Consider the following 72,089-nt stretch of genomic DNA (forward strand, 5'->3'; position numbering starts at 1 on the left):
GATTAGCTACGAAGGTATTTGAAATACTGCCACAAAGACTATTGCAAATAAACCCTCCACCAGATTGATTGGATCTACTACCACCATGCTTATCTATATCAACATCTAATTTGTATATCTCCAAGTTTACAAAATCCCAATTCAAACCAAACATAGTTTTCTAGAATTAACCGATAACCTCATTCTCTATTATCAAGTACTCGAATCTCCATCTTCCATAGTCCAAAATTAAAAATTTTCAGTTCTGATTCAACTTGCAGTTGTCAAATCCAGTAATGTTTCAAATCATCAAACTTGTGATCAATTTCGAAAACCAAAATAAAGACTTCGAGCTCTTTAGAGCATATATACTATATGCTCGAATCAATAATTAACCATTCAGATCATTTTTTGAGCTTCAAATCTCCATTTGCCCCAATATTTTAAAACAAAATTAAAAAAAATTATAATCCTGCGAAAGAACAACGAAGAGGGATTTGGTTCAAACAAATCCACTGACAAATGAGAAGGTTTGGATCAAATAAATCCCCCAAGTTTTCGCCGTGGAATTATAATATCACCTACTCTTCTCCCTTATAATATTTCGAATACATCTCAAAATTATCACCTTCACCTTCAAAGTCACCCAAGTTGTTAGCAAAGTGGCTCCAATAGCCAAAACTTCATGCTTTTAGGTGCCCCTAGCCATCCAATATAAATAGATTGTCACATCAGATGGATGATAGTACTCTTGTGACATCGTCATCATCATCATCCAAGCTTTATCCCAATTATTTGGGGTCACCTAATGGTACTGACAATGTCACATGAAGGTGGAGAGCAAATGGATACCAGCTTAACCAGGTAATGCATCTCTACCATTCAAATGCATGTGTAAGAGAGAGAGAGGCCCTTACTGATTTGTGCACCAAAAAAAACCAGTATCTCTTCAAAGAGAATATTGTTTCGTGGGGCACAGAGAGGGATAAAGGCCCTTGTTACGTGCTAATAAAAACAGCCAAAAAGACGAAAGAAAACTAATCTGTCTTAACCAATGGAAACTTAAATCATTTCATTAACTTCCAGCTTGTTGGTATCAATGATAAAGAAGCACAACGGTTGCCACCATTCAAGCTTGTTTCCGTATTTTTATTCCAAAAGATTAAGCCAGTTGGTGAAGAAAAGAAAACCTATATTTCCTACTTTTGAGCATTCTGATGAAGAAATAAAAGACTTGAGAAAACTGCAGTAATCTTCCTCACTTGCCCAACTGCATTTGAAATGTCATCCAATTGCAAAAAGAGCACTGAACTATAACAACCATCCCAAAGGAGTAGTCTCAGCCAAGGAAAAAAGTCGGACCCTCTATGGGATTGTTTTCTAACTTTCTGTATTATTCTTAAGAATGGATTCGATTCTTTGCAGCCAATTCACATACTGACTTTGCTCCTTGTTACGCAACTGCAGTAAAAGGAAATTTGTAAACTCCACATCAATCCCTCTAGCTGTCAAGTATTCTTTGAATGCTTCCTGTAGCTGGGGGTCCAAGGTGCTGCACAGATTAGAAACCAAAGCCTGAGGAGCACAAACAAGACCTGAAACAACATAAAAATAAGAGGAATGGGCTGGCCCTACGCCTGGATGGTCAGGTTGGCAGAGCCACAACTTGACATCAAGGGTTCCATTCCTACGTTGTTAACATGTCCCCCCAAAAAAAAGGACTTTTGTTTCAAAGGAAAAAATAAACACATAAGGGCTTATTGGCTAAATGAAAGCTGTTATCTCCAAAATACGGTTTTTAGCTGTGTGAAAGATAAAAAAGGGCATGGGCTTCACAAGTTGTGTGTGTGTGCACGTAAGCATGTTTGGACTTGTGATTCAAAAGATTCCAGAAAAAGTCAATATTTAGGTAATTTGTTATCCTGGTTTTCAATGCAGTTTATCTTTCAAAAAAAAAAAACAATTGGAGTATGGGAGAAGCTTCCAAACTAGTGAATTTATATGGTTTCACTTAATTTACATTTTAGTGACATATTTTGAAGAGATTAAAAGACTTTATAAAGAATCAGGTAATGAAAAATGAAAAATGAAAAATGAAAAAGAAAATCCACATGCATTTCAAAGCAAACAAAGGATGAGGATTTCTCAGTAAGGCAGGTTGAATCTCTATCCAGTTGCAGGCCCATATACAGGCAAGACGACATCATAAAACTTCATCCAAAAGATCAAATAATGCCTGTTACTATTCACTCAACTGTGAAGAAAACGTTGTGGCTACTTTCTGGACACTCTCCACTAGATTATATACCAAAAGCACAAAGTGTATCTAAATCATACAAAATAATGCATGATCTAAACATATAAGATGGAAGTGGCCATGTGTCAATCCTCCAAAACTAAGAAGGATACCCACGATACAACCCCTTATGATGAAGGAAAAGCTATTGGAAGTATTATCTAAAATTTGATTTCTAACTATTGAATTGCACAGGGGCCTTTTACCATATGGCAGGAAGCTTTTTAGATTTTTCACGGAGAACATGGTTGATGACTTGGTGACCTCAAACTGAGTCAACTCACAGAGTCGAATGGTTAACAAAGAAAAAACTCGTCGAGTTCATTAAATTTCTGTGTGCAGAATTGCAAAACACTAAGTGTTTGTTGCGTCAACTGAACCCAGCTTGTGGTCAAATCAAAGTGCTAGAGCATTAAAAGGGGCATGCTCTTGTTGAATCAACACAGAAAATTACCATCATCATTATCATCTCATCAGAACCTTTTCCCAACTATTTGGGTTCGGTTAACACAGAAAATTATAAATAATGAAAACCTCATACACATTTGAATCTTTAAATTATAAAAAAAATCAAGTTGATTGGTAAAACCATACCAACTTAGAAAATGATACCATGACCTAAGTTGTTGAAAGCTGGAACTGAAAATGTAAATCAATCCGAATGTTTATCATCCGTCTTTTGTGCTACATTGATGCAAATGCGAACAAACAAAGAAAATAACTCTGATACTCTGATTGAAAGTAGAAAAGCCAACAAGCTTAGCTTCAATGGCTCTGCAAATTCAATAGAATTCTCAAAGAAAGACATTGTGAAACAATAATTAACTGAGTAAAAAACCTAGCACAACCCCTATTGAGACTTTATTTGGACACCTTAACCCTAATTCTAATGAAATCAGAAATTCTATTAAAAAATGAAACAGAATCCGGCAGTTTTGTCCTCCAGAAAATATAGCAAGACAAAATTCATCCTAAAAGAAAAACCTAAAACATACCATAACTTCAAACAACCATAACCTCTCATTCCAGTGTCAGAATGAATATTGTGACTGCATTCTGTAAGGGGAATTGACTGCTCTATGGCAATGAAACCCACTTCATGGCAACGCTGCTATCCCTAGCTGAGCAGCATTCTGCCTCTAGCTCCAAATGATGAGATGAGATAGATTCACAAGAATCTTAACATTGACATCATGCATCATCAAGATCTTCATTTGTTTCTAAGAAGAAGGGAGTGATTGAGAGCACAGCCAAAATCTGTTGCTCATCATTCAAAATATTCCCAACAGCGCTCAGTTCACAAATTATTTGTAACATTTTTTTCAAATGCTCCGTCATGGTGACATTTGGCAGCATGTTATAAGTTTTGAATGGCATTGTGAGTGCATGCTTCCTAGTAACTATGGTACCAACAGACATGCCTTTGGCTGTCAAATAGGTCTCATATTGCCCAATTAGGTCATTATGTATGCTACTCAATAAAGTGAAACATGCCCAACGGTCCCTCTTGAGCCACATCTGGCATGCCTCTAAATCACGATGCAGCTGGGCTGAGTTACCTTCTTCAGGGGGGTCCATTCTGGAGGTCTAGTGTTCCAGCACACCCTGCTCATCAAATACTTGATTTTTCTATGCCATATAGCATAATTATTACCATCCAGCATTTCCCCTATAAGGAGGACGGGAATCACATTTCGAGGCCACGACACTCTTTTCATATTCCTCCAAGATATAGCCGGTCACTTAGTGATCATGAGTGCCCTTATTGACCCTGTGACTATCAAGAAGTGGAGACTTGATATTGCTACTTTAATATGCTAACCCATTGTCATGTATGATTCGGCCGGGCTAAGGGCAAGGCTAGGAAAGCAGTTAGGTCAAAATAGAATGACAGTAGGGCTAGGGAAAGACCAACGACATCACACTCCAATTGGTACCTAGAGACATCAGCGTATTCTATGATGTTCATCAACTATACAACGACGTAAAGTTTTATCTTGGATGTTCTTTTGCAAAATGTTTTTGAAAACTCGAATAATATAATATAATATGTTTGCGTGTTAGTTTTATTATGGAAAAACATAATATATTCTCTCTGTAGAGATGTAGTTGCTCCTTAGGTTCACGATTCATTTCCCTGTAGAGTGTAAGAAGAGCAATTTCTCGCATCCCAACATGTTCCCACCCACTGCAGGACGAGTGGGAGATGTATGTTTTTGGTGGGATCAATCCCTTTGTGGGAGGGAGGATATTTTAGAATTTTTTGGGCTTTGACTAATGAGATAAGGAGATATGAGAAACGGAGAGATATTTTGGACAATCACAAAATCTAAAATATCTTGGGAGTTGTTGACTTTTAGATAAGTGACAACCCCTTCAAATGGGTGGTCACTTCCATAAAAAAAAGGTGTAAAGAGAGATGTGTTGGGGATTCTATCACGTGACACTCTCTCTCCCTCTCATAAAGTAAGTTTTCTCTCTCTAGAAAATAAGCTCCCATCACGACCATAAGATCTCTTGAGCCACCTTCATCGAACAGCTCAAGGGATATGAATTGTGTATACTCTAACTTTCGATTCTAATAATCAAAAGTCAGGCTAAGGTTGAAATATCAAACTTTCGAATCGAAGGAGCCTCGTTAAAAAAGGGTGAAAACAGAAGAAAAACAAATCGAATCAACCGCATGGGAGGAATCCAAAAAGGCATGTGATTTCTATCAGATCCAGTTTCTTTTAGTATTTCTGTTGCTTTCTGGATTCAACCTAGAATCAAAACATTAGGATGAATCTAAAAAGCAGCAGAAACATAAAAAGTAGCAAATCAGACAAAAATCACATACCTTTTTGGATTTCGATTGCGGCTGATACATTCTTTTCCTATTTTCCTTTTTATACATGTCTCCTTTGGATCGAGAGTTCAATGTTGCAACTCTAGGCAAGTTTTTTATTACTAGAATCGAAAGTTAGAGTATACAAAGTTCAAATCCCCCGAGCTGCTTGATGGAGGTGGCCCGAGAGATCTCATGTTGGTGTATGGGGACTTATTTTCTGGAGAGAGAAATTATAAGAGAAAGGGAGAAGATAGTGAGGAGAGAGAGTCAAGTGAGGAATCTCCTACATATCTCTTTACACCCCTTTTTTATAAAAGTAGTCTCCCGTTTCAAGGGGTTACTACTTATCTAAAAGTGAATAAACCCCAAGATATTTTGGATTTTGTAAGTATCCAAAATATTCTTCTCGTTCTCATCTCTCCTTATCTCATTAGTCAAAACCCCAAAATTTTCAAAATACCCTCCCACCCACAAGGTGAAAGACCCCACCAAAAAACTATCTCTCACTCATCCCACAATGGGTGGGAACATGTAGGGATCTGATAACAAGTTATTTGATAGAGGTGGCTCAAGAGGTCTCACGTTGGTGTATGGGGACTTATTTTCTAAAGAAAGAAATTATAGGAGGGAGAGAGAAGATAAAGAGGAGAGAGAGTCAAGTGAGGAATCTCCGCATCTCTTTCTACACCCGCTTTTTATAAAAGTAGTCTCCCCTTTCAAGGGATTATTGTTTATCTAAAAGTCAACAACTCTCAACATATTTTCAATTTTGTGGTTATCCAAAATATTCCTCTCGTTCTCATCTCTCCTTATCTCATTAGTTAAAGCCCCAAAATTTCCAAAATACCCTTCCACCCACAAAAGGGAGGACCCCACCAAAAACTAATATTTCTCACTCATCTCGCAGTGGATTGGAACAAGTCGAGATGTGAAAAACTCTCTCATACACTATGGGAAATGAACTGTGAGACTTTAATGAGCATCTATATCTCTAGAGAGAGAATCATATTGAGTTTTCTATCAAAAACTAATATGGAACACTTCTTCTCCCTAAAAAAAAGTGCTTCAGCATACCCAAGACCCACTTGGCCACATTAGATTATCTCAACTAATCCCTCAAGAGCTCTCTATGCTCAGGAAACTACTCAACCGTTACATGAAACTCCCACTTAGCTCATTTGATAAAACATCATTCTCATGCAAGCCAAGAAATTGAATTGCAAAAATATTGTTTACATTAAATAACTTTTCGAAAATATTTTCAAACGAACACCTAGCATAAAAACTCCAAGTCGTTGATTATCTAATGAGCATTCATAAATTACATTTATCACTCTAGATACAAATCAAAATGTGTTGCCAATGGTCTTCCCCTAGCCCTACTATTATTCCATTTTGACTTAACTGATTTTTTAACTCTGGCCCTAACCCAGACGAATCATACATGACCATGGGAGAGCACACCAAAGTAACAACTTCAAATCTTCACTTCCTAAAATAGTCATAGGGTCAATAAAGGCACTCAGGATCTCTATGTGACTAGCTATATCTGGCACTATGTAATAGGGAACAAGGATCAACCTATATACACCTACCTATATGGTAGTAGCGGTCTCGTTAACCATGTGTGATATGAGTCACATGCTACAATGTAAATTATAAACAATACTAAGATCCATGTCAGATTTACACCATGCAGGTCTTAGTTCAGACACAACCATGCATCCCATGTGCCCTTGGGTCGTATCCAAGCAACTAATCTGAACATCCCCGATGCTCACACATGGCTATCATATAGGCTACATGATCCGGTGGGACGACATACTCATATGGATCATGTTGATTCCTAACTATAGAATCTCATCTCGTCCCAGACATTGAGGGTGATCAACGTCATGCGACACAGCAGACCAAGCCTGCCGACGTCATATGTAACAATGAACAAGCATCCAACACACAATTCTAAATGTGCAATCGAACTATGTGCGAGTTTTGAACAAACCTTAGTACGATAAATTACTCAAATGAATGGTAAATCAAAAACAACATCCATGTTCTAAACGCGTCAGACAATAATGAAGGTGCAAAAAACCAGTAAGGAACACCTAGGTCCCAATCCCTCGACATGAGTTCTATACTTCTCTCTATAACTATAGGCTCAATCGCTGGGTCTGCTAGTGGGATTACATGTCATGACTGTCTATTTGCTCTCAATAACACCTCGCATATAGTGATGTCCAATCTATACATGCTATGTCTTCCTGTGATACTTGGCATCCTTACGAAAGCTTGTGCCGCTGTGTTATCACCAAAACACACTCATAGGCTCTCCAACACTCACTATGATACCTAGCTTTAGAGGTTCCTGATGAGCCATATGCCCTCCCGCAATGCTACACATCAATCCATATACTCTACTTCCATATTGGACATGCCAATCATGTCTTCTAACTTATTTCTCTAAGAAACCGCTACCACTATTGGAGTGGACACATTCCTAATGTCAACCATCAATAATCTAGAACACCATCCAATTAGACTTATTCTATCCACATGGTGGGGATGATATCCCAAAAAGACACATGAGTAGCCTATGTTCTCTGGAGATATCAGAGTGTCAAGTTCACGGCCTGCCAATGTTTCAAACCTGGATTACCCTAGTAGCGACTTGACAAGCCTTACAACACATCCCGTCGCATTCATAATATGGCATTCATAAGAGTGCCTATTATGCAGACATGTAGTACACATCATCTTTTCACATATTAGTCTCCTTTTATAGATAGGGATTCAAACTAAGCACATAACTTTTCTCTTGGCCAGAGTATCGATGGGCCCTTCATCATGCATTGTAAATCCTTCTAAGATTTTCCTAATGTAAATAAATTACTTAAGAAGCCTCTTTGAATGATTGTGATTAAGGGATGAGCAACAGATTTTAGCTGTGCTCCAGTCATTCCCTTCTTCTTGGTAACAAATGAAGATCTTGATGATGTATGATGTCAATGTTAAAACTCTTGCGGATCTATCTCATCATTAGAAGTTAGAAGCTGAATGCCGATCTGCTAGTGATAGCGGCGTTGCCATGATTGCTAGACCTAATAAGCCCAAGGGTGGTAAGAAATCCAAGGGCCTAAGCATAGAGCTCCACCCAAGAAAGACCGAGAAAGCTGAGGATACCAAGCGTAACCAGAAGTGGGGTAAGAGTGCTCCAAGGGTCAAATCTGCCCCGACTTTCTTTCACTACGAGAAGACCGTCCACTTCGTTCATGAGTTCACTAAGCTGAAGAAGGCACGAGCCTATCCTTTTTTGTTTTTGCTAGTATATGCAGATAGGTGGCAGTCGCTCATTCACTGTCTAATTATAGATTGAAGAGCGATAAAATACATAGCAAGGGATGACTGCGGGTGTTGTAGGGTATTTTTCGACACTTGCATCCCCGATGCCAATAAAGAGGAAGCCAGTCGCAACCTAGGACTACGGGTACTAAAGCGCCTATGGACTAAAGCGCCCATGGACTATGAAAGCACAGGTCAAATAAACCCTGATTTTTTAATTTCGAAAGGTGTCAGATTGGTCTCAAAAAGCATGTGAGGGTGACATTTGACGCCTTAAGGACACCCGACATGTTTCGTGGAGATCCGACAAGGTTAAAGCAGAACATACAAAAACTTAGTTCTCAATTCCAGTTCTTAACATGCTGAAAATTTGCCTCATAACTACAACCTTATTATCAGGGTCTCAGATGAGTATCAGACTGCTTCCATTGGATTCAAAAGGTCTGAAAACACTTAGATATCAAATTTCAACTCATTTGGACGCTTTTGAACCATTTTAGAGCCAACTTACCAAAAAAAGGTAAGGTTTTATACTATTCTGGTGCAGCTTCGATCAGCCAGCTTTCAGGTTCCAGAAATGGAAACGGTGCTATGTGAGCTAGGGATTATCTTCTAAGGGTCATAACTTCTCCATTTTAAGCCTGATCAAGCCCAAATATCTGAGGGTTCTTCATCTCGTCAACGTGCACGGTTTGATATATGACACGACTCATGACAAGGCCCAACCAACTTGGTGACTCTACTGGGGACATCGCTACCCCATCGTCGGCCTGGTTTGCTTGCTAAGCATTCTGCTCACTACACACACATGGCTTCGGGGTTGTTGAAACCCTATGTTCAAGTTGGGGATTTCATAACCCCCACTCAACAACCGAAGGATGCCAATGGGCTGGGTCGTCGGGCCAATTAAGGGCCCAACATATCCCATTCTCTCCCCCTCTCCTCATTTCCCCCATGTACGGGCCGAGCCGGGCCTCCGGCCAGAGCCCGAGCCCGCTCTCTCTCCCCCTCTCGCATGAACCTCCTTCTCTCTCTCACACCTCTATCTCGTGAGAAGAGAGAGAGGCGTGAGGAGAGAGAGAGAGAGCACACATGAGAGGGAGGGAGAGAGAAAGAGAGTGGGCTCAGGCTTGAGCCAAAGGCTCGGCTCAGCCCATTAAGAGAGGGAGAGAGAAGGAGATGCACACGAGAGGGGGAGAGAGCGTGCGAGAAGAGAGATCAGGCTCAGGCCGAAGGCCCGTACATGAGGGAAGAGAGTAGAGGGGGAGAAAGTGTATGGTCCGTTGGGCCCTTAATGGGCTCAGCAGCATGGCCCGTGGGCCTCCTTCGGTTGTCGAGTGGGGCCCTTCCCACTAGTTCGAATTTTCTGAACACATTGGAGCTGGTCTCGTGCGATTCCGACGTCGCTTGCCTGTAGTTGACGATTTTGCCCCTCTAATTTTTGCTCAAAGGGCTGCTCCCAAGGGTAAAAATATCTTTTTGACTTGCCCCTCTCATTAAAAGGCCCTCATCTTTCATTCAAATGACCATTTTTGGCCATGAACTAAGCTGGAATTGGAGGTTTGTAAGGAGTTATAGGAGATATGTGAAATGTCACCGTTTACAAAAGGTATAAAAGAGTGTCAGAGGCTTCATTTTCAACCATTCTCACTCATTTTTGAGTTTTTAGTGGGACAAAATAGGAGAGCCTTTTGTAGAGTGAGAAAGTGGGTGGTATGGAGTTTCAAATGGCTTTTTGAGAGTGGAAGGCTTGATGGCGGGCATGTCTGGAGCACCCGGCTTTGGTCAGTTTTTATGCTTTCCGAGTATTTTTAATGCCTTTTAAGCACTTTTCATGCTATTTTGAGCATTTTTGCATGGATTCCATCTTGATAGAAGGGGGCTCTGCTAGGGTTCGTCTGGCTTGGGTACATCCCACAGTTCAGTTCTTCAAGTATCCCCCGAGGTGCCTTCTATTAACCAAGCACCATTATGTCAAAAGTGTTGTTTTTAGGAGAGATGTTGCCAAATTTTTGCTAGTCCCACACTCTTTTTTTCCCTCTAGTAAGCTCATCGTGCACATGTTGGTTATATGAACATTCATGGCCATAAAGCCAATAGTCTTACGCTCTGTGGGAGTTAAAGAGAGACTGAGGTGCTTGGCGCACTGAGGCCCAGATTCATACACTTCGAGTATTTGAAGCATTGACAGTATACATTTTGAGAGTGTGAACGCTCAGGGAGGTGTGAGGGTCACCTCCTAGTCAAGACTATATTAATTACAATGCCTTAAAGTTGATGTGATAAGTCAAGGCTTAGAGAATCCAATCAAGAATAATAGAACCCGAGTATTTGAAAGAGTATTCGCCCTGTATGAAATGGTCGGCTCATGGGACATGAGCCCGTATCATGACACGAGACCATTCCATGGCATGTGCACCCACAGTCGTATGGAAAAGCCACTCTTTTACAATATTATCCAACTTAAAAGAGCTAGTGTACATGTGCTTTGAGAGGACCCCTATATTTAAGTAGAAACATGTCCCACAGATGTACACCAGTAATCTATTGAACCTCCAGTGACAAGAAGCCCTGGCTCAACGACTTTGACATAACCAATTATGTGTCTCTGTCATAGACTGTGGAGCATAAGTCCATTGGGTTGGCTTGAGACACCGGTGGAACGTCATTCGGGTTAGCCCAATGGAAGATTCTGACTAGTGTTATAAGTCTAGATATCTCATTTACCTTTAGCCCATATTAATCTAAAATTGATGAGCAAATAATTCATATCAATGAGAAATTGTCTAATAATGTTGAGAAATCATTTAGAGAATTTTTGGGATTTTTGGATAACTTTTTAGTTTTTTGTAACGATAAAAATATGATTTTCAAATTTGTTTGACATAAATACCAAACAATGACATTCTATGGGGATGCCACATGGATCCCAAGTGGCCATAAGGATGCCACGTGGCACCCGCTCCTCCTCACTCGTGGATGACATCATGCTGATGTCATATCCATGCGGGGGCCTATTTGTCAATAATTATTTTGTTGGTATCATGTTATAACATGCTATCTTGTTATTTAAAGTGTTATATATTGTTTTGACTTAAGTTTGATTTAAATCACATGCCTTTTTTTTGCTCATATGTGTCATTTTTGGCATGTGTGAAGTCATGAGACTTTGAGAATTAACTTAATTCATATTATTATCCACATATGATTTTGTAGCATGTGGGTATATCTTATGTGGCACCACCTTATGGGCTTGACCCATGTGAAACTTTAGTGTTATTAAAATCCTATTGGTGGTGTCATAAGATATTTTATTCACATGTGTGGATATCTTATATTACCTTTATGTCCATGTCCTTGTATTTTATTGACTCTCACAAATTATTCAAAAACCATGCGCATAAGTGTAAACATGAATTTGAACTTAATGAAAAATAAAACATGGAGCTAAAGGCTTCAACGTAAAATGACTATAAACCTAGGTTTTAAGGAGTGAAAGGTGTCAAAAGCTCATCCATTGATCTTAGCGATAAAATATGGATGAGTGGCTTGGATAAAAGCCTCTCATGTGCCATTGATCTAAGGCATCAAAGATCAAGATCAAATCTTTATGATCTAAGTATAAAAGTAACTTATGGGACCAATTATAACCCTAACTTGAATATTCACTTCAAAGAGAGAGAGAGCTCCCTTGACAAAAAAGTGGCCACCCATGAGACTATCTTCTTCCTTAAGCTTTCATTTGAAACCTTTCCATGGAGTAGTCCCTCATTTATGTGATCAAGCCCATACTATTGCTTCATTAAGGTATTGATTTTTCTTTATATATTTTTAATTCCTACCTCATTTTTATTATCAAAGCTTGTTGTAATTCTTAATTTACAGCAGCTTTCATTATTTTTTATCATGAAAACTTGATATTTGAAGACTCCCAAAGTAATAGTGTAGTCCATACACATGGTATGTGTAAACTAGCTTGCTTACTCCATGATCTTGAGTAATTTCAAGTTGATTTTTTTTATATTATTTTTCTTGAATTTTTCCTTAGAATATAACTGATGAGAGGTTTATTTCATCATATTTGAGCATATGAAATAGTCCCTTAAGTTCCTTTTTTAATGTTGAAAAGTTTGTGTGGTCCCTTATGGACCACATAGTGTAGTTTCACCATAACTTCATTATTTTGTATAGTATCTTTCTCAAACTTTGAAGGGTTATTTTGATACATGTCTATCTCATGATTTGATCCCTCTTAAGTGAAATAAAGGTGATCATTTACTTCTTATTGGATTGATCTCCTTGTGTTATTATTATCATTCGTGCCTTAAAAAATGTAACAAAATTAAGTCCTCAAAAGGCCCTTTGGTGGCCCGAGTACAAAGGGTTCGAACCATGGTTTCCCTATGTATGTTTGCATGTTAATTTGATGTATTTACAGTTATTAATGGATTCATGATTGCTTAAATTGAGTATGTTGTGTGTATATTGAAATTGTTCTTTAATCTTGCGATATGAACTTTAATGCTATGCATTATCGTTTATAAGAATTGAAATTTTATCGAATTATTATGATCTAGTGCATGATGTGTATGAGACATTATGTATTGAGCTAATTGTATTTTTGAGTAAGGGATTTGTAAGGGACCTATAGCGGTTGAATTTTATTATTCAAATGTGTATAAACCATGTTTGTAGGCTGGAATATATGTATTATGGTTTTGTATTGAGATACTCATGCATTTAAACCCTTGAGTTTCTATACAATGGAATTTTTTTAAAAGATTGCATTTCTAGCCCATTGGTCTTATACCACCAGCAAATGGTATCAAACAAGGGCTCTAATATGGTCCCCTAGTCCTCCTATACTGTATATATTTTATTTTCAAATTGCATAAACGCTTGATCATGATTGTCATGATTTATATGCTTTGAATTTGAGAATTGCTAGTGTCATTGGCATGAAAACTGTGAATGAATATTTTTCAGAACTGTTGCATATTTGTGAGAGAATGGTAGGGCATTCAATACTTTATAAAAGAGAATAATATTTGCTAATATTTTGTGTTATTGAGTATATTTTCATATGGAAAAAGTCTCATGACCATATTGTGTATATTTTGAAAGTTATTGACTGTTTATTAAAGTATGCCAGATCTGAGAAAGACATTTCCAAGAACTTTATACCTTTCTCAATGGGGGTTTTGATCAATCAAAACTTATGGGAATGAGTTAGGACCACTTTGTACTTTTGAAGAATCGAGTCTAGTTTAAATGTACTTTTGGACTCATAGGAAAAATCCCTATATTTGGAAAGTTATGGTCGTTGTACTTGAGGGGTGTCATACTGTAATTTCTGCTATACAAAATAGAAATTGACCCTCTGAGAATCATGTTGTTTGATCCACTTCGGACCATTATTCAATGCTACATTCTAAATGAAAGTTGTCTAATTTTGAGTTTATTTTATCTGAGAACAAGTCTCATGATTAAGTGATGTGTAAATTTAAAGTTATGTCCATTGAATTGGACCGTACTCATCCTGGACAACTAGAAAAACATTATTTCCTATATTCAATGTATAAGAAGGGCATGGGTACCTTATATTTTCGTAATCCCACTATGAAGTATAAGTTGTTAAAAGTCCTTGTGAGTTCTTAGGGTGTTTTAGATCAGTGGGAGAGTTTTATAAACCCCACCGAATCGTGAGTGTTAAGTTTTAATACCCGATACACGAGTCTTGGTCTAGATCCGGGCTAATCCGGGATAGTGTGTGATGAAGTTGACAACAAGACTAACGACACATGTGGATGGATGAGACAATGATCATAGTTACAAAAAAGAAAAACAAAGGGTGAAACCAAATCACAGATCCAAGACAGGTATTGGCACATTATGACTTGGTCACTTTAAAATCATAAGGTTCTTTCTTCTTATGAGCATTATTTTAATATATTGAGAATTCATTTCTTAGAGAACAATCATTTTGGTTTTATGATAACATGTGAGTAATTATTGGTAAAATATCTTTGTATATTATGTGAGTTTAATAGAAGGCTTGAACTCGTCACATAAGCTATAAATTTGAATCAGGCCAAGACTTACATATTGAGATTTTGAATGCTTGTGTCTACTCTTATAAAAGCTTAAGACATATGGCATATGCTTAAGTAATTTGATTTTAGATATATGACCTATGATTCAAATTACCGATCCTATGGATATGACTAATTCAAGATATATGGCATGTGTAAGAATTGTATTTGTGATTGCTAGAGAATTATGAGATATGAGAAATGTTTATTATTTGTGAGTTGCTTCATGATCGGAGAACTCATGAGATATATCATAAATATGACATTGACTAGTCCTTATGGTGCCTCAAGGTGCATGCTTCATTATTTTGAGCTTTCCTAAATGATGAGATAATGTGATGTATTATATTATCATATTGTGAGTACTTAGTGATGCACGATCCTGTCATAATTCTTATGTGAATAAGTGAATGTGGTATTATGTTATGAATGGCATATGAGGATTATTACATGGCATGTCAGGCTCAATGGTCATAAAAAGGATTTTCATGTATGAGATAACATTTTCTTTTATAGTAGCATGTTTTTCACTATTTTGGAAATTGAGATCAATCGAACCAAAATGTATCTTAAGTATGGATTGTAATAATTAAGAAAATGTGAAGAAAGAATTTATCTTAACACTTGTTCTTCTAAACGAGGATTTCTATATTTAAAATTTTTTAGCATAGGAGGATGTTAGAAACCATAAAGGGGATTCTATCCCATTTTGTGCATTGCTACTTTGTATTGTCTTTCTATTAAAGAGTTATGACTATTCTAAACTCTATGCTTCTTCCATTTTGGACGATCACCCTTAAAGAGGTTCTTTTAACATTATGGTATGACCACATAACCGTGTGTCATAATAATTTGGAGTATCTGATAGTCAATCTTTGAATAAAGTCCTTTTTGAAATCTTTGAATTTTTACTTAAAAGTAAACTGCCTTCCAAGACATAAATTCAAGTTATTTTGAAAGGCAACCTTGTTGGTTTCAGTGGGAACATCTTTAGTAAGTTTAAATAGTAAAACCATACCATCCTCAAAGAGAGAACCTTGGTATTGATTTTCGAAATACTTATATCTCAAATTAATTTCACTTATGAGAAAGTTGGAAGAGGCATTGAATTAGAATGATTTGTAAATAAAAACCGAAATGAGTGTTTGTCCTCTTATTTGAAAATTGATCATTTTATGAACCCATTGGCCATTTTCTTCCGCTGCATTATAAGTATTATTGTTTTCATTTAGTGCCACAATGAGAAGTTTTAAGTCACTTAGAGACATGTCACTTGTTAGAGTTGTGACGAGGCATATCTTTGATAGACTTTTGAATTTTCAATGATTAATTTTGTGACATTATGGTAATAGATCATCACTTGTCTACACATGCATTTCATGCCATGGTGATCATATGCACTCACTTTCACATAGATGATTCACTAGATAGCTTCTACCGATCTCTAAAAGGCTAGTAGGCCTTGTAGTGGAGTACGCATAAGCCACTTGAAAATGTTTTTAATAGCTTGTGAGACCTTATGTAGAGCTGCATATTTATATGTGGATTATGATACGATTATATAATGTTACGGACACCTCATTTTGTGGGCTAGCCACACTGATAGTGACTATCTATGCATGGACCATATGCATATGACTTAATGCAATTGGTTGTTTATCATGAGATAATTTGTGAAATTAAATGTGAGAGAAATCCAATAAACTTTGATAAATCCCACATTACATGAGATATTGTTCTAATTGATTTGAACTTATAATGTGCTTGGTCACTCGGACATGTATAATTGAACCTCTCTTGATCTTGGGATTGGATCTAATTAATAGGTTCATGATGGCACCTGCTAGCCATCTAATCCAAGAGATTGAATGTATTGAATGGTGAAATACTTGAAAGTCCAAGCACTACTCTCACACCTTGGTTTTGAATGGATAAGGTACCAGTTCGTGACTAAGGAAACTTTGCGAACAATGCATGAGATTAAAGCATGATTTAATAAACTTTTGTTCGAGTACAAATCCATATTACTTGAGAATTGATATGTACATAGACTTGTGAACTTTTGAGCACATGAATAAATGTTGAGAGAGCAAGTAAGAAGATAGATGTGAACATATGTATATATCAACGTTTATGAACATAATTTGTCATGAACATGCACATAAAAGTCTGTATAAACGTGATTAGGAAACCTGAGAATACATAGGAGATACATAAAACTGGTGATGGGGAGACTATAGCACGTAACATATATCTTGTTAACCATTCTACCAATAAAAGTACCGTACTCTTTGTCATGTCATATGTTCTCATATTTATTTTCCTTAAGGGATACCCATTGCATTATTAGAATATGTGATTGTTAAAGATGATCATTACTTCTGCAATTAGCACCTAATAGATTAGTATATCAAGCATTGGCATAAGTATGAGGTGAAATGTTGACACATAAACTACATGATATTTGAATGTGGATGAAGGAGATCGAACATGACATTTAAATTGTAATTTGTGGTTTATGTGACATACACCTTACATAGAAAGAGTTCATGACAATTTGCTTTGAAGAGTGCATATGTTTGACCACCCTTGCCTTTATTAGTTCATGACTATTGATTATGTTAATAGACCATATTGATTGACTACACTTGTGAAGCATGCAATGGTTTACGATTGTGCATGATATGAGATTGAGAAAGGCAACTTGGTTGTTGATACTTGCTCCATTGCTTGATATGAGTATTGCATTTATGATAGAGACTGGATGTTTTAAATTATTTCATTGTGTATAAGAATGAGGGAGGGAATCGTTTATAAAGCCTCAAAAGGCCAAGTGGGAGAATGTTGGTTATGAGGACATTCAAGGCCTTAAAACCAATAGTCTTACGTTCAGTGGGAGTTTGAGAGAGACTGAATCTGGGAGCTTGGCTCACTGTGGTCCAGATTCATATACCTCGAGTATTTGAGGCATTGAGAGTATACGTTTTGAGAGTGTGAACTCTCAAGGAGGTGTAAGGGTCACCTCCCAGTCAGGACTATAGATGTGATAAGCCAGGGCTTGAAGAATCCAATCAAGAATAATAGAAACCCAGTATTTGGAAGAGTATTCGCCCTGTATAGAAAGGTCAGCTCATGGGACATGAGCTCGTATCCTAACACGAGACCAATCCATGGCATGTGCACCTACAATCATATGGGTAAGCCACTCTTTTATAATATTATCAGACTTAGAAGAGCTAGTGCACATGTGCTTTGAGAGGACCCCTGTATTTAAGTAGAAACATGCCCCACAGGGGTGCACCAGTAATCCATTGAACCCCCACTAACGAGAAGCTTTGGCTCAATGATTTTGATGTGACCAATTATGTGTCCCTGCCATAGACTGTGGAGCACAAGTCCATTGGATTAGCTTGAGACACAAGTAGAACGTCATTCGGGTCAGCCTAATGGAAGACTCCGATTAATGTTATAAGTCTAGAGATCTCATTTACCTTTGACCCATATTAATCTAAAATTGTTGAGAAAATACTGTATATTGATAGGAAATTGTATAATAATGTTGAAAAATCATTTAGAGAATTTTTGGGATTTTTAGAGAATTTTTCAATTTTTATTAAACAATAAAAATATGATTTTCAAATTTGCTTGACATAAATGCCAAACAAGGACATTCTATGAGGATGCCACATGGATCCCAAGTGGCTATAGGAATGACACGTGGCACCCCCCACCTCCCCAATTGTGGATGACATCATGATGATGTCATATCCATGTGGGGACCTATTTGTCATTAATTCTTTTGTTAGTATTATGTTATAACTGTTATCTTGTTATTTAAAGTGTTATATATTGTTATGACTTAAGTTTGATTTAAGTCACCTGTTTTTTTTTTTGCTCATATATTGTCTTTTTTGGCATGTGTGAAGTCATGGGATTTTGAAAATTAATTTAATTCATATTATTATCCACATATGATTTTGTAGCATGTGGGTATATCTTATGTGGCACCACCTTATGGGCTTGACCCATGTGAAACTTTAGAGTTGTTAAAATCCTATTAGTGGTGTCATAAGATATTTTATTCACATATGTGGATGTCTCATATTACCATTATGTCCATGTCCTTGTATTTTATTGACTCTCACAAATTATTCAAAACCATGAATATAAGTGTAAACATGAATTTGAACTTAATGGAAAATAAAACATGGAGCTAAGGGCTTCAACGTAAAATGACTATAAACCTAGGTTTTAAGGAGTGAAGGGTGTCAAAAGCTCATCCATTGATCTTGGTAATAAGATATGAATGAGTGGTTTGGATAAAAGCCTCTCATGTGCCATTGATCTAAGGCATCAAAGATCAAGATCAAATCCATCTTTATGATCTAAGTATAAATGTAACTTATGGGATCACTTATAACCCTAACTTGAATATTCACTTCAAAGAGAGAGAGAGCCCGCTTGACAAAAATATGGTCACCTATGAGACTATCTTCTTCCTTAAGCTTTCATTTGAAACCCTTCCATGGAGTAGTCCCTCATTTATGTGATCAAGCCCATACTATTGCTTTATTAAGGTATTGATATTTCTTTATATATTTTTAATTCCTACCTCATTTTTATTATCAAAGCTTGTCGTAATTCTTAATTTACAGCAGCTTTCATTATTTTTGGTCATGAAAACTTGATATTTGAAGAGTCCCTATGTGTAGACTAGTTTGCTTACTCCATGATCTTGAATAGTTTCAACTTAATTTTCTTGATCGTATTTTTCTAGAATTTTTATTGAGAATATACAACTGATGATAGGTTTATTTCATCATATTTGAGCATATGAAATAGTCCTTGAGTTCCTTTTTGAATGTTGAAAAGTTTGTGGGGTCCCTTATGGACCACATGCTATAGTTTCACCATAACTTCCTTATTTTGTGTAGTATCTTTCTCAAACTTTGAAGGGTTATTTTGATACATGTCTATCTCATGATTTGATCCCCAATTAGTGAAATAAAAGTGATCATTTGTTTCCTATTGGATTGATCTCCTTGACTTATTATTATCACCCGTGCCTTAGACAATGGGACAAATTTACGTCCTCAAAAAGCCCTTTCATGGCCCGGGCACAAGGGATTGGAACCATGGTTTCCCCATGTATGTTTGCATGTTAATTTGATGTATTTACAGTTATTAAATGGATTCATGATTGGTTAAATTGAGTATGTTGTGTGTATATTGAGATTGTTCTTTAATCTTGCGGTATGAACTTTAATGCTATGCATTATTATTTATGTGAATTGAAATCTTAGGGAATTATTATGATCTAGTGCATGATATGCATGAGACATTATGATATATGATGAGGATGAAGAATGAAGATGAAATTATCATATAATTTTAATATAATGAAGAATTGCGTGTGCAAGTCATGCAATAAGTTGTAGAGATGAACATTGTGAATATTTAAATATTGTATTGAGCTAATTGTATTTTTGAGTAAGGGATTTGTAAGGGGACCTATTACAGTTGAATTTTATTATTCAAATGTGTATAAACCATGTTTGTAGGCTGGAATATATGTATTATGGTTTTGTATTGAAAAACCCTTGAGTTTTTATACAATGGAATTTTTTTAAAAGATTGCATTTCTTACCCATTGGTCTTATATACCACCAACACATCATGGGCTCATCTACGTTTCTTTTTGCTCATGTCTTACTTTCTTCTTTCACTTTCTTCTTTCACTTCTACAGGTGAAGCACCTCTCAAAATGACTACGCATCATGCGGCCAGGGCATCTGGTGGCCCATGGATGAGAAATCCTGCGAGCAATAATACCCCGAAAGATATTATCGATGACCCGGATGAGTCACCCATGACGGTAATTAAATAAGAACCAGGGAATGCGATCAATGTTAACACAGACGAGCCGTCATCCTCTACTCATCCACCACGTTTGGAGAGGAGAGTCAGTGGCTTACCCCATTCGGGTCGTGTGTTCACGCCCCCTTGGTTTAGCCATGGGGGTATCGTCCCTGAGCAGTTGAGGATCCCGTTTTCCACTCAGATAGGGGGGTTAGACTATCTGTGTGCTGACATCGGGACTATGAGTTATGGGTAGGAGCTTCTGAAGGTTGTCCTCCATCTCTTAGGCAGAGCCTCTCTTGAGGAGTTAATACAGCTCCCAGATCTCTTGGAGGATGCAGCAAAGAATCTGGCAGCTTTTGCAGTGCAGGAGGCTTCTAAGCTCAAAAGAGAGCTGGCCCGACAGACGAAGGAGATTTTGGAACTGGAGGGCCTAATTTGACCAACACTAAACCTTCCCATTGGGCCTTTAATTGACTTCTTTTTGAACCAACCCTTCATCTTTGGCTATGTCAAACGTCTCTTAGGGAAGCTAAAGAGCGACTTGGTGCATCGAAAAGGCTTCCATCCAACTCTTCAGGCTTACTCACTTAACGAAGAAGAAGATGCTGCTGTCGGCGATATCTCATTGCTTGATAACGAAGATGGCATAGTTGTCCTTGAACGCTATATTTCTGAAACATAAGCTTTAATTTCTCGGGTTCACGACGAAATGGGGGACCTTCCATCAACGAACCTGGAGTCAATTGCATTTCCTTCTCTAGTCAGACACGCAGGCTTCCTCAAGGTTTCGGAAGTGAAGGATAGATTGAGGATCATGCAGCGTGTCTACATAGAGATTGGTGCTCGCAAGAAGTGATTGACAAGTCACTTCTATTTCCCTTTTGCTTTTGTTGCTTGTGTTTGTCGAGACCCCAAGCTGCTTGTTTGGTTCTTCCTCCTTTTTATTTCAATGTAAGGCCCTGAACCGTGGTTTGAAGATGAATGCCTCTCTTTTCTTCAATACCTTGAGGTCACAAGCCTGCAACTTGTAACCTCTATTTGGTCATGGAATGAAAGCTTTTCCTTCTTGCTTTAAATCTTGTTCCTTTCTTCTTCTTGTGTCTTCGTATGCCTCATTTTTCTTGCTTTCATGGTTTGCACACTTCTCCTCTTGGTCACTCTCTTTGAGGGTGGTGCAATTCTTTGAGGGCGGTGCCATATTGGTAACTTTTCTCATGGAAGTGTTCACCTCTTGCGTGCCTTTGACTTAAATGCCCTTTTGGGTTTTCATTCAAGCCCTTAAGGTATACGCCATTTCTGATTTTCGCAAGACCCAGTTAGATTATTTTTTTTTGTGGCGCTTTTACCCACGGTTTTTACACCATGTCCGCCATTTTCTCATTTTTACTCACGACGCCCTTTTGGGTTTACACCGTGTCCGATTTTTTTATTTTATTTTTTACATCTTTTACTCATGATAGTTAATGGTGCTATCATGCCCCGTCATTTTTTTCAGTTTATTTTCTTTTGATCAGTGTTCCCAAAATCGAACCAAAACGGTTAACCGGACATGGGCTTGGAAGTGGTTTAACTGGCCTAACTGGTAAACCGGTCGATTCAATCGCTCTAGCCTGGCAAGTCCCGGGCAGTCAAAAAAGTGTTACAAAAAATAAAAACAAACACAAAAAAAACTACGAAATTATGAAAAGCATATAAAGAATGATTAAAACAAAACACATTTAAATGAAGTTGAAAATTAATGAAACAATGGATTTTAACCCATTTTATATTTTCCAAGGGCTATTTTTAAAATTTTCTAAAAAAGATGGGAAAATATAAAAGTGAGTATTAATGGCCAAAATAATTTTTAATCATTACCATAATGTAAAGAATATTTAAAAATGCAGTACAAATAAAAATCCTTATTTTTTAGAATTTATATACGTTTTTTTTTATTTTTTTTTTAAAATACCAGTTGATCACCCTAACCGCCCAAAACCAGAACCGGCCACTGGACAGTTCCGATCTAACCGAGCAGCTAGCAGTTAGATCGAGCGATTTTGGAAACAATGCTTTTGACTTTCTTACCCATGACGCCCTTTCGGGTTTTCGTCATGACCATCTTTTTGAGGAGGCAACTTTAGGGCCATGCCGCCTAGACCATAATGGTATTGTGGTTTAAGGTTGTACACTACGACCTAAGGGCATTTTTAAAGTCATGCCTCCGGGACCGTAATGGTAGTATGTTTCAAGGTCATACACCAAGACCTGGGGGCGTTTTTAAGGTCATGCCTCCGAGACCGTAATGTCAGCGTGTTTTAAGGTCACCAAGACCCGACGGCGTTTTTAAGGTCATGCTTCCGAGACCATAATAGTAATGTGTTTTAAGGTCATACACCAAGACCTGGGGGAGTTTTTAAGGTCGTGCCTCCGAGACCTTAATGTTCGTGTGTTTCAAGGTCGTACACCAAGACTCGAGGGAATTTTTAAGGTGTGCCACCAAGACTATAATAGTAGTGTGTTTTAAGGTCATACACCAAGACCTGGGGGCTTTTTTAAGGTCATGCCTCTGGGACCATAGTGTTAGTGTGTTTTAAGGTCATACACCAAGACCTGAGGATGTTTTTAAGGTCATGCCTCCGAGACCATAGACTAAGGGTAATATTTCTTCAGGTAGCGGCCATTGATTGGAGGCATGGCTTCATCTCTGTCAGAATGAGCCAATACATATGCTCCATTAGGGAAGGCTTTCTTAACCACAAATAGCCCCTCCCATTTTGGTTCGAATTTGCCTTCGTGGTGGCCATGCATGATGATGGGTCTTCTTACTGCTAAGACCAGTTCTCTACTGACGAATTTGCGAACTTTGACTGCTTTGTCGAAGGCTAGTCTCATCTTGCCCCGATGGACTTCAAGGTTTTGTTGGGCCTTAAACCTCTTCTCATCAAGCACATCCAACTCTTGGTAGCGAAGCATGGTTAGCTCATCTTCGGCCATACCATGATGAATGGCGGTATGGAATGAAGGGAGTTGAACCTCGAGGGGCAAGATGGCTTCACTCCCATAAACCAAGGAGTAAGGAGTGGAGTCGATAGCATTCTGCATATTGGTGCGATTAGCCCACAAGACTTCGGGGAGTTTCTTATGCCAATTCCTGTCTTTGAGATTTTCGTAAGATATCACAAAGAGTCATGTTGAAGGATTCAGCAAGGCCATTGGCTCGAGGGTTGTACATAGTGAAGTACTTCCACTCAAAACCAAACTGGTTGACCAAGAGATCAATGTATTGACTTCGGAATTGGGGGCCATTAATTGATGTAATCCGGTCCGGGACACCAAATCGATAGATAATGTGATGCTGGACGAAATTGGCCACCATCATCCCAGGAACATGCCTGAGGAATCGCTTTGGCCATTTGGAGAAGTGATCTGAAGCAGCCAAGATAAACACGTGCCTCAAAGCTGAACAGCCCCACTCAACAACCGAAGGAGACCCACAGGCTGGGCCACCAGACCCAATGGACCCGACTGTCTCCCGCTCTCCTCTCTTCCCTCATGTACGAACTGAGCCGGGCCTTTGGCCCAAGCCCGAGCCCACTCTCTTTCTCTCTCCCTCCCTCTCACGCAAGCTCTCCTCACGCGCACCGTTCTCTCTCCACATTCTCTCTCCCAAGCATCTCTCCTCACGCTCATTCTCTCTCTCCCCTACATTCTTTCTCTTTACACTCTCTCCCCTACATTCTTTCTCTTTACACTCCTCTCCACATTCTTTCCCTCTCTCCCTCGCACATCTCTCTCACTCCCCCGCACATGTCTCTCCCCCATGAGCTCTCCATCTCAGTTCACGCCCTCTCTCTTCTCTTCATTCTCTCTCCTCCCCTCACGCTCTCTTTCCTCTCTTCACGCTCTCCCCACACACTTCTCTCCCCTTGTGCACATTATCTCTCCTCACACCCTATCTCTCCATATCACATCTCTCTCCTTGTGCTTCCTCCCACACATCTTTCTCTCTGTTCCATCTCATCTCCCCTCTTGCACACACCCTCTATCCTTCATCTCTCATCATTTTCATCTATTTGGAACCTCATCCAAACCCGCTCGTCCATAAAAATACCCAAACACCCGTCAAGCCTTTATGTCAAAATACCATAGCCACTTACCATCTTAGGCTACCCAAACCCCATTTAAATCAAAGTCCTACATCTTGAACATCCATCAAGCCCCATTAAACTCCATTTTTCCCTAGAACATAACAGTCCCCGTTACACCTATCCCCCCATGAAGCACCATTCCAGATCATGAATGGGCGCTCCTACCAAACTCGCATAAATCCCCAATGGACCCTCACCTTTCATTAAGCCTCGTTTAAAATCGTAAATGAGCGCTCTCGCCTTGATCACCCCTTTCATCCCCAGTGAGCCTCACCTAAGGCATTTGTAGCCCCAAATGAGCCTCAAACACACCACTTCAAGCCACCTCTCATTTGTGTCATCAAGAAGAGACCTTCCCATCACCCATCACCCATCACCCACTCCGCTATCTATATATATATATATATATATATATATATATATATATATATATATATATATATATATATCGATATATATCAAAAAAAATATAAGGTGGAGATGGCTATGAAGCTACGGGTAAAAATGCTCAAAAAGAGAAACCGGGTATGGTGAAAACCTGAAAGGGTGTCCTGAGTAAAAGTGGAAAATAAAGACGGACGCGGCCATGAAGCTACAAGTAAAAGTGTTCAAAAAACGAAACCGGCCATGGTGAAAACCCGAAAGGATTCCATGAGTAAAAATAAAAATAATGACGGACGTGATTATACAGACAAAAGAGCCTAATAAAAGGAAAAAAGTTGGTGAAAACCATTCTACGGCACTGCTTTCACTTAGTTTAGTTGAAAACCCGAAAGGGCGCTGAACCAATACACAGGTTGATGCAGCGCTAGCCCTCACATGCGGCTTCTGCCAGCACTCCAAACAAAAAATTTCTTTAGCTTGGGAGTCATATCCCCTCGAAAAGGGTACCCTACAACTGAAATCAAAAAGAGCTCAAGAAAACTTAAACTTAGGTCAACTTATAAAGTTGCTCTCAAAGTCAGAAAATCAACAAGATGGCAGGTTAGGGCAACCACATGCCAAAAGAGCTCCTTTCCAAGAAGTCACCAAAAAGAAGAAAGTTACGCCGACAAGCCGAGGCAAATGCTCCTAAAAGGCGAATGACTGTCAAAGTCAAACCAATACCTCCCCCAACATCCAGGGTAACAATCTTATTAAGGTTCCCAGTTGCTGATGGTTTAGACTTTTCAGGATGGCCAACAAAAAGCCCTTGACTAAGCCCAGTAGACTGGGGTTCAAGCCCTAAAGAGACGATCCGGCGGCTTCCCCAATTTGGAAAGTGACAATCCAGCAACCAAATCGAGTGATTTTTATCACAAAATGACCATGACAGCATCCCCATCAATCTATGATGAAAGGATCGACTCGAAACAACAAGAAACGGACAAGATCGAGCATTGAAGATTTCAAGTTTATGATCTTTCGCTAGAGTTTCAAAGAAGGTTCGAAACCTCGATTCAAGGTCAAAATGATATGTTAAAATGATCGTCTCGTCAAGCCCGTAATTTCTACGATGTTACTTTCATCAGAAGGTCGCTGGAAGTGCCCAAAAACGGGCCCGACCATGGTCAAGGTCATGGTCTATGGAGCCTTTTTGGGGACCATTTAGTCATTTTCACAATTCTAGCTAGGAGCAAAACTGTCATTTTGCCTCAAAAACAGGATTCATTTTTAATTAAAAAAAAAATGTAATATTTGACAATTTTCTTTACATTTGGTCATTGACCCTTGTTTCAAGGGGATGATATATAAGAAACTTAAGGCATTTGTAACCCTAAGTTTTGAATGTTGGAAAAGTTGGAGAGATCAATGAAAATCATTGAGCTTGTCTCCTTTTGGTTTTGATTTTTTATTCTATCTTCCCTACTCCAAAAAGAGGAAAGAGCAAACTTTCACCCATTAAGGATTACCCCTAAAACTCCTCACTTCCAACCTAGAACCCCTCACTTCCAACCTAAAGCCCTTCACTCCCATCTTCCATAGTCCCCATTTCCATACACCCTAGACCCATCTTCCAAAGTCTTTACTTCCATACACCCTAGACCCATCTCCCATAGTTCTCACTTCCATACACCCTAGACCCAACTTCCATAGTCTTCACTTCCATACACCTAAACCCAACTTCCATAGTCTCTATCTCCATACACCCTAACCTAGTCCCTAATCCATAAACTTTAATCCTACACCCTAGCTTTCTACACCAACAACCCAACTCATCTCAAGGAGCATCCCAAGAAGGTACCAACCTAGCCCCCGGGTCCAAACCCGTGGCTCATACTAGGTACATAACTTTACCTCTCTTTCTCTCTCATTTTCTCTCTTCCGTCCTCTCTTTCTCTCTGCTCTCTCTTCCCTCGATTTCTCTCTCCTCTCTTTCTCTCTTCTCTCTCTTTCTCTCCCTTCTCTCTCTCTCTCTCTCTCTCTCTCTCGACCTCAGACTGGCAGCTAAGCCCTCGGTCCCCCCTGCTCTCTTTCTCTCTATACTCTCCCATTTTCTCTCTTAAGTCCTCTTTTTCTCTCTCCTCACTCTCTCTTTCTCATGCTCTATCTTTCTCTCACCCCTCCATTGCTCTCTCCTCTCTCTCTTCTCTTTCTCTCTCTCTCAACCTCAGACTGGGGACTAAGCCCCCAGTCCCCCCCTCTTCTCTCTTTCTTCCTCTCTCTCTTTCCTTCTCTCTCTCTTTCTTCCTTTCCCTCTCTCTCAGCCTCAGACGGGAGCTAAGCCCCCGATCCCTCCCTCTTCTCTCCTTCCTCTTTATCTCTCTTCTCTCTCTCTGCCTCGGGCCGGGGGCTAAGCCCTTGATCCCTCCCTCTTCTCTCTTTCATCCTATCTCTCTTTCTCTCTCTCTCTCTCTCTCTTGGCCTCGAACTGGGGACTAAGCCCCCAGTCCCTCCCTTTTCTCTCTTTTTTCCTCTCTTTCTCTCTCTCGGCCTCGGACCAGGGGTCCCTCCCTCTTCTCATCTTCCTCTCTCTCTTTCTCTCTCTTCTCTCCCTTCTCTCTCTCTCTCGACCTCAAGCCAAGGGCTAAGCAAACGTTCCTTCATCTCTCTATCTCTCTCGGCCTCGAACCCAAGGCTAAGCCCCCGATCCCTCCCTTTTCTCTCTCTTCCTCTCTCTCTGCCTTAGGCCAGGGGCTAAGCCCTCGGTCCCTCCCTCTCCTCTCTTTCTTCCTCTCTCTCTCTCTCTGTGTTTTAGACCGAGGGCTAAGCACCCGATCCCTCCCTTTTCTCTCTTTCTTCCTCTCCCTCTCTCTCTCTCTCGGCCTCGAGCCGAGGACTAAGTCCCCAGTCCCTCCCTCTTCTCTCTTTCTTCCTCTCTCTTCCTCTCTCCCTCACACTCTCTCCCTCTTGGTTGTCTCCTTCCTCTCTGTCTCTCATGCTCTCTCACTCTTCCTCCCTCTCTCATACTCTCTTCCTTTCTCTCTTTCTCCCTCGTGGTTTTCTCCCTTTCTCTCTCTTCCTCTCTCCCTAATGCTCTCTCACTCTCTTTCCCTCTTTCTCATGCTCATCTCTTTCTCTCTCCTCGATTCTCTCTCTATTTTCTCCCTATCTCTTTCCCTTTATTTTTCTAACTCTCTCCGTTTCTCTTTCTTTCTCTCTCTAATTCTCTCCCATCTCTTTCTCTCTCCTCTCTCATGCTCTCTTTCCTCCTCCCTTTGATCTTAACTCTCTCCTTTTATCTCTTTTCTCTCTCCTCTCTCTAATCTTTTTCTCTCTCATCTCTATCTCAATTCTTCTACTTTTCTCCCCTTTTATCCCTCGTCATTTTCTCTTATCATTTCATCCTTTCTTCTTTACATCTCTTTCTATCCCCCTCTATTTATGCATGTTATTTTCTTACCTCTCTCTCCATTCTTTCTATAAAACTCCTACTCCCTTCATATATTATTATTATTACCACTACTATGCGCTACTTGTCCCTACTCCCTTAAAATATTATTATTATTACCACTACTATGGGCTACTTGTCAGGGTCAGGGGGCCATGCTGAGGTTCATCTTGCTTGGGTCCATCGCACAGTTCAGTTCCTTAAGTATTCCCCGGGGTATTCAGACTTTGGTCTGGTACCTTTCTGTCTCCGGTATTGCCTCCTAGGGGAGGTGATGCCAGGAGGCTTTTGGACTGACAAGTAGTCCTTTTTAGCCCCTTTTTTACTTCTTCATCTTTCCCCCCACTATACTCTTAATAAATCATCTCTCTAACGACAAGTCAGGGTCTTTCAGCCCACTTGTCTAGCCATGTTTATAAGGCACAAAGTACAGCAAGGCAGCCAAAGTTGTACCAGCCATAGGCTAGGGGGCTTTCCATCGTGATCTAAGTGGGCATCCCGCACCCGAGCATGTCACGAACCCACCGTGAGGTAGGTCCTGCCTCATACCCCTAATTCTCTCTCCTTAGTTGGTACCTACCCGCACGCACACCACGGTTTTCGAGAGAGCAATCTCAGGCCAGATGTCATATCTAGGTTTCCGCTCACAGACTAATCCGACGAGATCGAGGCCCAACCAAGCGGCTTCATGGAGCTTTGCCGAGTTCTAGGGGGAGGCGTGAAGATCTTCATAGGAAACAACATTGTCAAAGATGTGGAGGGCGTAGGAACCTATTGTGTGCAATTTTGATATAGTCGGACTGTGTTTTTGCATGATGTGCTTTACGCTCCTGGGATGAGAAGGAGCCTACTATCAGTACCTAAACTCTCTTTAAATGGATATTTCATTTCTTTCTTCGATAAAACTCAATGATGATTTTTCTTTTAGTGGCTTCCTTCATGATGGATTATTTACTTCGGATTTGGGTGATTTCTTTTGTTATTCATATGTTCTTTTATATAATACATCCCCTCTCTCTCTTGCTTGTTCCACTATGCATGATGATAATTATATATTATGGCATGCGAGATTGGGTCCCATTAGTAAAGATAGCATGACCACGTGGTACCCATAAGACTGGTAAACATATCTTATGGGAAAATCAATCAGGAAACCATTCCCTATTGCTTAAAGATTAAAAGAAAAAGAAAAAAACCCTCAGAAATTATTCAATCGATTATTTGTAATCCCTTTAATGTCAAAGCCCGTGACAAATCTCAGTATTTCATCAGTTTTATTAATGATTACTCGCATTATAGTTATGTGTACCTAATCTCACATAAATCTTAAGCAATTGATTGCTTTCAGATATTTAAGTTGAAGGATGAAAACCAGCCAGGAAAGAGGATTAGGATTCTCATAACTGAAAGGGGCGCGAGTATACTTCTGAGTTGTTCATAAATGGTTCTCTATCTCACAAAGTATGGGTCCCCATTTGTCAATGAATACAAGTTGAACTGCCCCAAAAGACAAATGGCTTAAATTGGGAAATTAACGTAAGTATCCTTTCTTTTTTAGAATATTTAAAAAATGTCCCGAAATTTTTTTATTTTACATACATGTCTTATTTCAAACTTGTTTTTTCCCAAAATTCCCTTAGGTTCATCACTCCCAGTACTGAACAAAGTCCTTTTTTTTTCAACATAAAGTAGTTTGACACTAGAAGTACCTAATTAGTTTATTGTTTTCTTCTTACAAAATTAAGTTTGGTACTATGAATCAAACCTGATTTTGTTAGAAAAGACAACAAGAAACAAACCCTTGCCCTTATCCCATTTCCAACTGGGCTCCTTCCCCTGTGACCTTCTGGACCCCTACCCAGCCTGAAGCCTCCCCCGGGCACCCTCTTGGTTCACCACCTACCTCTACTCCTTCCCAAGTTAACCCAATTGCTGAGTTCCCCGCTGCTCTGTCACCTGATCTTCCCTTGGTGAACCAGTGTCCTTGTCATTGTCCTGCACCCCCCTGTTTCCCCTGGCCAATCCTCCTACTCCACCGTATTTTCTGGTTTTGTTCCTGACCCACTACCCCAAGCACCCTCTTCTTCTAGTTTGGCAGAAAGCGATCCAGAGAGAGCTGGTGGGAAAGATGAAACTCGAGAAGCTTACAGGATGAAGGAGATCTAGAGGGTAATGGGATTTGAACACCATGGAACCGAAGGTCCCGCACATCGGTTTTTGCAGGCGGACGCCCATAGCAGGCTCAAGGTGAATCTCAAAGGACATTGCTAACTGCTTAACCTCTTTTCTTCTATTAATTATGACAAAATCGCAACTGATGTTAAGCCTCCTCCCACCACTGCCCAAACCTCCCCCACTCCAAGGCGGTCGCCCAGGACTGCCTCCACCCCTGCTTCTCCCCATAACTTATGAAGATACTCTCTTGGAATATTATAGGGTTGGGACCGAAGTCCAAAAGGGACACGTTGAGAGACTTTTCTTTAAAACTCTCCCCGTCGATCCCTGCCTTGATAGCGACAAAACAACCGGAGCCTACTCTGCAATCCATCCGCAGCATGAGGGGCAGAAGGCCGTGTCAATAGGAAGCATTACCGGCGACAGGGGCTTCAGGGGGAATTTGGGTAACTTGGAACCCAAATGAGTTCAATCTCCCCTCGTCTCACATAGGAGAATTCTCGGTCACCGTCCTTCTCTCTAGAACAACAGATGGTGCGCTGCTTAAATTCTCCACCATTTATGGTCCAAACTCAGCTTCCCTTCACCCCCGTCTCTGGTCTGAATTGAATCTCCTAGCAGCCTTACCACATCCTAAATGGTGCCTGGGCGGTGATTTCAATATCACCCGATGGTCTCATGAGAGAAACTTCAACACCAATATTTCACAGGGAATGTTGGATTTCACTGACTTCATCTCTCGACATGAACTTGTAGACATTCCAATTCAAGGGAACGCCTTCACCTGGACCAATCACTCTGCTCAGCCCCCCCAGGCTAAACTGGATCGTTTCCTTCTATCCCTGGAATGGGAAGTTGCTTTTCTTGGTTCACATGCACTTACCCTGCCTAAACCTACCTCAGATCATTGCCCCATTCTTCTTGAAACTCAAGCGATTTGTAGGGGCCCAAAACCCTTTCGGTCTGAATTGGCTAGGTTGGAAGAGCAGCCCCTTGTGACTCTCATCCCCTGTTGATGGAATTCTTTCTCTTCCCAAGTCTCAGGTAGAGAGGGATTCAAGCTACAAACCAAAATCCAGCTGCTCAAAAAGTCCTTGAAAAATTGGAGCCAGTCTCGGCTAGGGAATTATTCTCAGTTAAAAAGCGCTTGGCTCAACTGTATCCAAGACCTTGACAAAATTGAGGAAGTTAGACCCCTTTCAGACTCTGAAGTATAGTTCCGAACCCAATCCAAGCTGGAATACCTCTCTACACTCAAGAAAGAAGAGCTTTTTTGGTACCAGAGATCCCGGGTCAAATGGTTAAAATCAGGGGACCAGAACACTGCCTTCTTTCATCGTATAGCCAATTGTAGAAGGAGAGAGAATCTGATATCCACAATTAAGGTGGATAACAGTTTTCTTACCCAGCCAAATGAAATCGAAAATGCAATCCTAAATTTCTTCATGTCCCTCTATACTGCCCCTGTGGGACTCGGGCCAAGGATGACTACTTTGGATTTCCTTACTGTTCCTGATCATTGGTCCAACGAGTTGGAAAGACCTTTTACAGTTGAGGAAATCTCAATCCCCATTGACCATGGCCCCCTTCAATCCGCATGGTTTTCCCATGGCCCCCTTTAAATCTTTCCTAGGTACTTTCCTACCTGATATCAAGGGCTTCTTTGAAGAATTCTATCATAGGCGGGTCCTCAACAAAGCTATCAATGCCACCTTTATAGCCCTTGTCCCCGAGAAAGAAGGTGTTGAAGAGCTTAAGGACTTTCATCCAAGTAGCTTACTCAACTCTACATACAAAATTTTGGCCAAGGTATTGGCTTCAAGACTCAAGCGGGTCCTTCCTTTCATCATCTCGCAGTCCCAATCAGCTTTCATCCAAGAAAGGCTGATCCTGGATGGTGCGTTGGTTGCTCACGAGTGTATCCACTCTAGACACCTATCCAAGAAACCAGGCTTGATTTTCAAAATCGATTGGGAGAAAGCATATGACCACATGGACTGGTCATTACTGGATGAGACGATGGCTAGAATGAATTTTGGTCCTCGATGGAGAAAATGGATAAATGGTTGTATTTCTTCGCTCTATTTTTCGGTCCTTATAAATGGAAGCCCTAAAGGATTCTTTGCTGCTTCGAGGGGGCTACGTCAAGGGGACCCGCTATCTCCCTTTCTTTTTACAATAGTTGCCGAGGTTTTTAATAGGTCTATCTCTCGTCTCTACCAAGAAGGTCCTTTGGTATCACACTTGCAATACGTAGATGATACCCTAGTCTTCCTAGATGCGGTCCCTCAGCAAATCGAGAACCTCATAATCTTCATCAAATGCTTTGAGAAGGCCACTGGCTTCAAAGTAAATATGAAAAAATCAAAGATGATGGGAGTGGGCCTCACACTTCAAGAAATCAGATCCCCGATTCCTTCCTAGGATTGTAAAGTAGAGGACCTCCCTACCACTTATTTGGAGATCCCTTTAGGTTTAGGGCAACCAAAAAAGAGACATTGGGCCCAAGTGATTGATAGAGTTGATAGGCATCTAGCTGGTTGGAAAGGAAGATTCCTTTCCTTGGCCAGTCATTCTACTTTGGTTAAGGTTACACTAGCAAACTCCCCTATTTACTTAATGTCCATCTTCCATATGCCAGCGTCGGTGGCTAATAGATTGGATTAACTGATGAGGAACTTTCTGTGGTCCGACCAAGCCGGAAAAAAGAGACATCATCTAATTTCTTGGGATAGAGTCCGAATGCCCAACGCCCATGGTGGTTTAGGTATCAGAGATCTAAGAAAGCATAATCTGGCTCTGTTGGGGGAAGTGGTGGTGGAGATTGGCCACCCAACAGAACTCTTTCTGGGCACAGGTTATTCGGAATAAATATAATGTTCCGGACCACAATTGGGTACATGAGAGGCCATCACGGATCAGGGCTTTAGGAGTATGGAAATCTCTCACCTCTTCTCTTGCTCAGTTCAAGAAAGCGCTTCGTTCCCATCCAAAACAAGGAAACAGAGTTCGCTTTTGGTCAGATCTATGGATTGCACATGCTCCCCTTAGGGACCTATTTCCCAGCCTGTTTCAACTTGCTTCCAACAAAGAGTCCAGTTTTGCGGATGAAATGGTCTTGGCAGGGGGGCGTAGAACTTGGAACCCCACGTTTCGAAGGAATCTTTCTGAAGAGGAAACATTAGCTTTCACCACTCTCTAGGCTGCTCTTCACCCGATGTTCTTACCTCCATCAGGGAGTGATTCTTTGGTATGGAAACTATCCCAACTGGTAAGTTTTCATTAGCATCTTTCTATAAGAAACTTATCCAGCCTCCTACTTTCCCTTTAAATCCCATCTCTCCTCTCTCCAAAGTGTGGAACACAATAGCTCCTCCAAACGTTCAGTATTTCAATTGGATAGCTGGCTGTCAGAGGGCCCTCACACTTAATCAGCTCCAAAAAAGAGGCTTGCCACTCCCAAACAAGTGTGTAATGTGCCTGAAAGCGGAGGAGTCAAACCCCCACCTTTTTCTACATTGCAATGTGGCTTATGAGCTTTGGACACTGATTCTACACTTATTTAGTCTCAAATGGGTCCTCCCGCATTCGGTTAAAGATTTATTTCTTCATTACTCAGGAGGTCCTTGGCCCAAAGCAGGTAGAACCTTGTGGAGGGCAGCAATCGCTGCTATCGTATGGGTTTTATAGCTAGAAAGAAATGAGAGGGTCTTTCAAGGATACAGCAGTGAAGTTTCAGGGCTGTTTCATAAGGTTACATCACTCGTAACTTTTTGGGCTTCCTATGAGTTCTTTTCTCAGGCAATGGGACATTATTATCCGACTCCAGCCTTTCAAGCTACAGCGACCTCACAACTGGTTACCTCCTCCAAAAAATGCCATAAAGCATAACTTCGATGGTTGTTCCTTGGGAAACCCGGGTCCTTCAGGAGTAGGGGGAGTTTTCCGCGACCACAATCGAAATGTTCTCATGACATACTCCGAATATGTCGGACATGGAGATTCATAATTTGCAGAAGCATTGGCACTCCTAGTGGGCCTGAAATTTTTTAATCCAACTTGGGGCCAATCCATAGTGTTGGAAGGAGACAAAAAACATTCTATCATGGGCAGCAGGCACCACCACCCCTCCTTGGTACCTTTCTAGAATTTTTGATGAAATTTACCACTTATGTAGGGATACCAACGTCTGTTGGACACATAATCGTCGAACGAGTTCGCCGACCTCCTCGCTAAAGATGGTGCACGACGACGACCACACATGGAAGACAATGAATGGTCCACTGCCTTTTTTGCATTGGACCATCGAGGTCTTCTAGGACATTAGATTTTTCGGTTGTTGTTTTTTGTAACAAGGTGTGCATATAAGCCCAATTTTTGAGACCTCAACCTTTTGGTTACAGCCACTTAAAAGGATATAGGTTGTATACGGTGAATGGCTTAATTTTTTGACTCAGATACCTGGCTCGTGGGTATTCTCAGTCCTCTCCTCCCTCTATCTACTGTATTCCTTCTTTTTATATAGTAATACAATGTTAACATTATCACAAAAAAAAAAAAACATGAAAAAGTTTAGTATTCATAATACCGAACTTTCATAAGGAAAAAAAAAACAAGAAACTAGTTCTGCTGCTATCAGTACCAAACTGGTTTTTGTTAAAAAAAAGATATCGTTCGGTATTGAAAGTACCGAATGAAACGTTAAACTAAGACAATGTTGGGTACTCCCAATATCAAACATTATTTTTGCAATTGTGAGGCTACAACCTTAGTTTGGTACTCCGAATGCCAAACTTAAGTGCATTTTGGGAAAAGATAAGTTTGAAATAAAGGGACATCCATGTAAAATTAAAAAAATTTAAGTGTTCCTAAAAATAAGGGATATTTACGTTAGTTTCCCTAAATTATATTTTGATGGAAGCTCAATCAGGAATCCAAGCACAGCAGGTGCTGGAAGGCTAAGTGATGTCATGAAGGAAAAATACTAATTAAATTTTCAGACCCATCACCTGTTTGTGATTCAAGTGAGGTGGAAGGACAAGCTTTATTAAAGTTAATTTGTAATAGAGGAGGATTTGAAGAATGTAGTCCGATAGGCTACGGGATATAGAATATCCATGGGAACCTCCAAATATCTTCAAGGGAAAATTTTTTACATGTTAGTAGGATCAGGATGTCTTTTATTCAGGTATGGAGAGAGAGGCAATGAATGACTGATCCTCGTTGGTAGTTACATAATTTTCATTGTTTGTATTAATCCATTGGATGAGCGACATTTCTGTAAGAAATTACAATGTAAAGCTCAATCTTTTGATTAATGAAAATACCGTCACCAATCGACAGAAAAGGATTAGGATTATGTGAACAGATTGGAGGAATCTACAAAAAATAGCAGAACTTCCATGAAGTTATTAAAGGTTGAAAAAATAAGGTTTAAAGGAAATATGTTATCTATAAAGATGCCTCTGATTATTACAAGAAAAAAGAAAACAAAAAAAAAAACCACATATAAGATCATAAATGAGTGCTCTTGATAGAGAAGAAGAGAGGGAACAGTTGAACAGATTTTGGAGGAGAGAGGCTGAAGGATGATGCTTTAGATTGCTTGTAAGGTTGAAGGCAAAGAAGATCCTGTTAAAGAAAAAAAGTGAGAGCCTTAGGCTGGAAAAGGGCATTAATATGAAGAATAATTGTTCTCATGACATAGTAGACAGCCTAGATGAATGAAAATTTACGTTGGTACATCATACTAATGGAGTTAGTATAGAGGATGGGGACAAGATTGAAGAGGTAGAATTGGATTTTTTTTTTTTTTTTTCAAGAGTTTATATTCCACAAAAGATATAATTTTGACCATCTTTGAATAGCTTGGAGTTCAGAACCATACCCAGGAGGATAAGTGCAATACAGCTAGTGACGCTATTTTCAGATCATTCTAGTGATCTTTACTATGCTAAGGTTAAAGGATCCAGGGCACTAACAATTTCCCAGTGACTTTTTTCTTAGCACTATGGCATTTGACCAAGCCAATCTTACACTAAAGACGAATCCAGCTGACAGTGAAATAGAGGAGCAGGTGACCCTGCTGGAGTACATCCAAAGACTTCCACTAAAGATACAGGCGAAAGAACAAGGTTCTGTGGAAGTCCAGAGGAACTAGGTAGTTCAAATGGATATGCTAAGTGTCAGATACTCACTACTGATCATCCTTAGTACAGAGGATTTGTTGGCCATTGTTTCCTATGCAAAGAACAAGGATGTTAAGAGTGGACCATATCTTGGTTCAATAGAATTATAGTTCATCCTTACATAAAGCTATGTTACGTTTGTTTGGCGTTTGGATTGGTTATGCCCAATTCCTTGCATGCATCAACAGGTACAAAATGGAACTCTAAAGATCAGTTTCAATGGTAGTCCACCTTCAGTAAAGTTAGGAGAATTTTAGAGAGGGAAGATAGGATGTTTTTCCCAAAATGTAAGGAACAAGAAGCGTCCTTTGGGCGCTGCAACATACCCTGTCAACAAGGTAAACACAGTTACTTAAAGAATCAAGGACGACGATAATTGGATCTCAGCATTAATTCGACAATGCACTATAGGAAACCCAAACCCACTAAGTTTGGGATTTTACTTCCTACAATAAATAATAATGAAGAGAGCTTTAAAAAGCTATCTATGTGTTTCTCTAGGCAATGCATACTTGACTTGCTCTGAGGTAATTCAAACCTTGATAAGCCATTCTTTAAGGATCACACCTAATAGACCAATAGGGGCAATTTCATTCACACGTGAGCAGTGATCCTAACCACAACTAAATCAATTAACCTCTTCAAACATCGATATCCCTTCTTTTGAGACAGAACCCATGAAGAAATGAGCTATGAAAAGTGAAGTTTTAGTAAGAGATGAATGTTTCCATGGCACTTCTCGGTGCAGCTTATGCCTAAGTCTTGCATTATCTTCATGCGAAGCACCTTGAATCAGTGCTCTAAAATGCATGATGTGAACCCGATGCGGCAAGATGCAAGCACATCACCTCTAATGTGGTCAATAAATTAAAAAAAATTAAAAAATAATAATAATGATGCATAAAAAACAATATAAATGTTACTTATCTGACAGTAAAATAATAATAATAATAATGCATAAAAAACAATATAAATGTTACTTATGTAATAGTAGGTATTTTAATTTATTTAATATTTATAATATGTTAGTTGTTAGCGACTCGGAGTCCTTAATAGCCTAATAAAGAGTAATAGAGTTTGTTGTTCTAACTTCTAATCTTTTATAGTTTAAATGTCCAACACAATTAACATGCAAAATAAAGCAATCCATTGCATCTCATATAAAACATCCAAAGTTCCAAACTTTAAACTCCAAAGAGGAAAAGACCAAAAGTTTATGTTGTATAAAGCAATCCATTGCATCTCATATAAAACTTCCAAAGTTCCAAACTTTAAACTCCAAAGAGGAAAAGACCAAAAGTTTATGTTGTATAAAAACAAAAGATAATCAATTCTCAATCAAACAAGTCATCAAATACTTGAGAGAGCGCATTTTTTGACAATTTCTCCCATGCTCTTGACACAAACATAGAGAGTGCATATGTGGGCACATTGCTCATGATCTAATGCAGGCAATGAGGCCGCATATGTGGGTGATTTGCAACATATGCAGACACATCACATTTTCTCGCATATGCGGCCTAGAGCTATGCGCTCCAGGCTGCATAATACATTATGCGGCCGCATAATGCATTATATGGCTGCACTTTAAAAATATGCCATGAATAATTTTTTCTATTCTCATGTATGGAAAAAAAAAGTTTTTTTTAAATAAATGGAGAAATAGAAAATGGAGAACAATAGTAATGCAACAATGCAACTAGATTCATGCCATGAGAGCACTTGCCCTTCCCTTGTACAGGTCCATGATGTTGACGTTGATTATGCACACCATGAACTTCCAAGGCTTCATCAATGGCTTGTTTCAAGGTGTTACCAGTTACGCACTTCTTCATTTCAACAACCAAAAGCCAAAAGGGATTTCATCTTGCACTAATAACTTATCAAGAAAATTCAAACCAGGAAATATGAAAATAGGCAATCTATTTTGCCCGTGAAATGACGATTAGGAAAGATCGACTACACATCACAATTTCATAAAGCTTGCACGTGCACAGAGAGAGAGAAAGAGATGACTATTTCCCCTGATTCTAAAGGATCAAGGAATTTTGTTTCTTCAAATGCAGCAGACATAAATTGAGAAGGTAACAAGAATTCAACCTGAAAGAGGGACCTTTGTAATCTTCTGCTCTCATATGTGTGACAGAAGGAAGGTAATGCACGTTGTTTATGGAGAAGTCGGAGCTATCATCACCTTCTCCATAAATACTGCAATCAAACTGCAAAACACTGCTCAAGCTGGGCTTTGCTATGCATACTTTCATCGAAGCCTTCATGTCCAACAATGTCCCATCACCACGACAACCTTCAGGACCCAACAAAGAAGAAACTGCAACATCCTCTTCTGAGCCATTCCTCCTCCTCAACAACAGATCCTCTGATTTGGGGTCATCCCATTCCACCACAAAATCCCCAAATAAACCACCTGGGGCCTGTTCGAAAATTTAGGGGCTGCCACGGAAAAGAAAACAAAAACAAAAGAGAGAAAAGAAAAACTTGGCAACTATAAAGGGATCCTAGTTTCGGGAAATCAGCATGCACGAGCAAGTTATTGTGCCTTACAACCAAATGCACAAATGAACACCCCAATTTCTATTAGAGTTTCATTAAAGAAAGGTTTGTGAACCAGACTAATGCGGAGAACAAGAAAAGCCCAGTAACTGTAAATTCGGAAGATAGTTTCTGAACTTAGCTACTGAATGCAGCACTTTCTAAGAAATACTCAGCCTGAATTCCTCAAAACTTCTCTCTACATGCTTGAAGTCGAGGAGTTTTGAAGAGTGGTGTATCCTTCCTCACCTGAGATGGATGTTTGGAAAGCTCATATTCAATCTCGGATTGGAGGAGCTGAAGGAGATAATGGTTGTTGATGTTAAGGGAGGAAGCAGCTCTGGAAGCAGCGGCCATGACCGCCCTCGCCAACTTTGCCATTGCTTCTTGCGCTCCGGGTCCTCCACCCTATAAACCCTATTTTTATATTTTCAGTACGAAAGCCCTCAAAACGGCACATTGGCAGCTGCCTCAGTCTTTAACTCCTTTAGAAGCTCCATTTTTTTTCTCGCTCTCGCTCAAGCTTTCTAAACGGTAAAACCGTTAGCCTGAAGCATAGTGTTCTTCCGGCTTCTTCCGATGACATTCCGGCCCGTAAGTTTTCTATTTTTCAATGAGTGTAGTATCCATAAGGTTGCAACCTTAAACAACCCAATTAAGGTGCACCTCCAAATTTTATCATTTTGGTGTAAAAAACATTAGGATTACCTTAAAATTTATTTTCATATCAAATTATAAAATTTTAAACTCCAAAAATGGTTAAAATCATGTACAAACATATGAAAATCTTGAAAATTGACAGTCCACAGATAATGTGTTGCAAGATGCATTATTTTTGGTACTCAAAATCTTTTTTCTTTTTTTCATATATGATCAATTAGAGGGTTTTTCAACATTAAAACAAGATTTTAAGACAAGATTTTTTAGGTACATATGTAATTCTACATTTTAAGGTTGCCACCTTATATAAACTTTTTTTTTATTATTATCTACTTTTCTAATATTTAATAATATTAATACTTATTAATGGATGCAGTTTGTATAGAGCTGAAGCCCTAAACAATCAAAGTAAAGTACACTTTAAATAGTGTCGAGAAATGTGGTTTTGATAATGGAAATCTATATGATAGCCTTAAAATATATTTTTATCACTAATTATAAATTTTAAAGCTTAAAAAATGGTGTAGATCAAGTGGATCTATGAAAACTTGAGAATCTTGAAAATTGACAGTCCAAAAATACGTTACAAGATACACGATTTCTAAAATTTGAAATCCATTTTTTTTTCATGTCTATGCATCTTGAGGTCAAGATGATCAATTTGACAATATTTGGACATCGTAACAACCTCTTCGAGGGGAATTTTTTGAGGTACACCCTATTTTGATTGTTTATAGCCTCGCACTAATATAAACTTTTTTTATTATCAATTTAGGGTTTATAAAATACAAAAATATAAAAATAAGTTAAGAAATAAGAACTAGGGTTACGTAATTTTGTATTATTTTTCTCCTTGTAGTTTCAATTTTAGGTTATTTTAAAGGTTTTTTACAATTTGTAAAACCCCTCCAAATATTACCTGAGAATTTAAAAAATAGGAGAGAAAGTAAAAAGCCCTCTACGTTTGGTTTATGCGTAAATATTCCCTAAGAAATATTTACATATGTAAATAGAATTTCATAAGTTTGGTTTGTACATAACGCATATAGAGATACAAATGCATGGTAAAAACTTTTACCATGAAATAGCTAATTCATGATAAAACAAAATTGCATCTATTGAAGTGGGAAACATTCCCCCTTAATTTGTTTGAACTTACTATTCACTATTCACTGTTTACTATTGATGTAGGAGAACTTGAAGAAACCTAAAAAAAATAGTAACAAGCACACATTTTTTGAAAAACCTTAGGTTTCTCTTCCCGAGGGCTCAAGCCTTACACTTCTTTTACAAGACAAAAGGCTTTTTTTTCTTAAAGAGATATACATGAATGACCTTCAGGCTATCCATGCCCTTATTTATACTGAAAAATAATTGTTTTGGACAATATTTGCCCATACAATTAGCTTTTGACCAAAAGGTCATAACTTAATTATAATTTAATAATAAACTTCTTAACTTTAATTAAAAGATCTAAAAAGTTCCTAACTAGCCCAGCAATGAAATAAATAAATAAATTTGAAATGTCTTAAAAACTTAAAAAAATACCAAAATTATTTATTGATCTTCTTGTTCTTCTTGGAAGCCCTCATAGAATTTTCATCCTCCAAATATGAGCAAAAATTAGGAGGACTCTGTCGCTCCCATAGAAGATACCCATGATCTCGAGTTCACATCTTCATTTTCATGCATCTTCATACCATGATACTCTGACAGATCAGCAATGTTGAAGATGTCTGAAGTCTCCATGTGTGAAGGCAAAGCGACCTTGTAAGCATTGATGCCCATCTTCTTCAAAATCCTAAATTGTCATGCCTTGCGATCATTCATCATGCCGTATTGTCCCACTGGATGTTGTTCCTTCCTGGGATACACCATTACCTAGTGTCCTGCATTAAACGGTTTGAAATGACGATGCTTGTCTATTCCTTCTTTGTATTTGATTGTATTGGCTTCTAGACTAGCATGCATTTATTCAAGATTCCTCCTAATGTCCTTGAACATTGAATTATAATATATAAGGTGCGTGGGCCCCTGAGAGGGTCAATTACACATGATTTTTAGAAATTGAAAGAGATAAAAGCTTTTGGAACCCAAGGTTGGGGTAAAGAGGGTAAAATTCTTCTTATTTTGTATTTTAATTCAATTTTGCTGATGTATTTTGTAGTTTTAGTTTTTAGTTTTAAGATTTCTAAGGTTTTTGTTTTTTGATTTATGATTCACAAGTACTATCCATAGTATTGTTTACAGTTACTGTTCATGTATTACTATTCACGTGTTACTGTTCACAAGGTATTTTTAGAATTTTGATATTGTTTTAGGGTATTTTAGAGTATTAATGTTTACTTGGATCTCAAGTTGAATTAGGGTTTTATAGGTTTATAAAAAGTTGGGTGTCATAGTTTGAGATAGAAGGTTAAGAAGAAGTTTTTCTTCTCTTGATTTGATTTACAGCCATGTTTCTTCTATATTACTACTGATTTTACTTGTTTAAAGTTCAAGAAAATGATGAATTCAATTTCCCACATTTTCTCCCTGCATCAAGCGGTATCAGAGCATGGTTTGAGGACAACTGGATATTGCGATAGCTTGTCGTGGAAGTCTTAGCCGTAGGGATGTCGATCTGATCCAACTGGGCAATGAAATCAACAACTTGATAGAGAGGATTACGGAGTTATTGTTGCGCAAGCGGGGTCAACAATAGCATGCCTTAACAAAGAGGAATCTACAGGGATAGATCCAAATCGTTAGGGTTTTTATGGAGAATGACGCGAATCAGAGTCTGACTCAGAGTTGGAGTGGAATTATGAAGCTGACTTTGACCACCCGTTCTATGTATACGCTCCGTGTTGGGAGCCTCATGTTCGGAAGAATAAATCATGGGATTTAGTTGATCTACATGATTTGAAGGAGGATGAAGTTGATTTTGGTGTAAGCCATATCGAAAATCAACAAGTTGTATATTGGGATCTGCCACCAATTTTCGATATATATTTAGATGATAAATGAGATATTGTAAAAGATCCAATCTATGATGATCAAGATTTCGTAGGTGAAGAAGAAAATGATGAAGATCTTAAGGATATCAAAGAGGTGAAACATTGTAGACACCACATTTTCAAATTAACAAATTTTGTCATATTCCTGACCCCTTAAGACCACAATATTCCAGAAAACCCTCGAACCATAAACCACCATAGTCCGTGATCCCTATCATGTGAACCAAAATCTTGCAGGACAACTATTTTACATATAAATCAAATAAAACTAACAAAACAACCTATTTTCCCCCGAGTTTTGGCAGGCAATATCACAAACACGTGTGAAGCACCCCATAATCATAAACTGCTAATTTTGGTCAAATTTGGGTTGAACGCCTAGCCCCTTTGACCCCCCAAAAATGAATTTTAGCTGACAGATTTGGATGTTTTTAGAGAGTTATCATTTCACATGTTTTTTGGGCATTTAAAAACATATTCTCGAGATTCTTTAGACCTGGTTAGCCCAAGAGAGAGAGAGAGAGAGAAAAAAAAAGCTTGGAAAAAGAGAGACGCCAGAGAAAACTTGTGAGAAACCCTAGATCTAAGAAAAACCCTAGCAAACCCTACGCTTAGATCATATCCAAGAAAATGATTCAACCAAGCCAAGGTTGGTCAACATTGAAGAGGGACAAAGAGGACGCACGGGAGTCCTAGACCAACTGGCCCGGTCTGGTATTTTTTTTTACTCTTTCTACATTTATTTTCTTTTATTTATTTATTTTTTTATTAAAATTAAATTAGTTTTATTGAATTTTACGTAGTATTTTGCATTTCAGATTGATGCTAGCTCTGCCACTGATTAGAGCAGATCTGCTCATTTTTTAGTAGATCTGGTCTCATATAAAAATTTGATTATCCACACTCTCTATCACTCTTTTAAAAAAATAGTTTGTGGTTTGGATCCAGTCGATTCTCATTTTGAGATCATCCCGATTTTGCACTGTAAATAATTTGGCGCCCACCATGGGGCATGGGCATTTCAAGCTAGATATGTGTACGGGGGAAAAAAAAAAGCCCAATATCTCATTTTCCAGAGCATGCTTTTTTAAAAAAAATAAAAAGTTCTTTTGGGTTCCCTTCGTTTTTTAATCGAAATGAAGGCTTGGAACATCATAGATCGTGCCGGATTGGAGGTCGAACAATTACAAGTTTATAGAACTTGGCTAGATTTTGGGTTATTTCTAAAAAATTTGTTTCAAGACGATCAAAAGGTGTCAAAACATGCGCAAAAGTTTAAACATCGATTCTATGATGATTGATCACCCGAATTACTACCATAAGTGTTCAAAAAAGCTCTCGAGGCCTAGCAATGACAAGAGGCTCCCCATGGAGGGATGAACTTGTCATTTGTGGAAAAGTACCTTAGGGCATTTTGGTCATTTGGTAGAAAAACAGGATTAATATTTTAATTTATAAAATGTGTATTTTTTGACAATTTTGAGTGTTTTTTGGCATTCTACGAACTCAAGTCATTTGTAATGAACCTCTTGAAAATTCTTGAATATTTGAACATTTTAAAGTGAGATTCTTGAGTTCTTAGCTTCTTCTTTTACTTTAATTGCAAGTTCAAGATCAATATGGGAGGAGAGAGAAACATTTCTTAGAGATAGAAAATACCCTTAGAACCCTACACTCCCAAGAACCCCAAAATCCCAACTACTTTAGGATTTCCAACTCCCAACCCCATACTCCTTAGAACTCTTACCTTTTATACACCCCCCCACTCCCAAGCCTACTCCATACACATTACACCCTACCTTAGCTTGCCTACACCATAGGCTACATCATACACCCTATACCATACACCGTAGTCCCCCATGAACCTTACCCTACCCTATACTCCTTAGTTCCCATACACCACACCTCAACCCAACCTACCTAAACCATATACCTAGACTTTTAGACTCTAGTCATGACCATCAAGCCTAAGCCTAAGCCTCGCTCTATCATGTATATGCAAAGAGACCGATGGATATACACCTAGGCTCAAGCTCATCCAAGGTCCACTCTCTCTCCTCTCTTCCCTCTTCTCTCTTCTCTTCTTTCTCTCTTATCTCTCTTCTTTCTCTTTCTTCCTTCATCCTTTCTTTCGCTCTCTTTTCTCTCTCTCTCCTTCTTTCCTTGCCTCTCTTTTTTCTCTTCCTTCCTTCTCTCTTCTAAGCCCAGACCCGCACCTAAGGGGGGCCCGGCACTCCCTTCCCTCCCTTCTCTCCCTTACTCTCTCTGTCGCCCTCTCGCTCGGGACACGAACCCACATCATAAGTGGGTCTGCCCCTCTCCCATTCTCTTACTCTCGCTTCTCTCATTCCCCCTACCCTATCTGCTCCTCTCTCCCTTTCTACCTCATCCACCCCTCTCCCACTCTCCATCTGCCCTACTGCCTCATACACGGCCATCCACCCCTCTCTTCTCTCGCACTCATCTCTCCAAGCACCCCATTTCCTCATCCCTCTCACCCACTCCATCCACCCCATTTTCTCTGCCCTCACTTCTCTCCATCTGCCCCACTGTCTCATCTCTCTTACGCCTAACCTCTATCCACCCCTCTCATGCCTAACCTTTATCCGTCCCTCTCACGCCTAACATCTATCCACCACTTTCAACCTGACCTCCATCCGTCCCTCTCACGCCTAAACCTCTATCCCCCCCCCTCTCACACCCATATACTCTAGACGCTATCTTATCTCCCCCACACCCCCATACTAGTCCCTATAAGCTGCTTATTCTCTCTCAACTCTTTTACCTTCTCATTGCCCCTTAGAGTCTGAATCCGCACCATATGGGTCCATCATCCATTGATCCCATTTTATCTCGTTTCAAACACTCTCTTCCCTCTCTAAATCATATATCAACTTCTCATTTATCTTACTTTATTTTTACTTCATCATTATTTTATCTCTCTCTTTCTCTCTCTCTCTCTCTCTCTCTCTCTCTCTCTCTTTGCTTGATGCTTCTTTCATTTCTGGAGCACTCAATTGGGGTCGTCCTGAGATAGTGCCCTATTCTAACTCTCGGTTTTCTACTCTAACCACCATATTTTATAGTGAAGTCGAGTCGTAAGAGACGCTGATTCTCTTACACTTAGTCACTCGGGTGGGGTCATCCTGAGTTAACTTTCTTTAGCGTTCTGATCCTTTCGCTACTCTAATCACTGAGTCACATAGTGTTTGGGTTGTGGGAAACTTCTTTCTTTTCACTTGATCAGTTTCAGGGGGCTAAATGCTGGACTGCCATGTACATGTGTCGGACTGCATGTTTATCAAGAAGCAAAAGTGCTGGACCGCATAATTATCAAGAAGCAATGACAGGCCGCTATGTACATGTACCGATAGGTTTATCTAAAAGAAAAAGTGTCGGACCATCATGTACATATGTCGAACCGCATGTTTATCCAGAAACAAATCACGTTGAGAAATGTGACTTTTTGACTTAAGGACATTTTTGTCAAAAAAAATGCCTTTATGACTTCGGGGATATTTGCTAGAAAACTATTTTTTGGGATAAAAATTGCGAAAAAATATTTGGTTGGGGGGAGCTTTGCTTGGAAAGTCTAGCTTGGGGGTATTTGCAATTTTCCTTTCTTTTTTTTTAAGGCAAACGTTTATATAAGGTTGCAACCTTAAAATGTAGAATTAAAGACGCACCTCAAAATCCATGGGAAAAGGTTGTTTTAATGTTGAAATACCCTCTAATTGATCATCTCGACATCAAGATATATGAATATGAAAAAAACAAAAAAAAAATTTGAGTCCAAGAAATATTGCATCTTACAACACATTATCTAAACTGTCTATTTTCAAGGTTTTCATATGTTTATATATCTACTTGATTGTAATCATTCTTGAATTTTTAAATTTTATAATTAGACATGAAAAGAGATTTTCAAATAATCCTAATAATTTTTTACACCAAAATTATAGGAAGTGATAAAATTTGGGTTTGAGCCTCAATTGGATTGTTTAAGATTGCAACCTCATAGAATAAATGAGTCACATAGGTACACTTCAAGATAGTGACTAATTTCTAGAGAACGTCTATTTTGTTCTTGAAACACTTTAGACTTCAAAATTATAAAAGTCTATCACTGAAGCACAAAATATCGATTTTATCATTCACAATGATCTCAATTCGAGTCAATTGCATTGTTCGCACAATCGCCCGATCTAACCACTAACCACATGGTTAGATCGGAACCAACTAGTGGCCGGTTGCGGTTTTGGGCGGTTAGGGTGATCAACCGGTATTTAAAAAAAAAAAAAAAAATTTATATAAATTCTCAAAAAAAAAAGGAATTTGATTTGTAATGCATTTTTAGATATTCTTTGCATTATGGTAAAGATTAAAGATTATTTTGGTTATTAATACTCACTTTTATATTTTCCCATCTTTTTTAGAAATTTTTTAAAATAGCCATTGGAAAATATAAAATAGGTTAAAATCTATTTTTTTTATTAATTTTCAACTTCATTTGAATGTGTTTTGTTTTAATCATTCTTTATATATTTTTCATATTTTATTTTATTTTATTTTTTTAACACTTTTTTGACCACTCGGACTTGCCCGATTAGAACGGTTGAATCGGCCGGTTAAACCGCTTCCAGACCCATGTCTGTTTAACCGTTCCAATTCCATTTGCAAACATTGGTCAATTGTGATACCAATCATGCATACCATGAATGATAAATCAACCCAAGAATTGTTAAACGCACCATGTATTTTAAACAATTCATATCTTCTTATCGATGGTGACAAAATTAATGTTTCATGGAGCTGTAGATCATAGAACATAAATTGTGCACTTATGGCCAAGACAATTATGCAAAAGATGCTTAAATGAGATTTACCTTTCCAAATAACACTTTCTACACTATACTACGAAGATATGACAAAATTGCCTACACCTGCGTCTCCCTTCAGTTTCCCTATGAAATTATAACAAAACAAGTAAATAAACACATGCTTCTAAAGCTCTTTTTTACGTAAATAAACACATGCTTCTAAAGCTCCTTTTTGTTATTTACGATAGTCAAATGTGGAAAGATTATTAGTAGCATAACAAACGGCTTGCACTTGTTTTTCAAATGCGGAGATTGTATACAATAATTAGACCATATACCTTTAATACAAGGAGGTCACAATTATTTATAACAATGTGATATGAAAACTGATAGCTTGGATGTGTCACAACGTTCGAGAAAAATTCTTTTGAAGGTTGAGCTCCATCAATGAAATAAATGCAGCCATCCAATTTCACATCCAATGGTTAAGATTAATTATGGCTACCTTATACCAATAGTAAATGATCTCATTCTATATTTTATTCAAAAAAAAAATGATGTTAAAAGAAAATGATAAGAATATAGTCTTTTTTTTTTCTTTATCCTTCACGTTCTTCCAATTTATAATTAACCCATTTTAGCAATGAACCTAATTTTAGCGATCTTTTTTTTTATTGGCAGTTATGGCTTTAGTTTATGAACTAAAAGCAATTTACCAAGTTACCAACTCTTTTGATTAGTCAATATAATGGTATTCCTCTACTTGCTATTTAGAGTTAAGGAGACTAAGATTAGCCATAGCACCGATAACATGATTGGTGGGATCCCATCCATAACCATCGAACGTATTGATGGAGCACTGATAACCCCATCAGGCGATTGTGATATATTTTCCCGTTACAATAAAGGATGCAATCACTTCTTGTTTCAATATTTTTTCTATTTCAAAATTTGAATATATCATCATTATCATTACCATCCAAGCCTTAAACCAACTATTTTGAGCTGGTTTATTAAAAAATTTGAATATACTTACTATGAAAGCAAGCCTCTTAACCTAATTTCCTATTTTTCTATACTAAAACACAGAAAAAAAATTGGGAAAATTATAAAAAAAAACCCAAAACTACACTTTCTATGCAACTTACCCCCCAACCTAATTGTTTCTTACTTTTTCCCCTAAAATATACTTTCCATGCAAAAAAAAACCAACCAAATAAAAAATTAAAAAATACCTAAACTACCCTCTCTTACTTTTACCTTACTCATGCATCTCTCCTCTATCCCACCAAAAGAGGGGCATCGGCACTGCAGGTGCGGTCCGGCAGTAGAGCTCCGACATTGTGTAAAGTTCGGTCCGACAGTAAGGCTCCGGCACTGTGTAAAGTGCAAATCGGCAGTAGGGCTCCGACATTGTATACGTGCGATCCGAGAATTGAAAAGTACGGTCCGACAGTTATAAAAGGTGGTCTGACAGTTGCAAAGGGTGGTCCGGCAGTTGCAAAGGGTAGTCGGCAGTTGTAAAGGGCGGTGTGCCTCTTGTGCACTCCGATAATGTGATGGTATGCTTCGGCAATGTGCTATTGGGTCCAAAAGTCAATGTCGAATCTATCCAAAATGATTTTTATGTACAAGAAGGGCATTTCTATCTAAAAATGAACTTTTTCCCTTGGGGGTACTTGCATAGAAAGTTTGTTTTGGAGAAAAAAGTGAGAGAAAAAGTTCGGTTGGGGGTAAGTTACAGGAAAGTGTGGTATTGGGGTTTTTTATAGGTTCCCAAAAAAATTCAAAAAATAAAATCCTTAAAATTTAGAAGTAAGGATTGGGTTGAAAATTTAGTAATAAAGACTGGGTTGACTCTAGGACTTGTTTGGTTCCTTGTATTTTTCAATCTTGTGGACAAGTGTATCCTCAAATTGGTTTTTACTGGAATTGGCATTTCCTAGAATATGGTGTATGTTGCTTAAATTGTATCTGGTAGAAACCCAGAAAATGAAAATGCATTGTTTAGATTGCCTCAAATATCTTTTTCTTTGAGATTTCAAAATGTTTATGAATTACTATTATTCCAAAAAATTAACCATTTCCAATGGTGTGATTATGAAATCCTTTATTGAAGTGTTTGTCCAAGGTTGCAATACCATTTCTAGTAACACCCAAAATTTGACATGATATATCACTCGTAAAGACGTATTTCATTGTGAAGCAACAAAGTGTGTGATAGATCTATATTTCCTTTTTATTGTACCCTCATATCACATTACTATAATAACATTTCACCGTGATGAATACAAGAGATAAATGATAGAGAAAAGGACGAATATATATATATATATATAGAAAAAACTAGGATTAGTCCACTAACTCATATGAACATATGAGCCCAATTGTCCATAATGAATTTGGGCCGATTTGACGATCACAGATGTCCGGTAGTGCTTGAATTTTATTTATTTATTTATAAATTTAAATCAATTTAAATTTTACGTGTGTGTTCTTCTCATCAAGGTACACTTAATAAAAATATAAAAAAAATTATTTCAAAAAACAAAAATGACCAAAATACCCCTTGAAACCTTTCAGGGGTATTTTGGTCAATTTATTTCATGTAAAATATTTTTTTGATATTTTTCAAAGATTCACCTATTTTTGAAACACACACCTAAAATTTCAAGTGATTTAGATTTGTAGAAAAAATATAAAATTCAAACACTACCAGACATCCGTGATCGTCAGATCGGCCCAGATTTAATTTGGGCCGTTGAGCTCATATGTTCATATAAGCTAGTGGGCTAATCCCAACTTTTTCCTATATATATATATGGAAAAAGTTTATATAAGGTTGCAACCTTAAATATAGAATTATATATGCACCATAAAAATCCATCGAAAAATATTGTTTTAATGTTGAAAAACCCTCTAATTGATAATCGCGACATCAAGATGTATGAATACGAAAAAAAAAAAAGCGATTTTGAGTCCTAGATATAGTGCATCTTGCAACACATTATCTAGAGCGTCTATTTTCAAGATTTTCATATATTTATAGATATACTTGATTTTAACTATTTTTTGAGTTTAAAATTTATAATTAAATATAAAAATAGATTTTAAGATAATCCTAAGGAATCTTTACTCCAAAATGACATATTATGTTAAAGAGTAATGATCCTATGAGACCCTCCTATACCCATGTGTGTAGGACCCCAAAGGATCACCATTAAATTTGGCCCAGATCTCTAGAAAAGTCAAATTTAATGGTGATCATTTGGGGTCCTACACACATGGGTGTGGAAGGGTCTCATAGGACCATTACTCTATGATAAAATTTGAAGGTACGCCTTAATTGGATTGTTTAAGGTTGCAACCTTATAGAAACCTTATAGAGTCCTAAAAATAGTACATCTTGCAACACGTTATCTAGACCGTCTATTTTCAAGATTTTCATATATTTATAGATCTACTTGATTTTACTTATTTTTAGAGTTTAAACTTTATAATTAGATATAAAAATAGATTTTAAGATAATCCTAAAGAATCTTTACTCCAAAATTACATATTATGATAAAATTTGAAGGTGCGCCTTAATTGGATTGTTTAAGGTTGCAACCTTATAGAAACCACACTCATATAATATATATATATATATATATATATATATATATATAAGAGATCGGGTCCGAAATTCATTTTCTTGCTCATTCATCATACAATTTAATCCATGTCATTCCATTCAAATCACATTCATTCAAACTACACTACAAGATCATTTTATGTAAAGGCAAAACTAATTTCTGAAAAAATAATTTCCAATATAAGGTGTGGGAAGGCAATTGTTGCCCAATATTAGCAACTGCTGTATACACACCTTTCAGATATATTATTCCCAATACAATACTTGGGTAGTTATGTCCAGAAAAAAATTGAACCACTTTTTTTTTATAAACTTCACTACAGATAACCGACCAGAGACCAGTTTATATTATCGCATATAATTTACATAAAACCAAAACATGACTAAAACACACATTGAAGGCTACGTGATGGGAACTCATCTGTATAATTTGAAACCTATTTTCTAGACATAAGTTTCCGAATATCGGGAAGAGAGAGAGAGAGATTAGTTTTCGGCATTAGTTACACATATCTCTTCCAGAGAGTAGAGTTTTCAGTCTTCAGCTCTTGGTATACAGATCTTTTCTTCCTTGAGAATTCCCAAAGCCTCTCCTATGCCATCCTAATAGGTCATTTTGCATAGGGAACTCAAGATCATATGAAGACTGGTAAATATATATTATATAAATACATTGTTGGGCATTCAACAAAATTGCATCAAATTTCAAAAATGAAAAGCCCAAAGATCTTTTAAAGCTCATCAGCAAAACCAATAAAGCAGATAACCCAAATCCACCATTTCATAAAAGTTGTAGATATTTAAAGAGAATTAGGATTTAAGAAATAAAACTGAGAGTTACTAAAATATTGCAAACCAACATGCAAAACCATGCCAAAATCTCATAAGAAAAAGGAAAAAGAAATCTCAGATGACCCAAGTCCAAAATCCCAAAACAAATACAGAAAAAACGACAGACCAAAAAGAATAGTAGAGTTTCAACGAACCCCTAAAAGGAAGCAACAAAGTACTGATATGCTAATCTAATTTGATCAAATTTGGCCACTCAGTTTTTTGGAATAAGCATCTATTTGGAAAATAAGCTAATAAATATATAATTAAACTCATGAGACTTTTCAATATAAAATATACCAACTTTAGTACTCAGCCATAAAAGAGAATATTTCTAAGTATCAAAATGGGGTGTTACTTGACCACCCAAAAATTTCCATAAGATGAGTATAAATATACAAAAATAAAGCCATACAATGGGGAAGCCTATTACAATTTGAGACGCATGCAATAATAGCATTCAACATCATCAAGTTTGGCTCATAGTTACCGAGAGTGCTTCTGCTCCAATTTTTAGGATTCCTATTCACAAAGGAGCTCGCTCCTGATACTGCACGGAACACGTTCCTTAAATTTTAGGATTTCGTTCCCGAATAAATTAGATCCCCACTCGCAGAATTTTAGGAGCGTGATCCTTACATATCCGGAACTCCATCCCTATTTTCCTAAAACATCCTAAAATAAACTTCTTAAATAAAATTAATTTTTAAAATAAAATAATTATATTTTAAGCCAAATTTTCATAAAAGTGGAGTTCTGCGATGGGAGCGTGGACTAATCATGGACAGAACGTGATCCTTCCTTGAATGGAGCTCGATCCTATCCAAATAGGAATGCAGTCATTCTTAGATGGGGGTGCGATCCTGTAGTTGATGGGAGCACGATCCCATTTGATATGAAAAGTGTTCCCGTTAAATGTGGATCTCGATCTCGATGTATTGGGAATGCGCTCCTTGTTCATACGGGATCTCTATCTGTTACTTTTACCCTCATCGGAACTTGCTCCCCGAGCTCTAGAGCTTTGGGCCGACATTGCTCCGACGCTCTCACTCCCTGCACAGGAGCCATTCCCGCTCCCGGTAATTATTGTTTGGCTTGATTTTTTTTGTCTTTGAGACAGGGCTTGCAGCTTCCTTAAAGGCTAATAGACACAGATTATTCAGAAGGGATTCCCCACAATAAGGTCTAAGGGGTGTCCAACATATTTGTCCAAACCCAACCTGCAAATTATAGAAAATACATATCAACTCTTCTTGTTGCCCCTTTAATACAATAAAAACTCATCCTGATAATTAGAAAGGAAATTGAGCTATTTCTAATATTATGGATGCAGCAGGTAATGCAAATGTTTGTTACTATGAAGTTTAGTCTTTAGACTCCATAAGAAAGGGCAAAGCGTATGACAAGTATTGAAATATTACAAGGAAATTTTATGATGTCATTGCAAGATATCTCCTCCCATTTAGCTGCTGTTTTATGATCCCATGTTCTCAATTGAGAATTTTCCTTCTGTCAGCTATGTAAAAACTGCTAAAAGTGCAATACATAAAAATATAGACCTTTGAGGAGTGGAAATGTAGCATCAATCAATTATATTCTCCTATGGGGCATAACCTATTTCTCTGGCAAATCCCTCCCTCCCTCATAATTCACATGCCAGCAACACCAGTCGCCCTTCCTCCCTCCCACATAATTCACATGCATGCAACACCAGTCACCAGAATTCTAATAGATTGCTTTGGACAGAAACAATTGCTCCATGTAGGAATTCAACTAGACGTTAGGAGCTTATTGGCCATATATTATAGAGCAGAAGGTTAATGGGTATCAAATAGGTATTTATATAGTCACAATAATTATTTCTGCATGTTATCTAATTATATCATCAAAGAAAACATGAATCTATCCTCGAGATGAGGTCTACTGTCTATATAGGTGAGTAAACTGGTTCATTGCTAAATCTAAAGTCATTAGTTTAATCCATATATTATAGAGTTGAATAGAAACCCTCACAAGTTTAATATCAAACACTTCTTGAATGCATTTTCATTACCAATATTGGAAGGGTTTAATTGATTTCAATCATGCACAACTATCTACATTTGCCAACATAATAACAAATATTACCTTTCTTTCCTATTGGAGCACATGCATAAGATCCATGCCAAACAAAATCAGAACCCATTTCAAGCACTCTATTTCCAAGCAAAGAGTTAAAGATAGAAAGCACAGTTGTAGAGCCAAGAAAACAGTAGCAAGTGTTCGTGTTTAGAAAGGCCCGAGAGGCATGTCACTGCCTTCCCATCGTATATGTTCACAACCAATGGTTCATTTGGGTTGGATTATGAGATCCCAAGAATATTTCTTACATCCATGTGAAGTTTGTCACCCAATTATGAAACAGTAGGCTCCAATTACAGACGAGGCCAACTGTCCTAGTTCAAAACGTTCCTCATTGAGGCCTAAGAGATGATAGTGTCTCATCTTCCCTTTTTAACCTTACTATTCAAAAACAGTTATAATGGGATCACTGCTAACCTATCACCAACAAGGGAAATTGTACCTTAAGGAATGCATGTCACACCATAGTCATTCTAGAATCTTAGACATGTTGATTCCTCTTGAACTCACACAACTAATGACCCTTGAAGCGCCTAATACCGAATGCAAATTAACTAGCATCCCCACTATGGCAATGTATACTATGCACCACAAGAGACGGACAAGTGACCCAGCTTATGCAAATGAGAAAGTCAGAGATGCATCTAAACAAATAGTATCCTCGATAAGGATGTTGTTGCCATACCAATAAATTCAGTAGGTTTACACATGCAGCCTATGAGTTTTGTTAAAAGCATGTATAAGTTGTGATTAAAAGTATTCACTGAATTTTTAGATATCCCACCATTCAAGAAAACAAACCCGCTTTAAACCAACATTTCATCACGAATTCAATAACATCAAGACTAATCAGCAGCCACATTAATGAGCTCCTAGAAATAATCAGGATCCATCAAGACTTTGAGATCTAATTCATCCCCAAACACCCAATTCTTCAAATATTTAATAAAATCCCCCAAAATTCAAGAACATCTTAAACCAACAGTTCATAATTCTATTGCACTCATCAATGACCATGTTCATGAGCATCAAATGCTATGACATAGACCCCACATAGCAAAAATCATCCAATATTATATCGTGAGCATCAAATGCTATCACATAGTCCCCACATGGCAAAAATCATCTAATCTCATGTCATGAGTATCAAATGCTATGGCATACACCCCATATAGCATGTTTCTAAAGAAGCACACTCTCCATATAGCAAAATGCATAATTAAAGCAATGGATAGAAATCCTAACAATATTTCATAAACATCATCTCATTATGAAGTGATCACCCCAACAATAATTCATAGACATCATTGCATTAAAATAATACTCCACAATAAATCCAAAAATAAATAAATAAATAGGCATTTAAATCGTTCATGAAAATTAGTAGACACAATAACCAGATGGTGAAACTAATCAATCCTAACAATATTTCTTGCCTTCTAGGAATGAAGCCTTTCATTGTTGTATGCAAAAGTGAAAATTTTACTCAACTTCACTCATTAACAAACAGTAGTTAACCAGCTTCATGCTGATAATCAATAAATCAAAGATGTGATATTTGTAGTTCTTTCCTAAAGATATTTGTTAAAAGTCAACATCCCCTATAATACAAATAATCAATAAATCATAAAATGCTAGTTAAAAAAATACCCCACAATAAATCCAGTAAAAATAAATAGGTATTTAAATCATTCATTGAAATTAGTAGACAATAAGTTTGTCAAACTACAATACTGAGAATCAATAAATCATAAAATGCTAGTTAAAAAAATACCCTGCAATAAATCCAGAAAAGAAAATAGGTATTTAAATCGTTCATGGAAATTAGTAGACAAGATAACCAGATGGTCTAACTAATCAATCGTAACAATAGTTCATAAACATCTTCTCATTATGAAAGTGATCATGATATACCTGGTGGTTTTCTTCTGCAACAACAGTAGTAGTAGAACAGAGAGATTCAACAAGTAAAAAATTACATGGGCAATCAATTCAAAACCAATGCACAGTTCGTGTAAGTAAATCATGAGCATGAACTAAAAAAAAATGTATTAAATGAGCCAATTCACACCACATTTATTAAACCAATTAAAGTGAAGACAATATATATGAAGCTGGATACATTTGATGCAATTTTAGAAGAGTTCTACAATAAAATCAAAATTCAGAGGGCACAACAACTAACAAAAAAAAAAAAAAAATCAGTATGCATCTCTTTACCATTAAAAAAAAAGAAAAAAAATAGAATAGAAAACCATGCATCTCTTTGGTAAGCTAGAACCACCACATCTCTTTACCTGAGAGAGTAGATAGTATACTCCAACATAGTAGGAAATCTTCTAGCCAAAATTAAGGACCCCATTTGTCTCTCTCTACCTATAATATCTTTAATATTAAAAACATAGAGAAATTTTATCAAAATATCTATGAGAGATTAACATAGTTTATCCATATAGTTGGATTTAATTTCCAAAATACCAATCAAGAGACACATGATTGTGAGTTGGAATGTTGCAAATGTGTAAACTGATAAAAAAACATCTCTCATGATAGTTTGATAAGTTTACCTAGAAACTATAGTTAACCCAAAAAAACATCATTTTAGATTCTAGAAGATACTAATACTATCCACTTTCGACACAAGGCCGTTATCATCCCTAGCTACCACATCTAGTAGCTAAGGGTAGGGGATTAAGTTCAAGAAAATATTCGTTGAATTTTGAGCCTGATTGGTAGCATACATCTAGCCATTTGATTTTATATCTAAAGGACAGGAGTGACTGTAACCTTGTGTCAAAAGCTGGAAAATCTTATTACATTGTTGCTAATAAAACTTACAAGAAATAGAGAAAGTACAATTAAGGATAACACTATGATATGGAATAGATATAAGAAAGGGTGGTAGTCAGGTCGGGTTGATTCGACGATTCGGCGGGTCATCCCGATTTGGGTTTAGGTCTTGATCCAATTATGGACTCGATGGGCTAGGTCCAAGTCCAGGTCACACACACACATATGGGTGTGGTTTCTATAAAGTTGCAACCTTAAACAATCCAATTAAAGCGCACCTCCAAATTTTATTATGACATGTAATTTTGGTGTAAAAAATTCTTAGGATTATCTAAAAATATTTTTTCATATCTAATTATAAAATTTAAACTCCAAAAATGGTTAAAATTAAGTAGATCTATGAACATATGAAATTTTGAAAATGGACGGTCTAGATATTGTGTTGCTTGATGCACTATTTTTGGGACTCAAAATCTTTTTTTTTTTTCATATTCATACATCTTGATGTTGAGAAGATCATTAGAAGGTTTTTCAATATTAAAACAATCTCTTCCGATGGATTTTTGAGGTGCATCTTTAATTCTTTTAAGGTTGCAACCTTCTATAAACACACACACACACACATATATATATAACTCTTCCCCACACCTATAGGCGAAAATGAAAAGTGATTTCGCTTACCATCATCACCATCCAAACTTCATCGCATGATCACAGTTGTTTGGCGGTGTTTGAATTTTCATATTTTTTCTACTAATCCAAATTACTTGAAATTTGGAATGTGTATACATCTTAGTGAGGCGCACCTAATAAAAATATGAAAAAAATAACTCGTAATATAAATTAACTAAAATACCGCCATACATTCAAGCGAAAACAAGTAAAAACTAACTAAATATATATAAACAAAATAGATGCAAATAACTAGAACAAAACATAAGCATAAAACTAACTTCTAATAAACAAACATAAATTTTACAAGGAATAAACAAACTTACATAGTAGATGCCCGACACAAGTTCTAAAGAAGAGATACACCACCAGATATACATAGTGGAAAGGAAATATAACACTCAAAACACTCTCAAGGCACACTCAAAGCACACTTATAGCACATTCTCCAAGCACACTCCAATTTTACTAACACTTAGACTTTCCTATCTAGTGTTGTATCTCTTCTTCAGAGCTTGTGTCGTGCATTTACTATGTAAGTTTGTTTACTCATGGTAAAATTTATGTTTGTTTATTAGAAGTTAGTTTTATGCTTCTGTTTTGTCCTAGTCATTTGTATCTATTTTATTTATATAATTTTAGTTAGGTTTTACTTGTTTCCGCTTGAATGTATTATGGTATTAGAGCCCGGTTCTACACAGTGGTGAACTGTATAAAATTTACGAATTAGTTATTATAGTCAAATATAAAGTCGATGTGACCCAAAGACCATCGTTAAGCCAGAAAGGCAAGAAAGGTGCAGGGGACTGTTTCCAGTTGACTCCGACTAAGACTATAAGATCAAATATGACAAATTTTATTAGAATAGTATCTAGCAGGACGGCTTCTACCAGCACACTCCGTGTAAATAATAAGGAAGCGGTTATCATTGATAATATTAAAAAATAAATCCAAAATTGGAATATCTCAAAGGTAACCATAACAGATGTTTATAAAAAAAGGAACTTTTGAATTCAAAAGCAGTTTTTCAATCAAACCATTGAAAAACTATTTTAGTCATGGAAACTCAAAATAGTTTCCAACTCTCATCCTCAAGGATGATTGAAGAGCATAAAAGGAAATATTTTAAATATTTGCACATTGGTCTAGTCCAGATAGTCGTAAAGCCCTTAACCAGAATATGGTTAAATAATTCTACTTTGCTTAAGAGATAACAGGCATTGGAGATTCAGTTATTCTTTATTAAGAATCATCGAATCAAATCTTTGCAACGGTCCCATTTATTTTAATTGTTTTCCAAAAGTTTTATGTGGCCTTATCTGATCCTAATTTATTAAAGGCTTTAACTTTAAATCTAAAAACTCAAGGTTTTGATATGGTTTCTGGATCCCAAAACTTAGCCTTTGTTTATAGAATCTGTTATAAAGTTATGAACACTTTATGTCCAAATGCTAGGTAGATGGATACAAGGGGTCAAACCTTTTTTTTTCAAACAAACATGAACAAATCTAATCTTGTTACACCAAATGCTATATTCTGGTCACATGTAAAATTACTTGAGAAATGGTCTCTTCAGTCTCATAATCAGCCCAAGATTCTTGAAAATAGGGAACCTGAGCAAACAATTGAATACCTGGATGGATAAATTGAAACACAATTTCCATCATCTAGAAAAACTAGACTAAACATTTCCAATCCCCTTCATAGAATTCCTCCTCGAACCTTGATGTCCTATGTTCCCCAATCAGACTATGAGAAAGCCCATAATGAAAGAATAATTCGAGAAGGACTTAGAAATGCTTCAAATCAAGTCCAACATCCAGTATATAAAGTTAATACTCTCAATTCTTCTCAAGCTGAACCAGAAAAACCAACTCTATCTGACCTTGACTTTGATCTTCTTACGATCCAGAGACTAGAAGAGTTTGTCATTGATAAAGAAAGGATTAAAAAAGATTTCTTTTTAGAATAAAATAGACAAATAAGGGAGTGGTTTTCCAAGAATTAAGTGATGTTTTTCACATAAAATTTAATGAATTCATGATAAGACATAAAAGAAATGTGAAATTCTTTAAATGTTAAATATATTCTTAGAATAAAATGGATTAAACTCCTAGAGTTTGATATAAACATGGCTGAAAAATCTTTTTAGATATTCCACACTATTAAAGGTGTGACTGTTGAATCAATCCATCCTCCAGAAACAAGTTTACAGTTAAAAGGAGAGAAACTAGAAACTAAAGCTTCACCCTTTAAACTACGGCCTAAGGAATCTGATAATCAGATGACCAAAATAGCGAGAATACCACACATCATAGAACAAAATAATTACACCAATCTCTTACTGCAAATTATAGGAAAACAAGCCACCAGAGTTTAAAACGCCATGAATAAGTTAAAATTTGTACCACAAGAAAAGAAAGAAGAAAGCCATAATGAAACAGTATTATTCAAACCCTCACCAGTACAGAAGCAGGAAAATTCAGCCTGTAGGGAAGAAAGAAAAAGGAAGACAATTAGGAATTAATTGATAAGTTAGTTAAAAAGCTTTCAAAACTAAGTATTAGTGATAAAGATAAGAGAAAACCTCACATTATTGGTGAGCTACAAGTTTTGCAGAAAGATCAGGATTATACAAACTAAGAAATTTCTAAAATAGAAAATGCATTTAAAATAGAAAGCTTTGACATTAATAGGATAGATTATGGGAGGAAAACAAGGCTAGTCTCTCAAACTAGAATGTATTATCCTTGACCCACTCCTGTAGAATTCCAAATAGAAGAAGACCTTATTTCCAGTTCAATTTCATACTCAAGTATGTCTATTGTTAATTGGAACATAGATAGTATGTCAGAAAACCAAATACTTGACCTAATGAAATATATGACTATATATGCCATCGCATGTAAGGCTAGTGGAAATAAAGATCATGAAATTACCAAGGTCATCGTATGTGGCTTGACATGATGGCTTAGATGATGGTGGGATTTTCTTATAGATGAATATGCTAAGGATCATTATCCTTAATGCTACTAAACAATGGTTTGTTAAAAATGAGGTTGGACCTAGACAAGTCCTAGAAACTATAGTCGACGAAGGTGGTGCAGTTAATACACTGATCTACACAATCACTCTTCACTTTATTGGAAGTACGACTCTTTTAGCTGCTAGATCTGAGGATATGCTTTCAAACTTATTAAACTCTCTCATTTTAAATGGTATAAAGATGTGTTCTACTCTAGATTATTGTCTAGAGAGGATAGTAAGGTGGATCACCGGAAAGAAAAATTCATATTTGGCCATCGTCATCTTTTTGCTGAAAAGGTTAAAACACGACTTAAAAATAAGCATGATAGGATTATTCTCTATTCTCAATATGCCCTAGGAGAATTATATGCAGAAATCTGTGCTGAAGGTCTTGCTTTGTGCACAGACTTAAAACTCCAAAGACAATTAGAAAAACAAAGAATGACAGGGAGAAGAGAATTAGGAGATTTTTTTGAACAATTTGGGTATATTACTTTACCCTCTTCTAAATCCTCTAAGAGAAATATAAGAATTTACAAAAGTTGATATTTAAATAGCAACAAAAAAGAAAACAAAAATTTCCTAAATTTTTTTTGCAAGATCATTCTTTTAAACAAAAGGGGAAAAGAAAAATACCCGTTTGCTATAATTGTGGAAAAGTAGGTCATTATAAAAACAAATGCAGAATCAAAAAAAAAATTAATGCATTTGAAATCGATGAAAACATCAAAAAACAATTATTTGATATTCTATTGATAAATGAAGAAAATTCTAATAATTCTTTTAAATGAAGAAATTTTAATTGGAGAAATAGTCTTTCCAAGCTCTAAATTTGATTCAAATAATGGAGATAACCTTGAAAATGCCTATCAATGTAACTTTTATAAGGTTATTATTGATATGAATGGTCTAAGTCTAAATACTCTTACAAAAGAGGAAAATTTAATTATTTACCTAGTAGAAAAAATTAATGACCAAGAGGCTAAAAGAGAGGCCTTGATTCAATACATCAATATGACAAAAGATCTATCTAGACCTACTACTCCCAATACTTCTCTCATACCGGCAAAAGAAGAATACAATTTTCAAGATATCCTTAAAAGGGTTTAAAACAAAACTCAAATTATTAGAGAACCTTCAATCCCTAAGTTAAAACATGAGATAAATGAAGTTTGCAACGAATTAATAACTCTGAAAACTAGAGTTCAAACATTAGAAATGGCCACTACTAGTTTAATAAAAAATAAGATATTCATAATGATGACATTGAAATTGAATTTAACAACTTAATGAATGAATGTTATCATAATCTACTGCCACTTGAAGTTGAAAATACACTTCTAAGAGTTTTAGAGAATGACGAGCTTGAAATTTCTAACGAATGTCATGTCCTAGAACAAACCAAACTTCAAAAATTTAAATACATCAATCTTTTAGACAAGGTTATAACTCAATGATGGTTACTATCATTAAAATAGTAGTACACAAAGAATATAGTTTTTTCAAACCACTGCTCTTATTAAATCTGGAGCTGATCTAAATTGCATAAATGATGGTTTAGTCCCTACAAAATATTTCAGCAAAACTACCCAAGTTTTAAACACTGCTGACGGTAGTAAAATGTTAATAAATTATAAATTATCAGATGATGCGGTTTGTAATAATGGAGCATGTTTCAAATGTCCTTTCATCATGGTTAAAGGTTTAAGCCAACCAGTTATTCTCGAAAGCCCATTCCTAAATATGCTTTACCCAATCAAAATTGATGATACAGGTATTGAGGCTAACATAGAAGGGCATGAGGTAAAATTTACCTTCATAGATAAACCCCGAGTTCACGAAATAATTAATATTAAGAATAAAATCTTTACCAATGAAAAATTCCTCTATTATTTAAAAGAGGAGGTCAAGTATAAGACTATTGAGGAGAAATTGTTATCTCCAGAAATACAATATAAGATTAGTACTTTCAAAACAATTATTGAAAAGGAAATATGCTCTGATGTCCCTAATGCTTTTTGGATTAAAAAACAAGATATATTGGAACTTCCATATGAACCAGATTTTAATAAACGGAAAATCCCTACTAAAGCAAGGCCTATTCAAATGAATAGTAGGTTCTAAGAGATTTGTAAGAAAGAAATACAAGAATTACTTGATAAATGGCTTATTAGGAAAAGTTCTTCACTCTAGAGCGTTTAGCTTTTTATATTGAAAAGGCTTCCGAAATCGAAAGATGAGCCCCCCAATTGGTTATAAATTATAAACTATTAAATAATGCATTAAGATGAGTTCAGTACTCAATCCCAAATAAAAAGGATCACTTAGATAGATTGGTAAACGTCAGTGTATTTTCAAAATTCGATCGAAAATCTGGATATTGGAAAATCCGAATAGCAGAAAAAGATAGATATAGAACATCTTTTAATGTCCCCTTCGGGCATTAAGAATGGAACATCATGCCTTTCGGTTTAAAAAATGCACCTTCTGAATTTCAAAACATTATGAATGATATATTCAACCCTAATACTAAATTTATAATTGTAAATATTGATGGTGTGCTTGTTTTCTTTGAATCAATTGATCAACATTGGAAATATTTAGGTACATTCTTGAAAGCTATTAAAAATGGTGGATTGGTGGTATCAACAAAAAAGATAAATCTTTTCAAACAAAGATAAGGTTTCTTGGACATAACAATTATCAAGGAAGAATTATTCTTATTGATAGGGCAATTAAGTTCGCATCAAAATTCCGAGACATCATTAAAGACAAAACAAAACTCCAACGGTTTCTTGGTTGCTTAAATTATATCTCTGAGTTTTACAAAATTTTTGCAATTGATGCTAAACCTTTGTTTCAACAGTTATAAAGGAACCATCCTGATTGGACTAAAAAACATACCAAAGCCATCAAAAAAATAAAACTTAAACCCAAATAATTACCTTGCTTAGCATTATCTAGTCCTACAACCTTTAAAATTATTGAAAATAATGCTTCTAAGCAAGGACTAGGTAGCGTATTTAAGCAAAAACTTCATGAGCAAGAACAGCTGGTCCGGTTTACTTTAAAAACCTAGAACTCGGCCCAATAAAACTATTCTACTGTCAAAAAAGAAATCCTTGCTATTGTTCATAGTGTGACCAAGTTCCAAAGCGACCTACTTAATCAAGGTTTCCTAATCCGTACTGATTGTATGGATGCTACGGATATCCTTGAAAAAGATGTCAAAAATCTCGTCTCAAAACATATCTTTGCTAGATGGCAAGGCATTCTTTCAACTTTCAAATTTACTATTGAACATATTAATGATAAAGCTAATCATCTTTTTGACTTTTTGACCCGAAAATTTTTGCAGGGAAGGCAGGAGGAAGAAAAATCAACCAAAGGATATAATTCTTAGTCCAAATAAAGGCTTGGCTACACTATCAATATTCCTAGGTGCTTTAATAAGAAAGCAAGTTCAAGAAATTGATATATCTCTACAACAATCTCCTTTAAGAACTAATAGCCCTGGTTCAAGTGCTAATAGAATTCCTTTTCTTGGAACAACTTATATACCACTCATAGTCATTGAAAATAATCACAATACAAAAAATCCCACTGAAATAACATCAATATATTTATGAAATCAAATGCATCCTAATATGGGAGAAAGATGTAGAGAATGGTACGAGACCATCCTTATGGAAACATGATCGGTAACTACTGTTCACCATTATATAAATAATGACTCACAGATTGCAAACTCAAAATTTCAAATTCATAAGATTATCTCTTATAGAGTTTGGGGACTAGATCCTTTAAAACCAAGGATGTTAAATACTAGAGGATTTAAAATTAAATCCTATCATTATTTTGAATATACAAAAGCATAAGATGAGGTATTTGCTTATCAAAATACCAAAAATTCACTGAGTTAGTAAGTGAAGTTTAAAATAACTAACTTTGAAGAATTCCTTAACTAGTTTAAAACTTGGTTCTTCTTATGGAGATCATGCAACCAGCTACTCCCTTCAAAATTACAAATATCACAAAGAAAATTATTTGACTATAATAAACGTTGTTTAAAAAGAAATTATCATATATACTTTATTGCGTTATATTAGGTCCCTTGGATCCTTAAATGCACATATCAGATCACGGAGGACGAAGTGGATAGATGAGATTATATCCCAGAACTACACTGACAAATATCGATAAAATGGTGGGATAGTTATAAAAATTAAGCCTTAGATCCGAAAAATATTTATATGAAATTAATAACTTTCTCAACGCAAAATTCTAATATCGATATAATAGAATATGTTGCAATAATGCAACAGCAAAATCCAAAATTATCAAATATAGATCTTAAAAGAAAGGAACTATTAGCTCTGGAAGAAGATGTTGATAAAATGTCCACATCGACGAAAGAAGAAGTGAGGATGAGGATTATAGTCCTCTGAATGGTGATGATTGCACATGGGTAAGCTTTTCCCCAATATCAAAATAAACCAAATCAAATTTTCAAAGGGACGATATGACTCCACACCTACTTAGGACATGTGTCCCTAAACCACCAACAATAAAACAAGGATGGTCCCTCTCTACTGTAGCCACCGACAGACTTTTACTGTAGCAAGGACACACGTGGCACTTCTTTTATGGTGTAAACGGAATTTTACTATTCCAAAAAGGTGTCAGTGCGTTATTGAAGATGTCTGTGCATTATTTAGTAGATTTTAAACTCCTTCAAGTCCGACTGTCTCCAGTCTATAAAAGGAGGAAGCCTTGCTCATTCAAGGCATTCGAAGTAGGAAAGTCTAAGTGTCAGTAAAATTAGAGTGTTCTTAGAGAATGTGCTGTAAGTGTGCTTTGAGTGAGCTTTGAGTGTGCCTTGAGAGTGTTTTTAGTGTTACATTTCCTTTCCACTCTGTATATCTGGTAGTGTATCTTTTTTTTAGAGCTTATGTCGTGCATCTACTATGTAACTTTGTTTGCTCCTTGTAAAATTTAAGATTATTTATTAGAAGTTAGTTTTATGCTTCTGTTTTGTTCTAGTCCTTTGCATTTGTTTTATTTATATAATTTCGGTTAGTTTTTACTTGTTTCTGTTTGAATGAACAATTTATGTTTGTTTATTAGAAGTAAGTTTTGGGGGGTATAAATATAAAAAAATTAATTCGTAAAATTAAATTGACCAAAATATCCCTGAAACGTTTTGGGGGTATTTTGATCAATTTATATTTTGTAAATTATTTTTTTTATTTTTTTATTAGATTATACTATTTTAAAATAATAGACATCCCAAATTTCAAGTGATTTGGATTTGTTGAAAAAAAAAACGAAAATTCAAACACGAAATGAGAGCGTGATCATCAGGTCGGCCTGGATTCATCTAGGCCGTGGCCAATGACGATAGTACTCAGCCCATGGATTGATAGGGTGAGCCCACTAGCTCACAGGAAAAAATGAGCCTGACGGCTCATATTGAATCTAGGCTGATCTGACGATCACGGATGCCTAGTAATGTTTGAATTTTAATTTTTTTCTACAAATCCAAATCTCTTGAAATTTGGACCATGCGTACATCAAAAATAGGCGAATCTTCGAAAAATATCAAAAAACTATTTTACATGAAATAAATTGAACAAAATACCACCAAAATCTTTCGGAGGTATTTTGGTCAATTTTTTTTCTTTTAGAATTATTTTTTTATATATATTTTTATTAGGTGAGTCATGATGAGAAGATCACACGTCTAAAATTTCAAGTGATTTGGATTTGAAAAAAAAATAATTAAAATTCAAACACTACCAGACATCCGTGTTCGTCAAATCGGCCCAGATTCAATCTGGGCTATTGGGCTTATACTATTCCATAAGCTAGTGGGCTCACCCAAGCTTTTCTCTTTCTCTCTCAATATATATATATATATATATATATATATATATGGTCGAAGAGTTAACAACCCTAAAAATAAAACTTTTCTATTTTATATCCAGGCCATTAAGAACTAAAAATAAAACTTTTCTATTTTTTATTGTTCATCTAGTGATGATGAAGACATCTACAAAAATTTTGGTAAAAAATCTCCCAAGGCCTCAATTTGTCATTTACACCTTCATGTAATAACAATCTATACTTGTTGCATTTTTTGTCTTCAAAGAAAATCTCCGAGGTTTTGTTTGCCTTTTTTTTTCCATATACTTGTACATTGGGATGAATACTAGTGACAATATTGGGTTCCAAACAAATTCCTCTAGATAGGTTTTCTTAAGAGTTTTTAAGACATGAGCTACTTCTCTAGAATTTGCAAACGAGTGCATGTAATAAGGCTATATGAAATGTTTTTTCACGCACACAAGGAAAGTAAAATGCTCCTTGTTGATAGATTAGGTGTGATAACTTTTCTAAACAAATTTGACTTCAAGGACTTGAGCATTGTGTGTGAATGTAGGTAGATAAACGGCATTTCCAATAATTTTTATTGAGATTGAACGTAAATGCCCAAATTGTGAAGTTCCCAATTGCCATACATAACTTTTCCAAGTCGTTACTCCTATTCAACTGGGTGGCTTAGAGAACGAAAGATATTTCATGTCTCCTAATTTAGTACATAAGATGAAAAAATAAACAAATATAATGTTCTGAATTTTTTTTTTTTTTTAGGAAAAATGAGATGAATCTTTAGAATTAAATATGACTATCAAATCTTTTACTCTTTTATTCTATTCGAGATGACAAATACAACAATGTAAATGTAAAGTACCCAATGACCGTAAAATATCCCATAAATGAGTTGATATATGATCTCTCTATATGCATGCAATGTTTAAACTTTAAAGTGTTGAGTATCATGCTTAGTGGAATTCTTTTAATGCTCTCCTGATCTCATTTTAAAAAAAGTTAAGGAAACAAATATTCAATTATGGGGAAAACCAGACATTTACATATACCAATAGATAGAAACTCTTCAATTGTGGTAAAACAACCCAGTGATGTACATAGTATTCCAATAAATAATAACTTTTCAACAATGGCACTCGGTTACATACAGCTTTTCCACTGTGGTAAAACCCACTCATTTACATTGCATAAATCGACAACAACTCTTCAATTGTGGTAAAACCCACTCATCCAAGAAGAATGTGCTAGTTCCCCATTGTGGAGGAGGCACCAAAATAAGCTACTAGAACATGGGCCAACTGTCTTCCGAGAGCTACTGGAACATGGGCCAACTCTCTTCCGTAATACCAAAATTAGCTACCTCTGAGGCCAAACCCTCGTTGCAAGGAAGGGAAAAGAGTCCAGATTGATCCATAGGCATGTAGCAGTCATCTAAAATTAGCTGATAGGGATGCCAAAACTTATCTTCTGCGTATTGTGTCAAAGCCTGTGATTCATATGTACTACTATAGGCATCAAAAAAAGAAGACCTTGAGGTTTTAGCAGTCCCATCACCTTGGTTTTCTTCTCCTGTTAATTGTTCCAAAGCTGGAAAATCAGTTTCAGCAATCCCATCACGTTGATTTTCTTCTTCTGTTAATTGCGTCAAAGCTGGTAAATCAGTTTCAACAATCCCATCACCTTGATTTTCTTCTTCTAACTGTGTCAAAACTGGTAAATCAAGGTCATCTGAATTATTAGAAGAGAGCTCAGTACCATAAGCACATAAGAGTGTATCCAGAGCATCAACTTGCATCTCCAAAGTACTAGATGAAAGCTCACGATAGCAATCTAATATGAGTTCCGCTATCTCAGCATCTTGTATCTCCCCTTTTGCGTCTACCTCATGAGTGTCACCCATTTTGTCTCTACCATCACTCTGAATCTCCTTCACCAATTCAGGGATGTCTTCCTTTACCAGTTGAGATATGTCATAAATTAAAGATTCTGTTGTGGTGTTGGCCAATTGTCTTTGTCTTTTAGCCCTTTGCGTGGGACTGTTTTGTTTCTTAGCGCTGCGTTTCCCAATAGAAGTCCTTGGTCTGGGGCAGTTTTGTTTGTTTTGTTTCTTAGCACGGCGTTTGCCAATGCGGCGACCTTTGTAAACTTTACAAAGGACCCATTCAATTAACTGCAATCCACAATCAAATCGCATATGTCATGTAATTTGAACATACAATGAGAAGACAATACATTGATGACCTATATAGCTATATTAAACTGATGTGTAAGCCAGAGAAAATGAAAGAAGCAAAAAAAGATGGAGGTTAACAGTTATTTGCAACGATAAAACTCTCAATTTTAGGCCAAAATTTTTGATTGGTGAGATCCCATGGGAGCCTATTAAGAGACTCTAAATAATGGGAAGGTTGTGGTAATGAAGAATTTTGATGTTTTAGATGACCTGAATTGAATACTGAGTTTTAACTTAGGTACTTTTTTCAGACTCTAGCCATGTGACTCTTTAACTTAATAGTGGCCTTATGACTTGTCAGCAGATGGTGGGAGTATACTTCATGATGCTAGTTGTTTGTTAATCTTCTCCTCAATTTTAAGCATTTGTAACTCTTTACAGTTTTTATGTACCCAATGTTTCTATGGTCTCAAGACTGAGGCATGACTGTGTGGTCGAGTTGTTGGCCACTGTTTTGAGGAAACCTCCATGTATTGGTTTCTCCATATGATATCTTGCATTGCATTTCGAATATCCATTTCACATTCTTGTTTGTCAGTAGTTACTCAATTGTTATAAATATACATTCAGTTATACCTGAAAAGACTTCTAATTTTCTTGCATGTGACAAAGAAAGGTAATTAAAGGAGCCTAGCCTGGTCTAGTGCTTGATTGGATACAACGAATGAAAATTATTGTTGATCCTATAAGGGGTCTCAAATACTTGCATGATAAGGTACAACCATCTAGCAATTACAGAGATGTCAAATCGCACACTGTAATTCTATTTTAACACTTTGTAGCCAAAATTGCAGATTTGAACCTTTCAAACCGTGCTCCAAATATGGCTGGCTAGGTTTCATTTCACTAGAGTCTTGGGAACGCTTTAATATCATATCCTAGAGTTATTTTATCAAGGAACTTATGTTTGATTTTATTTCATACCTAACATAATTTTTGTTCTACTAGATATGACATCATTTCTGATAATTGTACCAGATATTATAACTTGTTTTTAGCTTCATACTTCAATTAGTTGTAGGTAGAGTCCTTTTATCTGGTTGCCAGTTTAGAGTTTTAGTCCAGATATTGAAATTTACATCATTGAATCTGCAGTGTAGATCGAAAAATTTTCTGTACAGGATCATGCAAATGCATTTTCTTACTAGTGAGTCATAATGGATTGCAAGGCTCTCATATTGTTTTCATGAAAGGACCTTCTTTAAATTGCTTTGATGCGATATAAGCATATAGCTTCATGTTGTTTCCATTTGTTGTTTCTTCTTCTTACCTCTTATGTTGTACCATTGGGGGCTTTATGAGTTCATTTGCTAAGGATATTATAACATACATTGTTTCAATACTTAAGTGTTGCTAATGTCTGTTGATACTTTTCATAAATGATTTTGTAGCTTTTACAATTTAGTAGTAAGTTTATCATCCATAATATGCATTGTTTTGTTTTATGCTTTTTGTCCTTACCTTCTCCACCACAACCAAGTTTTGATGTACTTTATATGTGACAATTACACTATGGGCGTTCCTAATTTGTAAGGCTATCCAATTTCCAATGTGATCCTAAGAAATGAGGCACACTAATTCACTCCAAGTATGAATCAAGTAGGGTTAACTTTCAACACTAGAGAGGAAATCCTTTGGATGGTACCATCTTGTAATTTCATGAAATGAGCTAATTTAATTGGGTTGGAACTGCATCAAGGTTATAAACTTGCATGGGTTGGTTCATAAAATCGAATTGTTTGATCTTTTGCATATAGCCTCATCAACTCTCCATTCGCAATTGTAAAATAAGCCAATATTTGTTGTTTTCGTTTCAAAACCATATACTAAGTGTCATATGACATTGCTAAAATTCCATGACTGGTCAGCTGACACAAAAGAGCTACATTTATACCTTTGGTGTTACTCTTATGCAACTTCTTGCAGGTAAGAAACCATGGTGGTCGTTCTTTTGGAGCTACTTATAGACCAAAAACCAGTGGACCACACAATGGTAATGAGACAAACAACATAAACTTACGAGGATATGGCATAGCGAATCAAAGGAGAGAAGACTTAGAAGGGGAAAATGAATGGTTGGTATGAACAAGAGACAAGTAATACACATATATGTAAATGTTTAGCAGAAAAAAGTGATTGCAAGAAAGTTGTGATTTTTTTCTAAAATAGAGATCATAGAAATTGGTAAAAATGTTGTGATTCTCACCTCCTCACCATCTTTCACCAATTTGAGAGTCTCATCGGCCACGGGCACATGATACTCTTTTAAAAGCCAAGGGGTCTTCTCTTTATTCGATTTCATACGAAATACCAAATTGTCCTTTCGGGCTATCATAATGCCGTTGTGGATCACTTCATTACTGTTGGTGAGCAACCAATGCCCATTAGGTGTAATTCTGTTTGCCTTGGTTCCTGTCTTAAACTTTTTCTTTCTTTGCATGAAAGAATACCACATGTCTTTGCCGAAGAATGCATCTACTGCAAGCAGGCCATTTCTTTTAGCTAAAAGCAAAGAAATATAATACAAAGAAAACATACTAACTGAGCTCTATCAAATTATCAATATAAAGAGCAAGTAATACAAACCGTATTGAAAAAGAAAGAAAAAAATCGAAAGACAGAAAGAAAGATCAACAAATGGCTCTGAACTTAAAACATATTTAAAGAATTGTAGGGGTTACAAATTGAATAATGAAAATGAGGGAAAGTTTAGCATGACATGTTGCTATATGTAATACAATCGTCGATTGCCACTAAGGAAATGTTTTGATGAACGACCCTACTCCTTAATAAATTTGACAATGTGAATTGATTTATCTCAACCATCCCAGTCGATAAAGGACGGTTGTAGATATATGTCGCATATTGTATATATTATACTGTATAATAAGATTCAATCCCACCAAATTATCCGGATACAATCATGCAAGCATAGATATATAAATAAACGTGGTGCATTTAGTTCTGATTTTAAGTCACACTATTCACATTCTATTGTATCACAATCGACAACACCAACATATTATGTAGATAAAAGCTTAAATATATGAATAGGCATTATTATTGTAGTTCTGATTTTAAGTCTGACATAACTTATCCCAAGAAAGATGACAAAATTAGTAACATGTTTAAATGGTTTAACAATACTCTGATTTGAT

At 36.9% G+C, this 72,089-nt stretch overlaps 1 protein-coding gene across 1 annotated transcript; it reads right to left on the minus strand.

The window, feature by feature from the left end:
• Positions 1–1,022: 1,022 nt before the first annotated feature.
• On the minus strand, positions 1,023–39,700 carry LOC18440339 (Mitochondrial glycoprotein family protein). Its single transcript, XM_011627323.3, has 3 exons — positions 39,502–39,700; positions 38,803–39,134; positions 1,023–1,531 (listed from the first exon to the last, which is right to left on the minus strand). The coding sequence occupies exons 1-3, from the start codon at positions 39,631–39,633 to the stop codon at positions 1,360–1,362; spliced, it is 636 nt and encodes a 211-aa protein (XP_011625625.1). The 5' UTR covers positions 39,634–39,700; the 3' UTR covers positions 1,023–1,359.
• Between the last annotated feature and the right edge of the window lie 32,389 nt (positions 39,701–72,089).

The sequence above is a fragment of the Amborella trichopoda genome, chromosome 1 (genome assembly GCF_054954075.1).
Source record: "Amborella trichopoda isolate Santa Cruz 75 chromosome 1, AtrichopodaSantaCruz75HAP2 v2.0, whole genome shotgun sequence".
NCBI classification, from domain to species: Eukaryota; Viridiplantae; Streptophyta; class Magnoliopsida; order Amborellales; family Amborellaceae; genus Amborella; species Amborella trichopoda.

Excerpts from the sequence above, each read along its gene's own strand:
- LOC18440339 (XM_011627323.3), bottom strand. The coding sequence starts at position 39,633 with ATGGCAAAGTTGGCGAGGGCGGTCATGGCCGCTGCTTCCAGAGCTGCT. Across the intron at positions 39,135-39,501 it reads TTTCCAAACATCCATCTCAG|GCCCCAGGTGGTTTATTTGG; the intron begins GTGAGGAAGGAT and ends ATTTTCGAACAG. Across the intron at positions 1,532-38,802 it reads TACAAAGGTCCCTCTTTCAG|CACCTTGGACCCCCAGCTAC; the intron begins GTTGAATTCTTG and ends TAATCTGTGCAG.